This window comes from Pyrgilauda ruficollis, unplaced genomic scaffold, assembly GCF_017590135.1.
Source record: "Pyrgilauda ruficollis isolate IOZ18807 unplaced genomic scaffold, ASM1759013v1 scaffold7, whole genome shotgun sequence".
NCBI lineage: Eukaryota > Metazoa > Chordata > Aves > Passeriformes > Passeridae > Pyrgilauda > Pyrgilauda ruficollis.
In genome coordinates, this window is record NW_024528821.1 from 6400657 (window position 1) to 6471440 (window position 70784).

The window sequence follows — 70784 nt, forward strand, 5'->3', positions numbered from 1 at the left end:
ATATACCGTAAGTAGAGTCAGCCATCCCACTAAAACTGTGTTCTGGTGATTTATGGCACTGGCTGGGGGTGTGGTGTAATTAAGGTCAAAATTCTTGGACTTTGGAAGTGGCCATGTGCATCTGTTCTGTCCTGCCTCTCTGGCCTCTGGTGCCAGGTTAAAGGGGGAGAAATGGGTACTTTGACAATTACAGAATGGGAAACCTTCTCCTTGTGCTGGATGTATTTAAGAAAGGTTTGGGGTCCAGGCAAAGCAGATCTGTCACACTGAAGGTCCAGTGCAGGACAATCAGGACAAACCCAGTGCTTTCCCTCCAGTAAACACTCTTAAGCAGGTTTTCAAATAGTTTGTTTTGTCAAACACACCTAAAATTTTCAACAAGAGATGTAAACTTGAGCACATTTCCTTCTTCCTGCAACTCTTCTTGCTCTTTAAGATTAAAGTATTTGTTAGTATTTATACTTTGTTTTGCTTCTTCAATTACATGCTTTTTTTCTTTCCAAGGTTTTTTTAGCAGTGTCACCTTTGTTCGTATTGATGTTTTTTTAAACAGTTGGATTTGCTGCTGCCTGCCCTTGTGGGTGCATGTTGCCCTTATCCTTCATCTTAAGGTCCTCCTTCAAATGTCTTTGCCAGCCCAGACTGCCTCCTCAGGGTCTTTGTTTTCTGGCCTTCTTGTATTCCTTGCAAGTTTCGTTTTTTGTGGATTAGAAATGTGGCCACACGTTCTCCCTGAGCATACTGTGAATAAGTTGTTAAATATTTCTATGATTTTTTATTATAGTGCAAACGAAGCAATTTAGTTGTGTTCCTGTTACTGTTTAAATGAGGTGGTGGTGTAAAAGTGGAAGGAATATTTTCTCAAAGCGTTCAGAGAAGGCAAGGTTCTCATCCATATAAATTTTTCACCAATTTGTATTATTCAATGGAAAAAAATGGAATCTTTTAGGGACTTAAGAAATTGCTGAGGTGGACTTTGCTTGCTTTTTTGCTTCTGCCTTTTTCTATTGCATCTTGATAGAGAGTAATGCAAAAGCAAGAAACCAGATGGAGTATTTTTCCACCACTTCTCAAAGTATGTGAAGCTGAGGAAAGTGAAGATGATGAAACAGCACAAACAATGTAAGCAAAAATTTATTGTATTGACCTTTAAATGCTTTGCACAAACCTAATCACAAATATAAAGAGGATGCAGCATGTGAGGCCCCACTTCATCCCTTCCATGGTGTACCAGCAAAGGTTGGTCCTGCTCTGCACTCCATGGCAGGTTTCCCATGTCAGATTGTGCAGGTTTGTGTGTTTTCAGCCCTAAGCAAGGGTTTATTTCTCTCTTACCTCTTATCAGCTTGGGATAATTCCTCTAAGGACAGGGACAAATGTGGTGTGTCTGGCACACATTCCTTTGCTTCCTTCTGTGAGCACCCAGTAAACACTGGATAAGGGCTTTTAATATACCTGCACAACTGGAAAATTCCATTTGGGAGGACAGAGGAGGCTGATCTGTGTCTCCCAGCACCTGAGGCAGACTGGGAGGCAGACTGGGGATGTGGCACTGGAATTGTGCTGTGACAGAGCTCTTTGACTGCATGCAGGGAAATACAACTAGTACAGACCATCCCTGAGACAAGTGACATCCTTGCAGGGGTAAATGCCCGGCACATTAGCTGAGGTTCAGTGCTGTGAGGAGCAGCTGAGAGATAAAATGTTTTACATGGTGGTGTTTTTGCCCACACGTCCAACACTGTCTTACATTCCAAAGCAGAGATCCCCATGTGCCTGCTGAGGCAGGGTACCACGTGCTCACAGCAAGGCTGATGGACTGGGCCTTTTCTAAGGACTCCAGATGTCCTGGAGCACGTGCAGTTTATTCCTGTTTCAGCAGTACTCACAATTTGCCCAGTACTGGCTGGGCACAGGAAGGCAGCCCTTCCCAGGGAGGTCACACCTGGCTGTGGTCAGCTGGGAAGTGGGGAGGGCGGAGGGGAACGTGCTTCCCAGCCCCACAGCACCAGCACAAGCCCCAGCCCTGAACTTGCCAACGTGAGCATTTGCATTGAATGTTGATGTTGGCATTTCAGATTATTGCCCATAAATGAAATAATTTATTCCTATATCATAAAACCCCTTTATTTCCGTATAAAATCCATCTGTCATGAAAACCATTGTTCATAAACAAACCTCAAATAAGCAGCCTCCACTTTATAACTGAAACACCACGGTGCCCCATCCCCTGTCATTGCACCACGTGTGGCAGGCAAGTGCCAGCAGGATGAGCTGGCCGGGCAGGGCAGGGGGCCTGGGGGCCACGCTGGTGCCAGCCACCCTGCACTTGTCCTCGCTGGCCAGCTCCAGTGGCACGGGGCAGTCCCCCGGGGGGCCAGGACGGGGCTGCTGGGGTGCTGTTGCGTTGGCAGGGCCCGGGAAGGCGCAGTCCAGCCCCTCGATGACCGCCCGGCGCGCGGCTGTCCAGCGCCAGAGCCAGAGCAGGCTGCAGTCACAGCTCCAGGGGTTGTGGGACAGGAACACGTACCTCAGCCTGGCCACTTGGGAGAACAAGCGCACGGGCAGGGAGCTGAGGTTGTTTTTGCTCAGGTGGAGGAAGTGCAGCTTGTTCAGGTATAAAAAGGCAGAGTCTGAGATCGAGGAGATCTGGTTGTTGTTCAAGTACAAGTTTCTCAAGTTGAGCAGCTGTCTGAAGGTGCAGTCGACAGCAGTGATTTTGTTGGCTTCAAGGTGCATGGTCTTGAGCTGGATCAATCCTTCAAAAAGCTGATTAGGCAAATCAGTGATGAAGTTGTGGCCTAAATTTAACATGCCCAGCCTGAGAAGCTTTGCGAAAGCTCCGTTTTGGATGATCCATATCCGATTCTTCCTGAGATTCAGATCGTTCAGGGTTTCCAGGTCCTTCAGGGAATCTCTGCCGATGGCTTCTATGTGATTGCCCTCCAGGGACAGCCTTGTGAGGCTGGAGAGGTTCCTAAAGGCTTGTGGCACATACCTCATGTTATTGGAGGCTAAATCAAGCCTTTCTAAAGAAGGCAAGTGTGAAAATAGAAGTGGGTGGATTTCAAAGATATTGCAGTGGGACAAATCCAGGCTGATTAGGTTCAATAGTCCTCTGAAAGTGTTTGCATGCAGGTAGGTGAGGCGTGAGTTCCTGCTGAGGTGCAGCTCTTGCAGCCTGCTGAGAGCATGGAAAGTTCCTGGGGTCAGGAAAGTCAGATTGTTCCCATCTAGCCAGAGGCTGTGAAGGAAAGTCAGGTTTCTGAAGGTGTTGGTGTTGAGAATCCGCAAATAATTGTTGGAGAGGTTTAGAGAGATGGTGGATGGTGCAATTTCTCCAGGCAGGGTTTTCAGTCCAGCTCTGTTGCAGAGGATGGTCTCTTCAGGTGTACATTTGCACATGCTTGGGCATGAATTGGAGACATTCAGACTCAGCCCAGCCTTTGCTGCACAAGTAAATATAAATATAACGAGAAAGAACATGACCAGCCACACATCAGCCACAGCATCTAATACCTGATGGATGGTAGAGAAGGAGGCAAGAAGAAGAGCATGTACCTTTTGGGCAGGTGAACCACGGGCAGGGCAGGGTCGGTTGGACTGTGCACAGTGAAAATAAATCAGCTGGTTCTTCCTGCTGCAGCCCCGTGGGGATTAAGAGTTTAGGCACGTCAAAGCTGATTAAGTGCTGCCCTGAGAGGCAGGGAGACTTCTCAGCCCAGCATCATGCTCTGATAGTGGTTTTTCTCACCTCCTGCCCTCTGCAAACAGCAACAGGTAACAGACTTCCCTGGCAGCTGTCTGGGAGAGGCTCCTGCTCATGGGTTATCACCATTCTCAGTTTTTTTGGCAGTTGCCTCAAAAAAACTATTCTGGGAGGAATTTTTGTGATTTTCTCCAGCTAGAGCTTCAGCAAAGGCAGTGGATGGAGGCTCTGCCATCCAGGTGTGAGGGGAGGGCTCTCACCCTGACAGAGGCTGCACACACTGACAGATGCCTCAGGCTCAGGGATTTCCCTTGGTGATGGCTGTGACTCCCCTGCAGTAAAATGGGAGTCTGCCAGGAGCTGTGCAAGCCTCGTGTTCTCTGACATGAGAGACATTTCTCTGACATTTTTCTGTGGGAAAGCACAGGGGAGTGCTGTGTCCTGGCAGTACCTCTTCTTGGGATAAGGCCTGAGGGGTGAAAAATGGTCCCGGTGGTTGAAACATGGAGCCCAAGAGCACTCTGTCCTTGCCAGGGCACTGCTTGTCCCCAGCAGGTCTGAAGATGCCACTGAGCAACTGCAGCTGGACTTTGGTCCTTAAAATTCTGTGTCCTTGCCCCTGCCCTGTTTTTTATCCCATATCCACAATGCAAAGGGAAAGTGCATTTGGAGGCCTGATTGATGAACTCCGCAGCCAGGGATCAGCAATTTCCAGACTGATCATTCTGCAGGAGGACCAGACCCATGGCTTGCAGCTGATGGGTCATTAGTGACACAATTGCTGCTCTTGTTTTTGTCACTCTAAATTTTCCTTTTTCACTTCTCTCTGCTGAAGTCCTCATGTATTCTGATGTGCTTGAAGCACCTTTTGTCAGCCCTCTGCCTTCCAGTGCATTTCCTTGCTCTTAATTTCTTGGTCTGGCTCAGCTTTTTCCTTTTTTTCCATGTTTTACAGGTTGGGTTTTCTTTCTCTCCCCTGTTCTGCCAGCTCTGTCCAGACAGTGGCTAAACCCCCAAATATACAGTATGCCCAACAGTAAGTGTGACCTGGACAAGTTTGCAGCTCTGTTGTTTTCTCAGCAGAAGCAGATTATATCTCTTGTGCTGTTAAATCACTGTGTTGGCTTCAGCTAGTTCTGTTTTCTTCTTCATTTTTTCAAGCAACAATCCCCTGAAGAACAACTTCTCCCTGAAAGCTTGGCCAGGATGATCATGTTGTGTAATGGAGACCATCTTCCAGCTGTAAACAACATCATTTATTTAGTTGGACAGGCTTTGGTGCAGTGTTACTGGGGGCCACAATCTGGTTTCCACCACGAGCAGCAGTGCTGGCACCGTGCCCAGGGCTGGTCCTGGGAGCCCCAGAGGAAGGTGGAATTGTGCACTGCTCACTGATTGTGTCTGGGGTCAGGCCAAAGGTTTTGGTGGGTGAGTCTTTGTTTTCTGTATTCCTGGCTCAGCTGGGACTGCTCCTTCGAGGACATCACCTCGGACGGGTGTCCTGCTGCTGGGGTCTCCATGGCTTCTCTTGCCTCCTGATGCAGCACAGCTTGGAATATCCATCCCTCCATGACTTTGTCAGTGCAACCCTGTGAAGGAGACAGGTTTCTGCTGATCTCTGTGCAGGACAAGGGAGCTGCACTGTGTGCTTGGGAATACTTTTGCCTTTAGCTGAAGTTTGTAGCTCATGCTGAAAAAGATGGCTCTCTTGCTCTCATGTCCCTTTTATTCTACACAGGCTTTATTTCTGGTTGTAATTCTGGTTGTAATTCCAGCAGCGTTACCGTGTTGTAGCTCTTAGTAAAGCCCAGTGCTGTCTGTAACTCTTCTTGATTTCACACTGGAAATTTTCAGACCAAAAGCATGCAGCTCTTGGAGCTCTTTGCTGCCAGATGTTGCTTTACTGGACTCAAACACTGTGGTGGAACAGGACCATGCAGCTGCAGAATATTTCCTTGCTTCAGAGCCTATGGGGCCAAGGAAACCCATAAGTATCAAAGTGACCAGATTTTTACACTTTCTCACAGGTTTGGCAAATCCAGTTTCTCCCTGTAAGGATTCCACAAAGCATGGAGGTGGGGTGGCAGCTGCCTTGAGAGGATTTTGGCTGTGGCTGCCCAAACTTACTGATGGCAGCCCAGGTTGCAGCTGCCCTTGGGGTGGAAGCAGTGCAGTGGTGTGCCAACACTCAGCACTGTGGAGAGCTAAACCTTTGCTGGGGGCTGAGTGCTGGTCCAAGAGAGTGGCCACAGGAATGTCCTGTGTGTGCTGCAGTGCCCAGTGCTCCTGTGCTCAGCGCTGCTCCAGCTCCCTGAGCATCTCTACTGCAGTCATTGCCACGCCAGGTGCTGCAGAGGCAAGGTAAGGATGTGTTCCTTGAGAAGAACTGGCACATCAGTTTTTCCTCCACCTACCTTTTTAGCAAACTTTCCCTTTATGGGCTGTTCAAATATTAGTATCCTGCTCTTGGGTTCTCTTTTCCAGGCTCAGCTCTTTGTGCTCCACGTGCAGGGATTCTGATTGTCTCCCTCCATCTGCCTGGAGGGTTTCTGGAGTGCATCATGTGGTTTGGCTGAGGTGGCTCATCCACCCAGCTTTAATGGAAAAGCTGAACCACTGCAGGTCTTCTGTTAAAATGTATTCCACCCACCACATGACCGTGGTTGTGTTTTTGTCTTTTTTTCAGTCACTGATTTATCTGACATCTGGGATTTATAGCCCAGCACATCCCCTTCAGAAATTGTTTGTAGCTGATGTCAAGAGCCTTGCCTAATACTGTAGATTTTAAGGAGATGAATTATCTTTAGAAGATTGAGGCAGCAGTCAAAATATCTACTTTGGGATGGTCTTGCTGGTCTAATAAGTTAAAAGAGCAACGTTTGCATTCTTTAACCTTTTTGTTGGGGAAAGATGGAATTAGTAGAATCACTTAATAGCTTTGTTGGTTAAAAGATTGATTAAATAATGTGGAATGTGCAAATGTCAGGAATAATCTGACACCCCCAAAGCTTTATCTAGCTGGTGAACTCTCTTTCGTGTGTATCTCAGTATTCTTGGAACATAAGAGGAATTTCTAGTAAAAGCACTTAAAAAGTGGGAAAGCTGTTTGCAGTGGTTATAGTTCAGAATAGCAAAGGGAGGAAGATCTTTATTTTTAAAAGATCTCTGGAAAGAGACCCTTAGGGTGCTCTTTAACGCTATAAAAATTTCCACAGAGCCCTAACTCTCCCTAAATACCACCTTGAGACCCTAAAGAGAAATGTGAAGCATACTCCCACATCCTTTGAATGCCAGGCTATATACAACTATATTAGTTCAAATAAAGCAGAAGTTAGACAGGAGGGAACTCTCTCCCACAAGCTCTGGGCACCAGTGTCTTGACTTCTGCTGCTCATCACAGCAACTGCTTTGAGAGAAGTGAGGAGAAAATTACCTGTGATGATAAATTATCATCTGAAAGCTGACTGTGGGTTCCTGTGGTGGTCTCAGTTGCTGAAATGCTGCTCTGCCATGGCCATGAAGCCTCTGTGCCTGTTTTTGGCAGGCCCTGGAGTCTGGTGGTCTGTCTGTGCTGGGGACATGGCTGGGAGCTGTGCAGCCCTCAGGGATGGAGTTTTGACCAAGTCCTGCTGCCTTCAGCAAGAGCAGGCATGCCCCAAGAACAGGCAGTGGTGCCAGGGTGTGTGCATTTCCTGCCTTTAATAGCAACGGGTGCAGCTTGTTTTCAAAATCACTTATCTGCTTGTTTTCTTCACTACTTTTAGTAGCTTGCAAAATGCTTACAGCCAATAATTTGAACAAACAATGTCATGGAGGATAACCTCAATCTTGGCAGTGCTGTTGGCTGGACACAAACATCTCTCATAAAACAAATGCTTTGGATAAGTTTTCTGCATGCTGAAGGTGGGAAGGGCATCCCTCTTCCCTCCCAAATGCCTCTGTCACACTCACTGAGCTGCTCCAAAACTGACCTCTTCCAGCACAGAAGGTCTGTTCTCCCAGAGTATCTGATGGGCCCTGTCTGGGTGGCTCTTGTGGTCACTGCTGTGCTGCTGTGAAGTGAAAAAGCAACACTTTCCCCAGCCCTGCTTAGTTCTTCCACATGAAATCATGGCTCCAGCAGGGAGGGTGAAACACTGACCAAGGTCTTGCCTTTGAGAAAGCTGGCAGCTCTCAGCCAAAACACTGGGTTTGCAGACAGCCACTGCCAGAACTGGTCATGCTTCAGAGGTACCTGAGACAGTGCTAGGACCCAGAAGTGACCCAGCAAGAACCATGGGTGCTGGATGGGAATGGGACTCACTGCCCCAGCCTTCAAGGTCACTGCTCACAACTGCTCCCTTCCCTGAGTCCCCAGGAAGGATGCAAGCAACCAGCTTTCTCTGAAGGAGTGCTCTGGGACTGGGGAAGGGTGAGCTAGATTCCCCAATCTTGCAGGACTGAGCAATGAATCCCTAAAGAAACCCTTAAATAAACAAATGCAGGAAGGGGGAATGCTTAGAAAAGTTTATGGAATGCTGGAATGTTTGGCACAGCACTCACCAGAATCATAGAATATTCTGGGTTGGAAGGGGCCCACAAGGATCATTAAGTCCAGCTCTTCCAGCCCATGCAGGAATCAAACCTGCAATCATGGCATTATTAGCGCCATGCTTCATCCCAGCTAATCCCAGGGTCTGGCATGATGAAAATCATCATTGCCCTGGCATTTGGTGCTGGATCCCCAGCTCCTGCTGCCAGCCCTGGGACCAGGGAGTCAGGGGATCCTGCTGTAAATCAACCCCACACACAGCCACAGTGATCTGTGTTGGGTTATGCATCCTGGGGAGCACATTTATAAAAGATTTTTTCCCTCTTGCTTTCTCTAAAAGGAACAAATCAAGCCCATGAATACAGTTTGCATCTGGATCTCACATTACCCTGAGCCTTTGGCTGGCTGGCAAGGTTTAGCCTCAGGAGGTGGCTCTGACAGCCTGCTGGCACTGTCAGGCTGCTTGTTTGGAATATTCCATCCCTGACAGTGGCAGCACTTGCCTGCAAAATCCAAGACCTAGGGCTTGGAGTGCATGGATCCTTTTCATTTGTACAGTTGATCAGAAGGTGATATTTTAATTGTGTGTGGTGGTGGTTTGGGGTTTTTTAGGTTTGGGTTTTCTTTTAGACACTGCTGGTGACATTTTGACCTCTACAGGCTGATAGGCTTGAGGATAGAAAGGCAAACCTAAGGGCTGTATGTGGGCCTGCAGCTCATTTCTTGCTCCTCTTGAACTGTGGTTTTTTTTAGTTGGTGTAAAAGACGTACTCAAAATCCTTCCCCAAATTCAACCCCCAGATACCTCAAGCTTCTACTAATTTAAAATCAAACAGCTCTTGTGTTGAAAACTCTCAGCTTTTGTAACTTTGCAGCCAGATGAGCAGTGAAAAAGCTCTGCCCTGTGCTGAGCTGTGTGCTGGGCTCTGCTGCAGCAGATCCATGTGCTGGATTTACCAGCCTGGTGTGGAAAACACATCCCACAAGCTCAGGGGGCATTCACTCAGCTGCAGCTCTACATGGCACGAGGCTGTTTTGTGCATGGACAACTTGGACATCTGTTTCACAGCCATACAAGATGCTCAGAAATAATGAGAGGAAGAAAGAGGTGGTGGGGGAAATAGAAGAGAGGGATTTTTACATTAGTGAGAGAAAGCTTTGCAGTGAGGACTTGGGATCAGATAAGGAATCAGATGCACTGAGCATTGGCAGGGGAAAGAACAGAAGCAGGATTTGTCAAAGGGCAGCTTGAGCCATGACCCCCATTGCACTGCCTGCATAAGGGCCATTTCTTGTCTGCTAAAGTCTCAATTCTGTAGGCAAAACAGAATAAACACAGTCAGTATCTGTAAGAATCAAAAGTTGTGTGGCAAGGAAAACTTTATATAAGTCTAAATAATGAGTGTTTGTTATTTTAGAAAAATAAACATTCTTGTGCATTTTTCCTTCACTGGGTGTTTGCTGAAGAATGGAGCAAAACCTTTTGCCAATGGTTTGTGTGCAACTAGCAGCAAAGACTCCTGGTTGAGGGTGTTCTGGCACATCTTGTTACCAAAAAAGTTAATAAATATGGTTCAGAGTGAGTGCAGTCATCTCAGGTCACTCACCAGTGGGCCAGCAGACCCCAGGCAGGGTCTGTACAGGGGGAATTGGTGGCAGAAGGTGCATCTCTGCTCCTTTGCAGCAGGACTCATGACTTTCTTCTGTGTGCTTGCAGCCTGACAGTCCTGACCATGGACTGCTTTGTCATCATGGCCTTGAAGCAGTAAATCGTTGCACTGTGGTAAACAGAAATGCTGTGTGGGATTCCCTTTCTTTAAATAACTCAGTCTCCTTTTAGCACAGAAAATACGCTAAGAACTGGACTTTGAATTATGAGGCAGATAAAGACAAAATCTGCCAAGGACTCTTCTCTCTGCCTTGAATGTAGCACTCACCTCCAGGGGATGGGTGTATATGAGTTTGCTGATAAGCTTTTTCAACACTCTCTGAAGGTTTTACTGGTCAAAGACATGGCTGGGCTCTGGTGAAACTGGTGAGACTGTTCTCCACAGCCTGCTCAGCCCTTGGTTGCCCTGAAGATGCTGTTAAAAGGCTGTTCTCCACCTCTCCTCTGGGTCACTCTGGTATCAGCAGAGCTGGTCATGGCTCTGGTGTGCTGCACACTCCTGGAGCAAGGGCAGGCACTGGGATTCCCCCACAGGTGGATGCACATCACCCCAAGGCTGTGCTGGTGCTCAGAGGATGGGATCAGCTTGGGTCCAGTGCTGGCTAGTGATTGAGATCCAGGGGCAAAGGGATATGTCACTGCCAGGGGCTCCAGTGATTTCTTTCTGTCTGTGAGCCTTGCTGGGGAGCACAGCACACGTGCCCCCAGTAGATGGGCAGCTGCTGCAGAGATCACACCCAGGCATCAGGGCAAAATGGTTAAGGCTATGGGTGCTTCCTTTGCCCCTGTTCTCATCCTCCAGGAGCCCTCTTGGAGCTCCTTCCAGGGAGAGGAGGCTGGGGCCAGGCACAGCACGTGATGCAAGGAAGGAGCAGATGTAAAAACTCTGTGTTGTGTGAATGGGAGTTGGCATGAGCTCGGTTTGGTCATGTCCTACCCCAGTGCAGCCTCAGAACCAAGCCTGCTCTCAGCCACATCCTGCTGCCTGATTTGTCCTGATTTGTCCTGATTTGTCCTGGTTTGTCCTGCTGCTCTCCTCAGCCCCAGCAGTGTGCCTGTCTTTGCAAGGAATGGGGCAGTGGCTTTCCCATTCTGACTGGGAGATGGGATCAGCCCCCTTACCCAGGCAGTGCTGTTGTGAATGCAGTGATGTCCCTCCACTTTCTGTCTCTCTGTGTTCACATTATAGTCAATTCTGCCAAGACTAACAGCCTATTTCATTCTCAAATGTGTTAGCCAGTGCTAGGACTCCACGGACTGCCCGGGAATCCCGCTGCCCTCAGAGATGCATGGATCTTTTCATGGAGGCTCCCACATGTTGTGTGTGCACGTGGAGGGCAGAAAGGTGCTGCATGTGGGTGTATCCTCCTGGCCCAAGAGCTGCAGTAGAAAACCACAGGGATATTTGTGTGGATTTCCTTTTTCTTGCTTGCTTCATTTCCTTTTTTTTCCCCCCCCTTTTTTTCTGGCTGTCTTGTTGCTCTCTCCTGATTTACTGCATGTGCTCACGTGGCCTTGGAAAGGGGGGTTCTCAAACTGTTTTGTTTCCAAAAGGAAAAGAAGCTGGCAGGCATTCATATTTCAGTTCTGGAGTTATGTAGGTTAAAGTCTCCCAGTGGAAAAGGGAAGATATGAGAGAGCAGATTGCTGGTGGCCATACTCACCAGAAGGAAAACGGAAAAAAGGAGCACGGAATTCTGGAGCTGCATCCAGACAAATGTGAGGCTTGAGAGGTAGGTTTTCTATCTGCTGTTAGAACACAATTTCCATTGATTTGATTCCATTTGTGCTGGAATGTCTCGTGCCTGCAGTAAGAGGAGGAAGGAGCAGCTCAGAGCAGATCCTGAGCACCACTTGCTCAGGACCAGAGGGAGGGAGTGTGTTTGTCTATGAAACCTTGCTCCCTGTAGTGCAGTGCAAGTGATTATGCTGTGGTCCCTCTGCTAGGAGTCAGGGAGGTAGGTAATGCTTTGTGATTAATTCTGAGATTTCAGAGTCTGTGTGTTAAAGTGAAGGGCTCAGGACATAAGGGTGAAATGAGACTCCAGACCCTCTCTGGATATTTGTGTTCCCAAATGAAAAAGCTTTCATTGGGTTTAGGACCTGTTTGAATACAGAACATGGGCTTATGATCGACTATTTGTGACCTTAAATACCAGCACTCTGCAGAAATTCTCCTGCAGAATTTTCATTGTTGAGGCAACATATTTAAAATTAAATTTTTGTCAGTATATCCAAAGTAGTATCTTGCATATTTTGCATTAAGCAAATGATAAGCAACGGTACATTAAACTGTGGATACAGAAAAATATGTTTGAAATGATCAGTTGCCTTCTGTTAAATGAGAGGTCATTGCCCAAATCTGTTGTATTGGTGAAAATTTCTGTTATTTTTAGAGTTCCTTGAGAATTCTTAAATGCCTGACTGAGTCCACAAAAACTTAATTAAAAATGAATTGCCTCTTTCTAGTATGTAAAATAAAATACTTGGCCATGATATCTTCTTCATTGACTTACAAAGTCTTAAAGTTTGCAAAATGTCCTGCTCAGAGTGCAGACACGAGCTGTTGAAATGTAACAGAGACAGACCTGTCAACTCTCTTATTTTAGCTGTTTTATAGCTACATTTTCCCCTACTGAAAAGTCCTGATATCTCTAAATTAATGGCACATAGTACTGTTAAATCCAGTGCCTGCAAGGACTGAGTATATTGCTTGTGTCTACATTGAAATTATCTCTTTTACTGTTCTGATTAAAGCTGTCATGAGGGAAGGAGATGCAGATATGTGTCAGAAGGACACTGACAGTGAATGACATTTTGCAAAGACCCTTTAGTGTCTTTGTGTCCAGCCCTGTGAACTGGGGAAGAAAGAAAAAAAATATCACAGCTTGCTTTCCTAATAGTCCTTTTTAATGGCTGCTTTCACGCCTGCCCTTTTATATTATTTTAACTGCTCAGAGTGCTGGAAATATCATGAGAAAACTGAGAAAAGGATCATGAGGAGCTTCAGTGTGGCCTTTGGGTCACAGAAGCTCCCAAAGTGTCTCCAGCTCCTGAGTCCATAATCCTTCTGCTCTGCTGGCCACAGAAAGCACCATCTGTAATCACAGATAAACCCCAGCTGCTCTCTTCTCTGCCAGGCTAATTAAAAAGTGCCGTGACGTCCCTAGGGCTAATTGTGCTCCGTCAGTGGGATGGAGGTAAGGAGTTCAGCAGGGCTGCCCGGTATTTCAGCACTCAGCTTACTGATATAACTTCAAATGCTTTTTATTTTATCGTGTCTGTGTGATCTCAGAGCTAAGACAGCTGCAGAGTGCATGTCTAACACACGGTTTCTGATCTGCAGGTGAGCAATGTGATAGGAAAGTGCTGCCAGCCCATGAATTTCCTGAGGAAACTCCCTTTCCACCAGCACCAACATGCAGAGCAACTACTCCCTGGTTGTCACCACCAGGGAAAGTCTCCAAGTCCTGTCTACAGCACTGACAAACTCATCGGCTGTGTCGTACTCATCCCCTCCCTGCCCCCTTACGTCTTCAGATTATCAGTTTTCACTCATTCCAGCCCTCTTCTCTGCGGTTTTTGTTCTTGGCTTGGTTGGCAACAGCGTGGTGGTTGTGGTGCTCTGTCGTCACACTGGCCCCAAGACAGTTGCTAATATCTACATTTTCAACCTGGCCATGGCAGACCTGCTGTGCCTGGCCACCCTCCCCTTCTGGGCCACCTACTACGCTCAGGGATACAACTGGCTCTTCGGGTCTCTCATGTGCAAGGTCTCCAGTTCTGTCCTGTGTCTGAATATGTTCGCAAGCATTTTCTTCATCACGTGCATGAGCGTGGACCGGTACCACGCCATTGTCCACCCTATTCACTCCCAGAGGAGAACTCCACAACAAGCTTATTTTGTAGCATTGGTTGTGTGGGGCCTCGCCTGTTTGTCCTCCCTCCCAACTTTTTATTTCCGAGACACTCACTACGTTGAAAGCTTGGAGGTCAATGCTTGCATTATGGCCTTTCCTTATGAGAACTACGCACAATGGTCTGTGGCAACGGCCTTCCTGAAAAACACCCTCGGCTTCTTCATCCCCTTGGCAGTGATCACCACCTGCTACGTCTGGATCAGGAGGCACTTGCTTAAAGCACAGCAGTTTGGGAAAAGCAGGCAGAAGAGGGACAAAGTCCTGAAGCTGGTGGCTGCTGTCGTCGTGGCCTTCCTGATTTCCTGGCTGCCATTCCACGTTTTGACGTTTTTGAATGCTCTGGCTCACATGGGCATCATTGACAGCTGTGAGGTGCTGGGGCTCATCGACACGGCGCTGCCCTTCGGCATCTGCATGGCCTTCGCCAACAGCTGCATCAACCCCCTGCTGTACTGCTTCATTGGCAACCAGTTCCAGGAGAAGCTGCACCGCCTGTTCAAGAGGAGAGTTCACCAGTTCAGCAGCCACCGGGAGAGCTCCTCTGCCAGGAGGGGCAGCTGCTTCAGAGAGGCCGAAACCCCCATGGGCAAAGAGGGGGAACCTGAGTCCTTCCTGTAGCCTCTGGGGCACGGTGTGGGGTGATGTCAGTGCAGCTGGATGTCCCTGCAGTGGTGACATTACTTTCTCCTCTTCCCTTTGTTTTGTGCCCATTTATTCGCCAGCTGTTTGAAGGAGAATCTGTTTTTGTCATACACGGGGATTTATTCCTCCTTCCTTTTCACGAGAACTCAAGTTTCACACAGATGGAAGGTTCTGACAAATAGCTATATTGATGGCATTTTAAATATCAGCTTTTTGTATGGCTGAGATCAGGCAAGGGTTATATGTAACACAAGAAGTCTAAATATGCTGAAGGACCATTACACCATAGCTACAATTGCATAGGTGCTGAGTATTGTACCCTAAACTGATTTTCTAAAAGAGATTCTCTCTAGAGAATGTGTAAATAAAGCAGTGCAGATACTTCTGTACCTACCTGTAAGAAAATATTTTGACATTTATTTTGTATATTTTAATTTTTTAAAAATAAATGGCTAGAGATGTATGTAAAATGCATCAAATATGCTTCCAGCTTGCTTCAGCCTGGGATCCTGAGAATCTGTGGAGACGTGGTTCTGCAGACTGCTGAAGGCGGGAGGGTATCCTTGTGGGAAAGTAAAACCCACAAAGTGCACATTTTTTTTGCCTTTCTCACAGCAGGTAACAAGTCCATAGGCCAGAGGGTCCTTTCTTGGATTCAGTGTGGTCACTTGTGACAAAAATGCTGCAGGAAGTGAACATGCAGGGTCCCACTGCTACGTGGGCATGCTGAGCCCCACACACTGTGTAGCAGCCTTCGTGACAAGGGCTTGCTGATTGTGTGGACCTTTTGCATTTTAAATGTCAATTACTAATGTAATTTGGAGTACTGCATACAGAAATCCTGAGTGACTCTGTCTTGTCACCCAGAAGCAAAACCATGGTGTGAGTTTACTCATTTTAACTACAAGAATGAATGAGAAAAAAAAGTATTTGGGAAATACTGACTCTATTTTGAGGTTGCTTTTGATATTTATTTGAGATTTTATTTTGCTGGAGATGTACTGGTCCTCTTGGACCCTTTGATAGGCTCAGTCTAAAAGAGGGGCCTGTTAGCACCTTTTACCATTGCCTGCAGGTTTCCCCAGGGTGAGTGACCAAAGATCATTAGTTTCAGGGAATTGTCTCTGATATCAGAGTTACTCTTGAAGCTTGAATCCACAGTTTTGATCCGGGGGTCAAGCCAGCCTCCCTGGAAGTCCCAACTGGCTGGAAACCATGGGAACCTGTGCAGGTTCACTTCTCTGGTAGGTAGGGGTAAGTTTCTTCACTGGATTTTACAAGAAATGCGTGAGTCTCAGAGTGATGTGAGGTGAAAAGTTTGTGCAGAACTTGCCAGAACAGGGCCTGACCATAAGTAATCCCCTCTCCCTGTCCTACTCTGGTGTTCTCTAGTGGGGCATGTGGCTGGCGAGATGCTCATCCCTGAAAGTGGCGGAGCTACTCATGCAGCTCCCCTGGAATGTTTTTGTTGAAAATGTTCCGAGGAGCTAATAGTGTCTGGGGCGTTGGGTATTTCTGGAAGGACAAACTGTTAATTGCTTAGCAATGAGGACAGCAACACAGTTGTGCTGCAGCAAAACAAACCAGCACACTTAGAAAATCACCAGGTGCTCAAGGCAGCAAGCTCAGAGGGATAATAAGAGGTTGTGGAAGCTTTTTACCTTTGCTACAATACAGGTCAGTAAAGAACACAAGTGGGACATTAATTGGTGTCTTTGGAGTCTCCAATCAAAAGCTGACCTGCACCATCTGAGCTCTGTGCTACAGCTGTGCCTGTCCTGAGAGGAGGACAGGCTGCATGTTCTCTGCATGTCAGGTTGGACCTGCTCAAAACCAGCAGTGTTTAACAAGGATCATGCCTTTTCCCTGGGGTGCAGACTTATGCTGATAGGGAAATACTAAAGGAATCTGAAATCCAGTTGCATTTACAGCTGTGGGAGGCTAGAGAAAATGAGAATAAAGCTTTCCTGAGGAGAGAACAGCAATTCAGCATCTCCCACTGCTGTGGGACAAACTCATGGTTGGCTGTGGAGGGCAGGGATTGATAACCACTTGCAGAGGCTGAGACTGCTGCACCCAGTGTCACTATCCTATAAACAGGGGAACAAAAAAAGAGTATTAAATGTGAGGTGAAGTGAGAGGGGAGGAAAATTCTTTCCTTCAAAATGCAGTTTCAAAAGAAGTCTACCCTGAAGGTCATATTCTGCAAGAGTGACAAACTTAGTGACCCCAGTGTGACATTTTTGTTTGCTAGATCTGCCTTGTACCTCTAATAGGTCATGAATTTGAGCAGTGCGGTTAAAGAAACATCCCAAAAATTCTGTCTCAAGAGGGGGGAAACAGGGGAGGTTCTGTATCAAGGGTTTTGCTTTATTTTTAGAGTAAACTGATTAATGTTGAGCTCTAAGAATTTCTTCTGTCATATTCAAGTTCTTATGAGATTTTTGAGGGACTTTTAAAATAAAATGTGTGTGTGGGAGGGGTTTCAGAGTTTCCACATATTGTGTTTATTTTTTCGTGATTTTCAGCAAAAGAATGAGGATGGAAATTTAAGCAGTTTTTTCCTTGCAATTTAGAAGCTTCTTTTTTCCTTTCAAGAGAAAATTTTGCTGCTATTTGAAAATTTTTCTGATAGTTGTGCAGGGCTGTAGCCTCTGTCAGTCAGACCCCAATATTCGCAAGCTCCTTTGCAAGCCCTGTGTTTAGGAGCCTTAGGGTCTCCTAAAAAATGCAAACCCCTCTCCAAGGCAGGAGTCCTGCAGCCTGGGGCCTGCTCAGGTCAGCCTGGCTATCCCACAGCACCCACCTGGACTTTGGGAGCCACTCACACTTTTGGCAGGGACTTTGGGAGAGTGTGTGGTCACTATGGGCTGTGCACTCTGCAAGTGCAGAAAGATGAATTTATGAGCAACCACTGGGTTTTGGCTCTGCTGCGGTGCAGCAGCAGTGGAGAGGAGAGCCTGCTGTGGAAGGGGTGTTTTGTGATGGACCACATGGAAATTCTGATGGGTTTAGAGGGGAAAATGTCCTGGGACACTTTTGGACCTGTTAGGTGGTCTTTCCCCAAGGAGAGTTGGAAAGGATGGTTTCCTACATGGGTCAGTCTGTCTCTGATGTATCTGCTCAGCAAAGCCTCTTTGTGCCTTCCTTTTTTAGCTCTAGTTGATTGCTCAGACAACTTTGAGCATCCTGTGTATGTCCCTGAGCTGACTTGACTACACAACTTCAATGTACTCAGCAAAGAAAGCCACTGGCTTTTTTATTGGGAGCTAGTGCTGGGTGGTGAGCTAAATGTTTTGTTTATGTAAGATATACAATAAGAAATGTTTGGTACAGCATGTTCTCCCTGAGGAGTCAATGTGGCCTGAGTCTTGTGCTGGCACCCACTCAGCACAAGAGTTCTGGCAGTTCCTGCCCGATTCTGAGCAGGAATATCATCTTGCCATTCTGTAGCTCACTGCCACAACTTGGCTTCCCTTCACACCTCCCCTTGTCCTGGCTGAAGCGTGAGGAGGTGCCAGGGAGCAATGAACTGCTCATGTTTCCCTAGGAAAATGAGGCTTTTTGGATATTCTGAGTGGTCCTGGCAGGAATGCAGGAAACCTGAGGCGTGGGGATTGAGGTGGTCTGGAAGTCTTTGCTCCAAGCTGGCAGCCTTGCTGATCTCATCTGAAATCTCCTTCCCATGGAGGAAAATGACTGCTGTTGTTGGGAAGGGCTGCTCCATTCCACAAGGTCCTGGGATGTGCTTTGCTCACATCTGCCTGCTGCAGGACCCAGCTGGGTGCACCAGAGAGGGGTTTGTTCCTGTGGCCCATGGCTCTGCCAGGAAGGGTTTGAGTCTCCCATGGCTCTGTCTTACCAGATACCTGTCTACAGAAGGAGCCCAGGCTGCTGTCTTCAGCATCCCATTTCCTCTGGTTTGGGTGCAGTGGTCATCCCATTGCTGTGGTTGTGGCAGAGCATCCAGTGAGGCACCTGTCTGAGAGAGGATGCTCCCTCCTGTTTGCCAGCTTTCATTATCACCAAAATGGGAAAGAAAATTTTAAAAATGGGTAAAAATTGAGATTTGTTTATTGAAATCAGTGGGGTCCTGGAGTAGAGTGTCCCAGGATAGGGAGCAAGCCAACCTCTCCCATTGCCTCTTTCAAATGTTTACTTTCCACTTCCTCTTCAGCTGAGGCAGAGCCTGGATTTGACACTGTAAGCTCCGGATAGAACTCACTTAATCCTCAAAGCACTTCACAGGGGTAAAGCAGAGGGATCTGGAAGTGGATCATTGTCATGACATTAATTTCCTTGCCATGAGGGACATCTGAACTTGCCCCCTATCCCCTTCTGACAACCAGTAGCTCTTCGGAGCAAGCAAACATAAAATCACAAAGCTCTGCTTCATCTCTGTGAGACAAGCAGTTATGGGAAGCCAGGATCCAGTGTGATTTTTGGCTTCTAGTATTGTAAATTTAAATAAGAAAATCAGCAACTGCAACAGTGCACATGTGCCTTATCTGACACAGCTGTCAATTCTACATGACAGACAGCTAAAATGGAACAGAGACAAGGCTGTCTCTAGAAATGACACTTTCCTTGAAACAACTGTAAGAAGCATTTATAACAGGAAAGGATATGGTAAAATCATTACATGCATTTAGACAGAGATGTAATGGGTATATGAGATACAATTGCTCTTGAACAATGTGTGGGAGAGCTTGTGTTCAATGGAATAAAAAGATGTCACGTTCATGTAATATATCCACGAGGAGACAGAACCAGCATTTAATTATTACTGTTTAAACTTGGGTTTTACTGTGTGTTCTGCATTCCCTGGTGATGCCTCTGAGGCTGTGCTCTGAATCTCTCTGCCCACACATATTGCAGCTCATTCATGGTGGAGGAAGCACATGCATGTAGAGATGTTTGCTGAGCTGGAGGTACAGGACTGAACTCTGAAGTAACTTGTGTGTGCCTCAAACTTGTCCCTTTGTGCCCTCAGCCATGCCAGCCCCAGGCACTCTGGGATGCCCCACTAGCCAGGGTGCAGTGCCATACCCAAAGCACAGCCTCCTTCAACAAGCACAGCAAAAAAAAAAACATCTGCAGGAGCAGTCAGGACAGCATCCAAACATGAGCTCTTTCGCAATGGCAGGAAAGTGAACATGATGAACACAGCTTGTGCTAGGCATGCAGATGTGTCACGGCAGGGTGGAACATATGTGGCAAGCACCCAGTCTCTGGAGAAAATGGAGCACCCCAAGAGGTGATGTTTATGTGACATACAACTATTCAGGGCCTTCACTTGCAGGGCAGCATGGTCAGTTTTCTCAGTAGATGCTGAGCAGCATTACTTTGTGTTTTTTGACTTGCTCTGGTGAGTGCTTTGAGGAGTTTTACACATAGTGAAATAGATCTTATGGTACTCATGTGCTCCATCTCACCCTGCAAACACCTCCACTAACCACAGCCAGGTTTCTTCCAAGGGTAGGACTCTGCAATTTGTCTCTCTATAAATATCTCTACTATTGTGATTATGAATCCCTTTTTATCATAAAGTGCTGAGTGTCCATGTTTACTGTATTAGCTGTCTGATGTTAGTAATGCTGCTCAGCATTTGGGTGCTTGGGAAATTCTGAAAGGCTGTTAGATAAGTACAGTGTGCAGAATTTGTTCTTCAAAGTGGTTGTGCTTCTTTGCAAGAGGATTCCTCCATGTGCATTCAGTGTGCAGTAAAATTGTTTGACAAAGGTCTGCTTAAGAATGTACTTCTAGACCAAGACAGACTTCATAATGTAATCAGCATGTTTAATAGTGAAAAGATTAATTTTTCTTTTAAATCTGTGCAAATAGACTGCTGTAGCTCAGTATATATGGGCTTTTACTATGGAAATTATACAACCCAAGGGAGTTGTTTTCAAGGACAAGTCTAAGTAAAAAAGACTTTCTAGTATGACACTAAATATGCTGTATTAACTGGGTAAAGCCCTGTGGACTTCACTGGCACTCAGCCTGGGATCTGACAGTCTTTCATCTGATTTTATGTTGATCTTCCTCCCCTGCAGGAATGCAAAGAGACTTTTCTTTCACCAACTGGAACACCCGAAAAAGAAATTACCAATAGGAGTTAGGAATGTTTACTCCTTCAGCTCTGAGTCACACATGAACCTGAACTATGACACAGCAAGCTGCTTTTCTAGCTATTTTTATTCTGATGTTTGATACTTTGCAGGTAACTTTAGGATGAATGAGGAACACAAACAGGTAACGAAAACAAAAAATTGTTAATGTTGGGCTACCCCGTAGCTAATTCAGCTGCAGTAGTACCCAGAGCAGTCTTCATGCTGAAGGCAGGAGCAGATTTTATCCATACCCAAGCTGGGTGGGAAATGATGTACTTGTTGATTGCAAAGACAGCACTTGGGTTAAGCAAGACTCTTGTAAGGCATGCCATAAAAAAAAAAAAAAAAAAATCCACCTTTTAAAAAATGTCAGAGATTCAGGTGGAATGAACAGGGTGGGTTCAGCGTGAGGGTCTGTTGAAAGCCTCTGAATAATTACTGAGGAATGTTCACAGGTTTTCCTTGGGTGGCAGTGCTGAGGACTTGTTGTGACACTGGTAATGAGGCTGGGTGAGCCAAGTTAGACACGGCTGGAGACACAAGAAGAATCGAGAGGTTGATCCCAGAGCTCCCTCCTACTGTGGATCCCGTCATAAGTCTTTGATATGTTCATGATGCCGCCTGTGCCTGTCCTATAATCTTTGTTGTGTTGTGTTTAGACCAGCTGAACTCATAATAAAGTAGGGCAATGCTGGCAGCTGACACCTAAAGCTGTCACACAGAGCGTTTCCTTTGGCCTTGCTTTCTTTCTGTCTCAGACCAAATATTTAATGACAATACGTAGAGGAAATCTCTTCAACTTCACTGGGGTCTTAAACCCTTCCTGTTACTTGTTTGAGAAGAAAAATACTCCAAAGGAGCAGAGGAGTTAAGTCAGAGGCAGAGCAGCACAGCAGGGACACACAGCCTCTGTTCCCTTCATGTGGTGACCAAAAGAAGTCACTACTTTCCTTTTCATGGGGATGCCCACAGAACTCCCCAGAGAAGCAGCCTGTCATAAATCACCCTTTTTTTGGCCCACATTTAGTAGCTCTACAGGCTCCAGTCTTCATTCTTTGCCTAGCAAGAAGCGTTTACCTGCTCTGTAAACAAATTATCCCATTTCAACTGATGGAGGAAGTCACTGCTCAGCCACACCATGGCAAAACATATTTTATTTCCTCATATGATCTCACCTAATCGCCCATACTGCTACAAGCATTTGTTCAGCACAAAGCTTATCCTGCAGAAGCACAGTGATTTTGCAATGAAGTGATTGTGCTTTTGGTGGTTGAGAAATTCTGAAAGGCAAATTAAGAACCCCTTTCCTGAGGCCATTTTGCCAGAGTGCTTTCTTGCTGTAGGCAATGCTCATTTCCTTGTTAGCCTCTTCAAGAAAGCTAAATGCTCCAATTAAACAATTATGCTGGTCTCTGCATTAGAAACCTCAATCCCATCCATGAGTCTCTTAAATGCTCCGTGATTCATCAGTTTTCTGCTCTTGCAGACCACTTGGCAGAAAGAGCACACGCTGCTGGAGTGCAAGAGCTTTGTTCAGAGCAGGGGAGGTGAAGCTGTGACTGCTATTTTGGATCTCACCTGGCAAAACCTAAGCTGAGTGGAAAAGCGCAGTTATTTCATCTTCACACCCTCTTTCCCTCTGTATGCTCTTGCATCTATGAGTTGGATGAAGGCACATTTTGGTTTTGGGCTTTTTTTTTCAGGAATAAAATACTGTGTGTACCTCCTAGGAAGCTGTGTGGATAAAACATTGCTCAAGGCTTAGGCTGCAAGCCAAGTTACAGAGAATCAGTTCTGTATTCTGAGCTATATTGAATGCATTCCAGTTAGGAAGCAATGATCAGTTTTGCAGTATTTGTCTTAAAATCCTTCTGAACAAAGTTCTTTAGATTTGCCTAACGCTTTTTACTTTTGGTTAAGTCGTTAGGTGAGATAATGATGTATCAGACATTCTCTGAAAGAAGAAAGAGGCCACCTAGTGCTGAATAACAGACTACTGTAGAGGACTATCTGCTTGGAAGGTATGAAAACAACTTCGATGCAATAATAAGCTTTTTTGTAGAAAGATTTTTTTTTTTAAAAAAAAAACCAAGATTGTTAGATATTAAGAATCAGATCTCAATTAGCCTTACTTTAAAAATTCATTGTTTCTGTTTTACAGGTGGATCCACTTCTTGTCATAAAACCCGAGTCTTTCAGCTCCTGGAAGTTCATGTGGCCCTCAGAAAAGAGTCCCAATGGTAATTAACCTGACCCATTTGTGAACACCCCACTGCCCCACAGGACTCTGTCCCAGCTGAGCAAGGGCTGCAGGGCAGTGAAACATGAGCAGTAACTGCTGGTGCCAGACCAGCTGCTGGGGCACCACAGAAAACCCCTGGGGGCTGCAGGTACCACTGGCACTGCAGGACCTCTGCTTGCTTTATATCCAGTGTTGAAAAAGGTGCCCCTGCAGTTTGTTATAAATCTGAATTACTTGCTGGCATTGCTCCTCTTTCTGCATTGGCTTTTTTGAGAGCATGGGCATATGTTTGGAGGAGGGTCTAAATTGATGGAAGTTTTGACCTAAGGTCTCTTTTTTGTCTTCTGGAGATACCTGGCTTTTCATGCATTGTCTGCAGAAGGAAATGTTCTCCTAGGAGACTGTGCTTATCATTCTTGAATAACTAAGGTAGATGGCATGAATAATCCCTCAAGGCATGTATCAGGCATCTCTGTTAAATACTGGTATTGCATGTTCTAGTGTTCAGAGTTCCAGTGACACTCTTTGCTTTCAAAGGTGAATCTACTGTACAGAGTTCAGGGTAAGAAATAAATCCCCTGTTTTTATCTGACATGAGTCACTACAACATGAAACAATTTCCTTGAGAGGAGAAAAATCACTTTTCCATTTCCTCTTCTGAGCCACAGTGTTGTCCAAAAAGATGGCTGAAACAAAGTTCTTAAATTTTAGATTTGTCATATTTTGGTGCTTAATTTCACTCATCAGTCACTGAGGGCTGGAGCCTTCTGTAAGTTTAGTACTTTCCAGATTAGGTCTTAAGTATTTTCTTTGAAACATCCAGAAAATGGAGGTGCCCAAAATCATTGTTTCTGTGCACTTTCTCTGTATCAGTTTATGCAAACACTATAATGAAAACACCTCTTCCCTACAAATGTTCAGTATGCACATCAGTGCTTTAGTAATTTCTGCAAGCACAGGGGACAGTCCCATGATGGGACCGCACATGGCATCAGTGCATGCCTGGTAACATGGAATTCCAGCAGGTCAGTTTAATTTGTTGTGTAGCTATAACAAGAATGGGGTTCTGTAGTACACTGTAGTACACAGGCTTCTCACAAAAAAAAAATTTACATAGAAGTAAAGGGTAAGTCAGAAGATAAGGTAAGATTACATGTAAGATTACATATTGATGAAATCAACTTTGTTCTGTGTTTGAGGCATTTTGCTGCAGGCATAAATTGTTGTGTACCAGATTAGGTGGGGATAGCAACATAATAGCAAAAATAGTAATATTTTTTTTAAAGTTGCATAACTTCAGAGAAAAAGCTATATTTAGAGAACTCATTGTGACAAAATCTACAAACATGGATATGATTTTATTCCTAAGTGAATTATTTATTATGTTTGGAAAGTGTGGTAGTTTCATGTGGCAATTCCAGCTCTTTTACATATTTCAGTAGAAGCTCTAACTCAGTCTGGCATCTATGTGGGTAATAAATTCCAGAGCAAAACAGTTAGATTACAACAAATAAAAAATAAAGTTAGTCAAAAATTAATAGGGACAGAAGCCCTTGGAGCTGGGTTTTAATGCCTCCCAGTTATCTGACCCATAATATCAAGCCTATCCCTGGTTTGCTCTTGGAAACCTGTTCTGTTCTTGAAGAGGACAGTTCACAAAGGCTAGTGGGAGCTTAAGGGTTTCACTATGTCTGTCTAATATCTGAAATTCCAAGATTTTAAGATAAGGGGGATATTTATAATGTTTATAATTGACTACTCTTATCTCCTGCACAGTCCTACTTCAGCCAGCTTGTGTTTTTTCTAACAACTTGGATATAGGAATCCTATTAAAAAAAAAAAAAAAATCCTATGGAAGTGCAAGACCGAGAGCATACTATAAGGCAGGTTTTTTATAATTATTCTTTGTAGTGCACTGGTCTGCGGGGATCATGGGCAAGAGATGCCAAACCACAGAGCTGTGTTTTCCATCAGCCTGGAAAACCATGACGTACGTGGTGGAACGTGATTTGGGCATGCTGCAAACAGAAGGGCATGTGACAAGACCTGCACACGCAAACCCACACGCTCTTAGGTCAGAAGGTGTCATAGGCACTGCTGCTGATCCTTCCATGTCCACACAGCACTGCCTCCACCCATGGGCACTGATACCAGTATCATTTACAAACCACTGGGGTTGATCATGGAGAAGAAAAATGTTCGCTACATGGAGGTCAATATACTTCAGGTAAACAAACTGTTTGCTGCTGCTGATGTTTATCTGTTAGGAGATCTTGTTGGAGGTTTGTCAGCTTTGAAGGGAGCAGCAGACTTTATCTTCGTGTCCCCTTCCAAAACACAGTCCAGGAATAATGCACTACAATCAGAGTCTACAAATGTGTGTTTGACACTGCAATGAGCAGTGCCTCCTCTGGGGACCCTCTGGCTGCAACTGAGCAGTGGTGTTCTCTTTCCTGTATGCATGGTCACAAGAAGCAAATTTGCCATGTCTCTCTCTGGTACCTTTACAAGTGCTGTTCTCTTTCCTATCTGAAGCAAAGCAATTACTTGAGTAAATAAATTCCATGTGGTAGATTTATCAGCAGCTCTAATTTCTGCCTGCAGAATCCTCCAGTGTTTTCTGTCTTGTGCAATTGAGGGAACGTTCATAAACCCCTAAGATACAAGAACTGAAGGAATGCTCTAGAGCTTTTCTGATAAGCTTCAAAATTCCCTGGTACTAATGTCTTAACTTTCCAAAACTGAAGAAATAATACAGATAAAAATTGCACGTAGAAGGAACACACACAGACAAAAATGGCATGTTTTCAGCCAAGAGGGAACATTCTTCTCTAAGATTCTGTTTAACACCATACTATCAGATTTTTTTTTGCTATTTGCAACACAATGTAAAGCTAATATTGAGAACTCTGATGCCGCCCGTTAGCATCATACACTGCAATAACTCCTGAGGGAAGACAGAAGTAGCCAAATCTTCTTTACATTCCCTTTTCTTCCTTTTGCTTTTGTGCGGCCTACCAAAGCTGTCAGGTCAGCATTTCAGATCTGAACCTCTTCGTCCTTGTTGGTTCTACTCCTCTTTTTTTAAGCTTACCTTTTCTATTTGGCAAATCTCTGGCCATCTCTACTCATGCATCTTCCTACTTGGTCCACAGCAATTACAGAGCTTTAGTACTGCATTCCTCAGACCTGAAGTTAGATTTTCTGCCTGATTTTACTTGTCTTTTGTCTCCTGTGGCATGGTTACTTTCTTTTTCCTGGCTTTTCTTGGTTTCTGTAGAACTTTTACTTTTGTTTTCCTTCTGATAAAAAACACATTTCACTGAGTGATTTTAACTTTCAATGCCACAAGTTGCATATGGTCAGACCTGAGAGTTGGTTGTTTACAGCGAGTTTCTTCCAAATTTGTTGACCTTGTCCTCTTCCTTCCCTCAAACCCCACCACACAGATGATGAGAGCAGCACTGAGATGGCACATGTACCTGTTACAGAGTATAATACAGGAGCCCTGCCTTGCACTCCTTTAAATAAACAACCACATCACCTCCTGCAGTTGCTGGACTTTGCCACTTGATTTACAAAGTTGGAAGTTATGGTTTCTTCCTTTCCTTCAGCTTCTTCATTTCCTTCACCTTCTTCATTTCCTTCAGCTTCTTCTTCCATTTCAGTTTCAGAAAATTAAGTTTCTTGCAGCTGGAATGCTTGGTAATACCAGTAAAACCCGTAAATCTTCTTTGAGAAGAAAGGGTGTGGTGGGCTGCCAAGGCACCTCTGGCCTCCAGCTTGAAACCCTCTTTCTCCAACTTTCAACATGTAGAGAAAGGCCTTATAAAACAAAATATTTGCAGTTAGATTTTTCTTACTTTTTAGCAAATACATTTCTTTACTGCAGTGAGAAAAATCCAAGGAAAACAAAAAATCAACCATCCAGTGGTTACGCCTGTTCCTAAATTTGTCCCAGGCTCTGTACTGGAGAAGAAAACACCTCCCCAGAGGATCTTTCTTTAGTTCATCCTAGTTGTCCTTCTGTGTTTTGGTTTTATTCTTGATCACTGCCTGATGTAGGAAACATAGTGGTGTTTGTCCAAGTTTTTTGGTCTAATAGCTTTCTATGGGTCAGCTCTATTTTTTCTTTTTTTTTTTTTTTTTTTTTTTTTTTTTTTTTTTAATAGCCTTCTAAACTTCTGTGAGTCATAAAGAGCAACTATTTGAGTAGGTGTAACTGTGAATGAATGTTCCTCTGGGTCTCTGCACAGACTGCACAGAAAACTACCCTCAAAAATTGTGACATGAATAATCTGGGTAGTACTTCCTAAAGAACTGGTCAGGTATTATTTCAATGTAATCCTCTAAACTTTTTGCTGCGGGTCTTAATCCTCCAAACAGATATTTCTCTAATTCTCAGTTATGTGCCTTGGGACACCATCAACAAAGTCAGTGACATTGCTTCCTCTTCTTTCTGCCACTAGGCAGCATGTCAGAGGTTTTACTGTTGTGTTTTGGATGGACAGGAACTTGCTGGGAGCACATGAGGGGTGGGAGGTGGGGGGAAAGGCTGATGTTGTATTCACCTTTGAGTGGAGGGAGGGAGAGGGGCTGCTCAGTATTTGTTTTTAATCTGGCAACCAAAACATTCCTGGTTTCCTTCCGATTTCTTGGAAGCTTTATCTTGTAAAGCTCACAAAACTCTCCCTATTGAGCAACAGTTTTGTTCCTCCTCTGGAGCAGGACTACCTTGGGAAGGTCCAGCTGGAGCACAGAGTAACCACAAGGCAAGGAATTACAGACCAAACATCTGCCAGGGGCTGTTCCTGCTGGAGAGGGTGACCCTCTGCAGCCAGGCTGTGGCACCGTGCTGAGCTGGCAGCACCACTGAGAGCTGGTGTTGGGAAATCGGGCACCATTCTGGTCAGATTCCAGACCAGCCCCGCAGGAGTGGGAACATTTCTTCCTAACTGCATCCATGTACGAGTCAAAGAAGCTCCCGGGGGTGTTAATCAGTTGGTCAGTTAGAGGGGAGAAGCCTTTGAGGGAAGGATTTTCCTACACAGGAGGAAAGTTGTCTGTGCTCTGGTCACTGCAGTGGGGAGGTGCCTCTGCCTTGGCCCTCTGGGAATTCACTGTGCCAAAGTGCACCGCAGGCACAAGACTTCAAACGCAGCCTGTGTGGGTGAGCCCCAGTCTGCTGGAGGCAGGCTGTGAGGTTTTAACTTCCCTGAAGTGCAGGGCCATGGGGGAATCCTAACAGGGGTGAATATGGTGGGATAGGGGCCTGGAAGAAGGAGCAAGTCTCAGTCTTGCCCTTACTTTCTATCACTGCAGGAACACCTCTATCTTTTGGTGAAGTCCTCCTCTCTTTTCTCCACCCTTTCAGTGAGGTCAGCGGAGCTGAGGAATGTGCACATGAATTTTGGGAGGGAGAAAATCACCCCTCTCCCACACACAAGTATAGCCCTTAGAGCCTACACTGTCCTAAGACTTAATTGCACCCTGTGGCATGATAATTTAACAAAAGATTAAGTAGTGTCTTGTGTTATTGGTACTCCTCCCCTGTCTGTGTCTGCTATCAGCTTCTGAGAGGCTGCCTGAAGCTCAGCTTTGTTGTCTTCCAGGGCTGTGGAGTCCACAGTTGTTTCCCAAGAATGTGCTCTTGGTGTTTTTAGCACTGGTGTGCTCCTCCAGCAGCCATCAGGGAGCAAGCTGGCAGCTGGTCAGGCTTTGCTTTCAGACCATGTTCTGCAAACACAGGCCAGCACCCCACAGGTATCTGCACCCAAATTCCAGGGCAGGCTGGCTGAGGGGAGAAGGAAGGGTGAGGGGCTGTAGATTTTGGTCATATGATGAACATCTGCTTCTTCCTTCATTGCACTCATCTCCTGGAGGGGATGTGGCAGCCAGGGCTCTGGGCTCTGCCTATGTGGAGGCACATCAGCTGTAAGGGCTGAGGAACACACCTCTACACACAGCTTTTTTGAATAATCACTCATAATCTTTAATCCTCCACTACTCCTTTTGATAAATCAAACAGGTGCAAGGTCTTGAGTTGCTCTGCGCTACAAAATGCTGTGCAAGGATAACCTTAGGTTAGATTTGTAGCTTAGTAGTTCTCCCAGTTGCCATATAGGAGGAAAAAGAAAGATGAAATTGCCCTCCTGAGCCACGTGTCTGCATTCCAGGCATTTCCCAGCCTCCCACAGGCTCCCTGAGAGCTGTGGGCGAGCAAGAAGAGGGGAGTTGAGCAGCAGTGAGTCTGTGTCAGACTCAGGATGGATGTTTGCAGTTTCCAGTTCCCTCTTGTGTCTGGCAAGCTACATGGTCTCAGATTTAAAATTTGTACAAATATGTTATGAGCCATGAGAAAGTGAAATGATGCCAGTAATTCCATTAATCTCACCTGCTTTTACAGTATAATAAAAAAATGAACATTTTTCTGACTAGAAGTTCTAAGAATTCTTTTCTTGGGAATCGTTATGAAAAGCTGACCTTTTTTTATTTACTACAATTAAATTTTTCTGATACATTTTACTTCTAAATGATCAAGATAAAGGTAATTCATTTTACTAGATCAAGGCATTTTATGACTTCTTCAGCAGTGTTAAACCCAAAATTGTTAATTCTATTGGACTAAAAGAAAGATTAACATTGAATCCTTTGAAGTCAAAATATTTCTGTAGAGAACAGATACAAACTTAATGTTGCCAAAAACCCTTACACAACACTACCAAGTTACTGCTCTTTTGGAGAATTGCTCTGTGGGTGAATTTCCAGCTAGATCTAACAGCAATTGAAAGAATGAGACTGGTGGGCTTTTTACATCATTCCTAAGGCTCTGTGGCAAATAATTTTTATAGGAACTTAGAATTAGAGGCATCTAGTGAGAAGTGCCACAACTTTTCATAGCAATATGGTAGAAACAAACATAAAGTTATGAAACAAATAGAACATTCTGAGTATTTAGTTTGGCAACTGCCAATTATTTTCCGAGTAGTTTCTGACTTCATCCTTGAAAACTGCTGTGGGCATGGCATTACTGAGGGCTGTCTGTGCCCCTTACTGGAAGGGCAGATGATTGGTTTCTCCTCTGCAATCGCCTTGGATCCAGTCCTGTGCCTGTAGGGCAAGGGAGATTGTTTTGGTATTCCCCGTGGGAAATGCTCAGACTGTCTTTTCCTAGAGGTGATGAAATCCTGATCCTGCAGTGTCAGTTCTGTTTGCAGCTTTCTGATGTGTGCTTTTGTTTGCCTTTCCCTGGCCTTGAAACAATTTCCACTGAATCAGGTCAGGTTATTACTACAGTGGGGAAATACAATTCTCAAGAGTTCTGACCTGGCAGTTATTTCTAGTCTTTTCTTTCTTCCTTTCCCAGAATCCCTCCCCTTGCTCACTCCCCAAACTTCACAATCTCTCTGTGATAGTCTGCGATAACCTTTGGAAGTATTTCCTTGCCAAAAGCTAAACCAAATTCTCCCTACCAGTTAATATCAATGCAGCACTGTAAATATTCACTAGCGACCTTCAGTTTTGTTTAAGCTGCTTTCTGCTTAAAACTGTGTACATGGCTTCATACAAAATTCTTCATCAAATATGATTCCCTACCAGATTTCTAATCTAATTGATCAGTTCTGAGGAAGGACATGGCATTTTACCTAAGGCAGATTGAAATTCAGTCATTAGACCTGGGTTGCAGTTCAGAGCTCTGGTCTGAATTTGTCTGGTGCCTCCACTTCTGAGCTTGACCTTGTTTCCTCGTTGTTGCTCAGGTAAACCAGCCTTTCCATAACATTTCATCTCTTTAGAGAATGAGGAAGCTTATAATGTTTCCTCTGTGTGGAGTCCCAAGAAGAGTTTTGAAGTCCTGAGAGCCATCCTAATGAATCTAGGTATTTGCTGGAGTACTCTCAAGTTGAAAAGGAAACATTGTGCATAAGCAATCATAAATTCTGTTCTCGGTAAACTTTGGAACATTGATGGATTTATTTTTTGCACACTATTTAATTCTGAAAACTCTACAGATGGTCTTTCAGATGATGTTCAAAGCACAGAAATACTGCTGTATTAATAATTAGTACAAAATGTCTTCACAACATACAAATCATGGCACCATCTTTACGTGAAGAGCAAGTACTCAGTGGCAAAGTACACTTCAGTCTGAGAGCTGAAGTGTGGGCAGAGGCCACTGTAATCAGCAACTAAAAGATCTCTGTGCATGTAAGTCCTAGGCAGAAGTGTGGATATTGCACCACTGGATGAAGGGGTTTTCATTAGTGTTTTGCAATATGCAAGAATTTTCACAAATTCTAAATCCTTGCTTGAACAAATTGTTCATTGTCTAGTGTCAATGTCCACTCCCATTTCCTGCTTTAGATTCCTGTGACTTCAGCCAAAGTGAAATATCGTTCTGAAGTTTTACTAAATCTTTAAAATTTTCACCTGTCTTATATTTAACAAATTTTATAAATAATATGAAGCAGTAACTTTGTATTAGGAAAAATATTAAAATTGAAGTTACTAGGAGTAGATGGAGCCTTTACCCATTATAGTTGGTCACAATGCACAAGGAGTTTTCCCTGGCTAACTGGGCTGACCTCCCTGTACTTTTTGTTATAGGCAGCCACTTCTGTCTCAGAGGTTTCTATATTGTGGTGTTGGCCTCAAAGATTGTCTCAGTCAGAATGCCTAGATCTTAAGAATCATATGGAATAAAATTTGGGAGGGTTATAATTAACAATGAAGGTAATGACTAACTAAGATTGACAGCAATGAAAGCTTCCTGATTAAGAGTGCTGTAGCAGCTTATACAAGACATTTATTTTTGTTTACACATTCTCTCAACAGAGTGTTTGTGTGGTCTCATAAGGTTTTCACAGTGCTTCAAACAAACTATCTTTGTATTGCCATTTGAGTCCATGTTATGTTATCTCTCTTTTAGGCATGTACAGCACCAAAAAAATCAATACCAGAAGCAGAAACGGAACTTTAAAAACCCAGGCACACTCCTGCACTGATACTGCTACATTTAGTAAGAGACGACTGAGGTGCATGCTAACCTTGACCTGAATGCCAAGGTAATGGTGATGAAAAATGGTACAAGAATGGGTGCCCCTCCCAGAGGAGCTGACAACTCTGCCAAGCAGCCGTACAGCCCCTGTGCTCCTGTGGTCAATCAATTCCTCCTGCAGATTCCTGCAGCCCCTGTGCTCCTGTGGTCAATCTGCTCCTGCAGATTCCTGCAGCCCCTGTGCTCCTGTGGTCAGTCTGCTCCTGCTGCCCACACTTCTCCAGCAGTACCAGCCCACAGGTGTTATGGTGGGCAGGAGTAGCACGTGAAGAGCAGGATGGGGCAGCCACAGGGAGGGAGCTGCTGTAGGAGAGGGTCCTGTGTGTGCTTTTCACCAGGAATTACATGCTAGTTGCTTGTGAAAGAATAATAAGTGAATTTTGTGTTGCTCTGCAAGGGAAGTGCAGCTTCTCTGTCTCAGTGTGTGCGTATCTGTCACCTAATGTTGTTTTGGTTTTGATACTTTGGAAGATGATGATTCACATTCAATTCCTGCTTCTCTGTTAGTCATGGCCTGGTGGCTGCTTTCCTTCCGGGGATCCCTGCCATGGCCACGGGCTCTGCCTGGTGTGAGCAGCATTTGTTACAGGCTCACATGCTCTTTTTGCTCACATGTTCTGTTTGCCACTGTGGTATGGTTCAGGTTTACAGGGCAGTGTTTATGACAATGCAGAAACACATGCATAGAAAGTTTTTATCTATGCAAATAAAGGGAGAGGGGTGACTGCTTCATGGGCAAGATAACAGAGTGTTTAACGCTGAATTTCCTCTAACAGGTGCCAACTCCTTAGCACCCACAGGCAGCAGCTGCTGGGCACTCACTGCCAAAGCAGCCAAATCCAGGCACCTGTAAGTGAAAAAGCACTGTGGTGTGTTTATTCCAAACCATGTGACTTCCAAGATCCTTTGTGCTCAGTATGATTGTAGGCATGTTATTTTTAATACAGAGCCTCTTTGTAGCATCAGTAGTTAAGTTAATGTTGTTACTTATAAAAACAAATATGTTTTCATTGTGGTAAATCCTAGGGACAGATCAGGTCATGGCAAGGGCAGTAAATGAAGGAGAGACCAAAACAAAGTGAAAAATTGTTGAACCTGCTGCTAGCACTTATGGAAGAACATTACATGTCTTTAAGGCTGTGCTCAGTGGAAGAGGAGGCTGCTGGAGGGAGTGCAAGCTATAGGACATTAATCCTTGTATTAAGCAATACAGGAGCTTCCTCCTATCTGAAGAGAATGAAATTGCAAGAAAGATATACCCAAGCAACAGGTGAAGTCCCACACTGCCTAAGTCAACAGAATCCTACCTTGTATGTGTGTGGTTTCCATAAATGCACAGGATTTTCTAGGCTGATGGAAAGTTAGGGAATTCAATATTTCCTTATCTTCAATCTTCAGAAAATACCAAATAGATGCTGTTTGAAAAAACAAAGTTGCTGTTTCTTGCAGCTCTTTCAGCATGTTCCTCGTGACTCTGGACATTTAACTTCAGGCAGCTGGCAGAGAGACAGCTGTAGAAAAATAATCAAGTTGTTAATTATGCTCATAATGTTGTCAAAATTTTATTTATTTGTGAGATTTTCTGTCTGGATTTTTCTGAGCAGAATCCAAAATTAAAATTTTGAGTCTTGCTTTCAGACTTGGAATGCTGATATGAGCTTCCAGTTACATAAAGCTGAATCTAAATCTCACCACTGTAATCTCTTTTGACACAAATTTAGCCATGAGCTTTTTGCCCATTTTTGAAGAAAAGTTCAGCAAGCAGTGAATACAACAGAGCTACAGAGAGCTTGCAGCAAGTTTGTACTGGAGTGCTAAATACACACAAAACGAGCTGTGAGGGACGTATACACTTCCACATTTATTTCTATCTTATCCTTGCCCTGGTGAGGTTATGTCTCTGAACAGATGAAATATTGACCTTCTCCAGTTGTAGCTGTTGTTACGACACTGTTCTTTATTGCAGAAAGATGCCCCATGACATCATGCTCAGTATATAAAGTGGGGAAAAGAAAGAAAGAGGAAGGGGAGGATGTTTGGAGTGGTGGCATTTGTCTTCCCAGGCCATGGCTCTGTGTGGTGGGGCCCTGCTCTCATGGATGTGGTTGAACTCCTGCCTGCCCGTGGGAAAAAGTGAATTAATTCCTTGTTTTGCTTTGCTTGTGTGCATGGCTTTTGCTTTCCCTATTAAACTGTCTTTTTTTGAACCCCTGATTTTCCTGCCTTTTACCCTTCCAGTTCTCCCCCGATCCTGCTGGTGAGGGAGTGACTTGAGCGGCCTGTGGTGCTCGGCTGCTGGCTGGGGTTAAACCACAACACACCCAGAGCTACAGGAGAGGCTTAAGCAGACAAAACTGAAGAGCCAAGAGCTGCCTCCTGTGCCAAGGACGGGGAGAGAGCCAGCCCCCCGATCCCCACTTGTGATTTTACTGGAAGCGGGAATTGCAATAAATCCCTGCAGTTTGCAGCACAACACATTCCTCCTGACTGAGCTCCAGTGCTTCCTCTCCTTGTGGTGTCAGACTAAATCTTGTTTTCAGCTTTTTGTTTCAAAGGCTGGGCCAGCCCCATGCTGTTAGTGTGTTTCACAACTGACCTGGTCCCCAGACCTTCGTGAGGTGACAATGTTACCTGCTTTCTTGAACTTTTCACAGTTTGGCCTGTACTCGGTGACTGCTGCAGGTGGAACAGGCACTAATCCATTTATGCCTCTTCCTGCTCCCAAGTCTGAGGGAGGAGAGGGCTTGACAAAGACTTCCAGTAAATTCCTTTTGGGTAAAACAGAGAAGGGAAGGTTATCTTGAGTCATCTTTGTGTTTAAACTCCAGCCCCTTCTATGTAAATAAATTACCTTCCTCAATGCCAGACCAAGGAACTTTAAGGAAAGTTTGAAAAAATAAACCTCACAGCTTTGAAACAAACCAGCCAGAAAACAGAAGCAGAGCCAGTTGACAGTATCTGGGAGTTGCCTCTTTGCACAGCTCCATGACAGCTTTTGAAGCCTCCTACATTTACACCTAGCAGGGCTTCACCTCATGGGTGTGTTTCTGGGACTCTGGGCAAAGAGGGGCTGCTGCATTTAGGACCACACCTGCCTGTTGGTGGTCCCTCTTGTTACAAGGAATGGTGAGCACAACAAAATAGACCCTGTGGCATCTTGAAATGGACAGTTCTCACCAGGCATCCCTGCTCCTCAGGCCTTTCTGAGTATTTTACCTCGTGAGGACTGTGCTGAGGGCTTGGGTTGCTTGCAAGCTGAATATGTCAACCCTGTCCTGTGGTGCATCAACCCAAGCATCAGCAGCCATTTGAGGGAGGGGATTGTCCTGCTCTGCTCTGTGCTCGTGCAGCCCCATCCTGAGTCCCATGTGCAGGTTTGATGCTTTTTGTAAGAAGAACATCAAATCATAGAGCATGTTCAAAGGAGGGCAACCAAAGTGGTGAAAAGTCTAAGGGCAAGACTTGGAGGAGTGTCTGAGGTCACCTGGTTTGTTCAGCTTGGGGAAGAGAAGGCTGAGGGACCTCACCACAGTCTGCAGGTTGTTCAGGGAGGGCAGTGGAGGGGGCTGCTGATCTCTCTCTGGTGACCAGAAAAATATGAGGAAATGGCATGCAGCTGCGTCAGGGGAAGTTCTGATTAGGCATTAGGAGAAGGCTCTTCACTGGAAGAGTGGTTGGTCACTGTAACAGGCTCCACAGTGGGATGTGGTCATGGCACCAAGCCTGTCAGAGTTCAAGGAGTGTCTGGAGAACATTCTTGATCATTTGGGATAGCTTTAGATACAGAGCAGGTAGCTGGACTCCATCTTTATGGGTCCCTTCCAACTTGAGATATTCTATAATTCTATGATTCCTTTAGCTCAACATGGACTTCCTACAGGAGGCTTTTAGGTTTTCCTCTGTTCAGGACTTGTTGACGGAGTCAGAGTTTGGAAGAACAAGACATTGCAACCTACAAGATTTGGCATAGCTTGGTAGGATGTTACTGCAATATTTAAATCAATTAACATCTCTTCATAGGGTTCATTTAGCAGGCTTTGTGAAAATAGATATAATTATCCTAAGCTAGTCTGGCAACTTCCATGGGAATCTACTATGTCCCATTTGGGAAATAAAAGGAATTTTATGTAGCCTTTTGGAATCCAGTTTTCTACCTGGTCTACGATTACTCTCTTTGCTCATACAGAAGTTCTCTGATCTGAATATACTGCAAATAAAAAAGAAAATGGCTGTCACATGATGTTAGGCATCCACCTGACAGACAATGGTGTACTTTAACAAAAAAATTAGAACAAGCCTGACGTTTCTTTCATGGTCTAAATAGTCTAATCCAGAGAAAATATAGTAGGCACAGAAACACTAAATTATTTGAGTTTTTCAAAACAGAATCTAAGGAATAGAATTCAGCAGAAGAAAATAAAATATTAATAGATTGAAATTGATGATAATTTCTCATTTTGAATAAATACAATTATAAAATAATCACATTCTTTTACAAAAGCTGTAGACACCCTTTGACTACTACCTTAAGCAAACTATGAGTCCATTGCTATCCAACTTCTATCTTACCTTTATAAACAAGAGGGAAAAGTTAATCTAAAAAGGAAGTTTTCTTCACTGAGTGAAACTCTACCTCTGATGGTTTCCAAGTGTTTTGTCATAAAAAGAGCTTAAGGGGGACAGGAAGAATAAAATCTATTGAAAGGTGTTTTGCTGTGGATTGCTCCACATAATTTTTAGGCTGTACTGGCATTTTATCTAGATGCTGACTTTGTCCAATAGACACAACTAAACTGGTGTACATGGGAGTTTGTTCCAGTACTCAAATGTTGCTATTGAACAGACAGCTTTATTCTCAACAAATTGTCACTTCTTGGCTCCGAATTTGCCCCTCAGCAGAGCCAAGAGCCATCATTCCCAGCGCTGAGGTGCTGCCCGTGTGCAGGTGCTGCCGTGGCAGAGAGCACATTCATCAGGCTCCATTGCAAGGTGTTTCAAACTGCCTGTCCAAGGAGGTCCCAGATCACTGCTGGGGTTTGAAAACTTGGCCAAGGAGAAGGAGGAAGAGACTGGTCCTGTCATCAGCAAAACCAGCCCTGTGGGTTTCAGTCCTCTTAACACATCTTGGTTTCTTCAGCAACTGTAAACACGAGTGAGCCTCCTAAAGAAAACAATTGTCATGGAGCTTCTCAAAGAGGAAGAAGTAGATATTTTTAGAAAGAGCTTGGAGGTCATCTGAGTGTCTTTGACCAACGTGGCCAACACAGGCTCCAAGGCTCATCTCAGCTTGGCTTGTACACAGGCTAAGCTCGGCATCTCAGCAGAGGGGTGAGGAATGGAGATAGTGATAGTAAACAAACAAGTTGTGCTTGCTATCCTTCTTCCACAATCAAGCTTGAACTTTGTCTCTTTCTCACCATCCTGCTGTGAAATTGGAATTGCTGTTGTGATTGCATGTGGCTTAGATTTTGTGTGTGTTGGTTAAATTGTGTCTGGGTTATATATCAGTTGGTCCAAACTGGAAAAAACAAGAATAGTGCAAAGGCAGTTCTCAAAGAGAAAAGAAATAGTCAACACACACCTCCCCCACACTTTTTCTACTTCATTTGCAAATTCTTCTTCATTCACGACACAAAATAAGTGTGGCCAAAAATTTAGAGCCTAGCAGGTTTCAGTAACAGTGAGAAATCAGGTATTGTGATCAGATAAAGAGACTTAGAAGTACATTTCAATCCAATGAGGTAGATACAGCCAATTGGCTCAGAGAGAGAGAGTTGCAGAAAGACAACTGAAGGGTTTGGATGACATCACAGTGTCATTATTTCATTATTGTAAGGTTTCATAGCGTCATCACAACATTTGAGTATGTGATGAATCTACCATATTGTTTAAGCATGGGATACACAACACTGACTCTGGAGCAATAGCAGCTGTGATTCCTTGTTCTAATGCCTGCTCTCAAATCTTTGGATGCCCACGTCATCTCAAATGTCATCTCAGCAGAAGAGCTGAGGGGGGGAAACGCTACAGGTCTTTACTGGGCTTGGGGTTTTTTTCCTCAGAAGGCATTAGTCTTCTTTTCTTCTAATCTTTTCCTGGCATTAGTCAGGCAAGAATTTCTGTTTCATGGGCCATGAGGAAATGACCTATGGACTGCTTTCTGCCTGCTGAGCCTGTGAAGTGCCATAATATATCCAAACTGCATCTCTGGGCTCCAGACACATTAATGGCTTTTTTCTGGCTTTTCCTGCTGAATTGCTTCTCTGTGACTGTCAAAGCCCTGTTTTAATTTTTTTTTAACATTAAATGATTTTTGGGAGTTAGAAGCTTTTAGTTATTCTATTTCACTATTTTTTTCTTTCCCTCATCTCCAGCAGGCTTTTGCTTTGGTATTGATTTTTTTTTTTTTTTGGAAGTTTTTCTCAATTTCTCTCTTTCAGGAATCTCATTTCCACTACTACAGGTTCAGTAAAAGAGATCTCAGGACTTTTAGCAGAAAGCTTTGCTGTGACAGTATTAAAACAGGCCACCTCTGATTGCCTCTGCTCACTCTGAGATGAGGATAAGCTATTTCTCCTGTCTTCTGAAGGTAAAAATATTTTCAGTGTAAAGCAAAACCTGACTGCTTGCTTCAGCCTAGATTTCCATCCTCTTTACTTAATTTCATATAAAAAGGCAAAAACCTGTTCACCTGATAAGCAGGAGTCTGGACTAGAGGTACATTCCTGCCTGAGTTGTTCTGTTTCTGAGCCTGTTGCCATATAAATGCTCAGGTTAAGTTGAAAGAAAAAAAGATAAAGGCAGTTACAACAAAATTTAAAAGACATTTTGCAAATAAAAGTTAAAAAACTATGTTACAGTATTTTTCCCTTTAAAATTTTTTTAAATGCCTGAGCATTTTTGTTGAATTTGATATGAGTAGTTTTTTGGAAAGTCAGCTCTATTGAGTTTGCCATTTAAAAAAGACATCTCACCTCCAGTGACTTCCTCCTAAATACTTTTCTCTTTATAAAACAGACTAATATGATCTAATCCTCTGCAAATATAGTTGTTTGTTTTGTTTCCAGCGGGGAACTACCTTCAAACAGTAACCAAAGAAACACCTTAATAAATAAATGTATTAAGCTGATAAAGACTTTAGACTTGCTGGTTCTACTTTATCACCTTGCTGGGATCAACAGCTTTTCAAATGTCTGGAGAATGTGCCTCTTCTGTTTGGGTTCTCATGTAAACAGGATGCTTAGGTTGTCTTCAAAGTTTGCATCCTTGGCCTCCCTGCTCTTTGTCCCTGCCTGTGGTTACCCATGTTCAAAGGAGCTTAATCCAGACTGAAGACTTAATCCAGACTGTGCAGAAAAGGGATGTCAGAATAACCAGAGGAACTGAGATGTGACTAGAGGAATTTGGTTTATTTACCTTAGAAATACCAGAGTGAGAAGAGATATGACAGGTCTCAGTAGAAAAGGGCAAGAGGAAAGACAGAAGGAAAGGGGAGAAGTGGGGAAAAGCAAAGGAGGAAAACAAAGTGAATTAAGTACAAGTACAGCTGTTAAAGGTGCATTTGGTTTTCAGAGGTGTCAGATTGTGGAAACGTTCTATCAGGAGTAGTGGGTGGAAAATCTTAAGATTAAATTGAGGCTTGATCACTTTGAGAGGAATGGAATAAGGCTACTGTCCACAGAATATTGGATTGTACAATCTAGATCTGCCTGTCTCCCAAATCCTGCTTTGTGCCTTCTGTCACCACAGTGACCCTTCCTACTGAAGAAGACAGCTAGGATGAACCCTTGCATATCATCCATTCTAAGAATTTTTTGAAGAAATACTTACTTTCTTTTTCCTGACCCTGTAATAGGAATGCTTGATATCTTCTTTTGGCAAAGAAGATCCAGGTGCCAAGTTGGCAAATATCCTTTCTATTTTGGAGCAAAGCTAGCAAGTTAGCCATTTGCAGTCTGTTTTATCATTTGTGACCTTAGTGTGCCTGTGAATCTCCTGACCTTGCTCAGAGTGCCATGTGGTGATTGTGTTCTTGTGTTTGCAATCATTATCTTCCCAAATGAAAGGCCTAAAACAAGTGTCTGTGTCATTAAATATTGTGCTTGAAATATTCAAACTAGTAGAGATGTTATCTGGCCTTGATTTAGGCAAATAGGAAGGACCTGACCTCAATCTTTATATAAACAGCCAGCAGCATAGCAGTAAATCTGTTTGCTAGCGTGGCAGATGGAGCTTTTCTCTAGGTTTCAGTTTCCTCTCCACCATCCACATCCACTTCATCAGCCAATGCATGCCCTTGGAGAAGGAGCATTCACTGTCAAGTGAACCATGGAAATCCTTAGGAAACAGTTGAGATAAATGTACCAGGATTTCTGATTGAACTCCTATCACCAGTAGTCTTTTAGTCTTTGATGGGAAAATGTTTCTTTTACAGCACTATCAGCCTCCTTGTAATCTTGTTGAGGTTAAAAAAAAATAATTAAAAAAATTTATTTATTTAGTGTTTCAGGTATATACACCCAGGGTAAGTCCCAAGTGCATGAAATTTGAATACAAAGGAAAAAATGTGATTATCTTCTTAGTTAAGCAGGGGAGTAAACACAGCTCTCTTGTCTGGCTTTACTTTCTACCACCATGTTTCCTCCCCTGCTTCAACATTCACTTAGGTAGGAAGGGCACTAAAAGGAAGGACACAAAGCTGTGTAATTTAGCCTGTAAAGCCACACTGTATATGGGCAAAAGCCAAGACATGGGAAGCATTGAAACAAGAAAGCAGCCAATATTAAGCCCTTGCTGGAAGGACTTGTGCCTGAGTGTTGTTCCTTTTCCTACCAGTGCCTAGTTTAGTATCAGTTTCATGTTAATGCTGCAGACAGACCTGGCACCATCCCTCAGTGTCCCAGTAAAGAAGGCAACCATGATTTATATCCTAGGAAGATTCAGATTCAGACAAATTTTGTTCTGTATCCATGCACATGTATCAGAATAGAGGTGACCAAGCTACGTCCTGAACAATTCTAAGTGGAACTATATTCCAGTATCAACATTCACTTTCCAGGGAGCAAATAAAAAAAATAACAACAGCAAAGGAACCCCTCATTTCAAAGTGAAAGCAAATTTTCATGTAACTAACAAAGCCCTGCCTCACAGGATTGTTTCATAACCCCAGAAACTTGTATAAGCATGGTTGGCATTTCTTCCACAAACTGGACAATTGCTGGCACTACAAGCACCACTGGAAACAAGGCCATAAATTTACCTTTTGGTTAATATCACCAGAATGTCCTAAATGAAATACTACCTTGAAACATCTATAGAAGGAAGTGATATGTGCTTAGTTGATGAAATTCTGCAAAGTGATGATCAATAAACATAGAATCTTGTGGTTTGAACATAAACCATCAATTTTAAAATGAAAATTAACCCTTAAAAATGACTTTTTCAAATTTTCTCCATACTGCAACAGCTCTGGAGTGATTGTACTAAGCCTTGAATTATCAGCTCAGAAGTGGATGGGATTGGGTGGAATAACGGAGAGAAGTTTTCTGGGACTTTTTCCAGGTGCTGCACTGTGCAACTGGGAAAATTATCATGTTGCATGATGTCAGTAGGACAGGATCTGCTTTGACTACATCATCTAATCACATTACTTGATTAAATTCTTTAATCAAGGCGGGTCCTTTCTACTCAGAAGGCTGAAAATATGATGTGTTTTAACTGCATGCCTCAGGGTGCTAAAACAGGGCAAATACTCTTACGTGTGCTGGTGTGGGAGGTATGGCTGCAAAGCATGTATCTGGGTATGCAAACAAAGACAATCTCTGTGCACATTTCTTGGGTTTGATGTAGCCGTTCTGAGTAAACTCTGGGGCTTCCCACTGTTTTTAACTTCTTACTGGGTACCACAACTCAGCAATAAATCTGCAGGGCACTTTTTACATGGTCCTAAAAGCAGCTGCATGTGCTCTGTGGAACAGTCCTGGAGACTTCCCATAATGTACAGAAAATCTGGTTCTCCTTCAGCTTTTGCTCTTCATAAAGAAACAAGCCAGGTTTTGCTCTTCATAAAAAACTAAAGCCAAAGCAACAGAGAGAAGGTGAGCCTTTGGGGATAAGAAACAGAACATTGTAGAGCCCTCACACCCAGACTGTCACTATAAAGCACAGCATTTCTCACAGCTAGTCCCCGAGGGATCAGTATTTGCTGTCCATCACAGTTTATTGGTACCTTTCCAGGGACTGCCCAATCCACTGTTTTTAGCAGTGTCTCTGCCTTGTCCTGGTGTTCCTGCCAAGTGCATAAACACAGCTTCTTGTGTCTTGCTTCATCTCATGGGAAGGACGTCAGTGCACTTCCTTACTTTGCCTTCCTGCACTCCTGTTCAAACTTTACTCCCTTGTTTGCCAGTCAAGGAGAAGTTTGTAATGCGGAGTGTAGGAGATTACAGGATTGCCAGACCAAGATTATGCAAAGAAACTCATGACTGTATAAAAGTTTGCAAAGCTTCACAATCCAGAGGTGTCCAGATGAGTGCCAAATGTTGATATACCAGACATCAGCCTTTATATAATTGCCCCAGCTTTAAGGAAAAAAAAAAGAACCCACGTCTTCATAATACTTTTTTTCACTTGAACATTAAAACCAGCCACAGAAATTGTGGGTCCTTTGAGAACAAAAAAAATAACAGTGTAAAACTTCATACATTAGTCTTCAACTTTCAGGAAAGTGGAGTGTACTTATTTTTGTCCTCTGGAGTAAAACATTTGTAGGAGTGGGCACCCTTTGCACTACAGAGCAGATGTAACCTAGTGGAAGCAGGTTGCTGCCATTGGGTATACTAATTTTAGTAATTCACCTTTCAGAGGTACAGCTGCACTGAGACCTCACATCAGCACAGTACTCAGTCCCTTACCTTTCTATACTGAGACCCCTTGAAGTCTGATAGAGACTTCAGCCCTTCCCCCAAATCAATTAAAGTGGCAATTCTGTGGAACACGAATCCAAAACTATAATCCTAGAAGCTTCATGCTGAGATGCTGCCTAACACGTTTAAAATCTGTGGACCCCGAGTTTAAGCACAAGAAGTCAGGCAAAATCCAGAAAATCCTCAGTGCTGGGAGTTCTGAGAGGCTTGTTTAAAATCGGTGTTTCCTTAGAGAATGGCTTCTCTCTGGCTGTTGGGTCAGGTGAGTGTGCTGAGAGGATCCACCCCGGAGCAGGTGTTGCCTCTGCTGCCCTGCTAATGGCAGGGCCATGGGAAGCAGGGAGTTGCCTTCTCATCCCTTCCACCCAGCCATTCTCTGGGCTTTTGAGGTCAGATATGGCTGTTCCTGATCCTGCAGGAGAAAAGGATGGTCTGGGCTCTGAGGATGCCTGTTCAGGAGAGCCTGAGCCAGAGGGAGAGAGCCTGAGGGCCTGGAAAGGAATGTCAGGGGAGTGACCAGGTTTGTGGCAACCAGGGTGAGTGTTGTGGGTGGCAAAATAACTTATGGTGTTTCTTGTTGAAGCTTTTCTTCCCAGTCAGTTGTGGATTATTTTGGGGTGGTCAGCTTTCTCCCTTGCTTAAGGGGAATACAAATGCACCCCCTGATTTTAGAGGGGAGGAGGTCCTGTGGTGAAGCTAAAGAAATTATGGGGTCTAGTGCTTGTGACCACTGCAGTTCACATGCTCTCTGCAAAACTTGTGCTATATTAAACACTTGAGCCCTACCTCTGCTACCATCCTAGAAACAAGGTAAAAAGACCAGTTTTTTTAGAATGAATTTCTAAGTCTAATGATGAAAAGAGTTGCAGGATATGCAGATAGCAGAATGAATGATATTAATACCTCTAGTATTTAACTTCTTTTAAATACCTTTTTTTTTTTTTTTTTTTTCCAAATTGTGAAAATGCTCAGCTAAGTAATTGTTCTACTGTGCCTGCAAATCTTGCTTTTTCGTTTTGGAATCAGAATCATGTTATTGCAGCAGGTGACTTTATGGCATTACTACTCGATTTGAGGTTGTTTTTTCTCACGTGAGAAGCCGCAGTGTCTTGGATGAGGCTCTTTCTGAGAGTAATTGCTAACCTGCAGGAACACGTATCACGCGGAGGAAAGTGTTGATGGGGGTATTTCCATTCCAAAGATATCAGGCAGGACTAACAGCCCGGCTTTTGTCCTTTTGTGAAGGAGGACAATCACAAAGATAATTCTCTTGGCTATCACACAGCAAGACTGCATGTCAATATGTAAAATTACCTCAAGGAAAGGACTGAGCTGAAAGGTCTTCTTTTTGCTGTGTGATAGCCAATACCTGTATTTCAAAGCCTTTCTGTTAGTCAAAAGTTTCTCAAGAATATGCATTTATGTTATCTTTTGTGAAAATTTTTAGCAATTAGCAAGAAAGTATAGAACTGGGGGGCTGGGGAAGAGAAACTACCTACCAGCATCTCTTGGCTGCGCTGAACTCCAGAAATATTGACACTTGGTGCTGGGGAAGAATTTAAAAATGAAACTATTAATGATTGATGAACTCAGTACAGCATATTTGAAAATTACTACTGTACTCACTCCTAGGCTTTATTTTACTCAATTAAAAATGACTCCTTAGTTTCTACTGGCCCCACCTCTGAAATATTTCCTAATAGAAAAGTCATTATATTCTGACACCTATGTGCTCCCTGATCATTAAGTTTTGATAATTGCATGCTTCCAGTTTTTCATTTTCCCATATTTTATCTCTTCCCTTTTCTTCGTTGTTAGGTCCTCCCTCATGCGATACCCGAGGTTTTGTCTTTACAGAGCCTTTCAGTTGCTCAAAGACGAGTTGGACGTGTTTGGAACCTGCCCCCAGGATGGTCAGGGAGGGGGCAGGTAGAGTGACACCTGCCTGATGCATCTTGGAAAAACTTGGATGTTTGTTTGGCACAAGGCTGCAATGATTCATGGAAAACTCAGATGCTCTGTGCCAAAAGCAGAAGCAGAATTGGGGGAATTAGGAGCCCTGGGCCACAAATGTTGTTCATTGTGCTTTGGTAACTCTAATGCAAGTCTGGATTTCAGCAGAGGTTTTCAGATGGTTGTGTGATTTGAGCATCTTCGACCTTTATCAACATTTAGTCCTTTCTTGGTTTCTTTTCTCCTTATTCTATATGGAGCTCTGTGTTTGAGAACAACCTTTTTTTTTTCCTCTATGGCAAATTCAGTAATCTCTGATAGATTGATGAGCTTTCAGGGACTGGAGAGAGGCAGTGCTACAAGAAAGACCATCCTGGAGTTTTGGTCAGAGGGTGAAGTGATTGAGGAGCACATTCCAACTCTTGAATAAAATTAACTAAAGTGGAGATTAATGTTCCATAGATACAGCACTGTCAATCTTGCCAAGAGTCATGAAAACACCTTGATTAATTTTGTGGATGGAGACCTGTGGCTTCCTCTTGAAAGGCTAGGACAACAAAATCTTCTAGGCTCAGTGTAGTAAAAAAGTTGTTCTGCAGAACCTTTCAGTTTTATTGGTATATTTTAATTTATTTCTGCCTTATAAGTTTTTTCTACATGCGTATGTAAAACTTCTCCATCACTAACTTGATTACTGCATGTAATATGAACGATTTGCAAGTTGCAACCTGCTGAAAAGGCCTGAGGGCAAATTTGCTTTCCATACAGTTTCAAGTCTCCACCCATCCTATGAGCATGACTTCGAAGGCTTAAGCATTTTGCATTTATAGCACTTTTGCAACTGTTCCATTGTAAGGAGATAAACGAGCAAGGCTTCAGCTGCTTCTTTTGGGTTATGATAGCAGACTTTCCATAGAGGCAAGTAGGAGTGACCTTGCTGCATTTCTCACCTCTGAGATGGCTTTAGAGATTAATCCAAAAGTCCTGAAGTTGGAGGAAAATTGGATTAAGCAGCTCATTGTGATTTTGCCAATACAGGTCTTTAATATGATTACATAATTCATAATAGAATGAACTACTATTATGTTAGTGAACCAAACGTCACACAGTACTGAAAACTTTTGATGTTGTTCTGAATGAAATTTTTTCAGGATTTCCATTTAATGAAAACAAATTCATGGGTTGAGATCCATATTGAGTAGATGTGTGTCCTGGTGGCCTATTGAGCAGCAGCAATGAACATCCCACTTATGGAGAAAAGCAAAAACTGATAAAGAAAAAAATAAATCCAGGAAGGATATATAATACGTCAACTCCTTTTCCCATGAGCGAAACCTCATCACCCTGAAGGGATTGGCAGCGTTGGAAGGAAAATTTGCTTCCTACCTTTGTTGCACAAACGGTGGGATGAACCATTAGAGCCAGGCAAGCCAGTATTGGCACGAGGCCTCTTCAGCAAGTAATTCCCACACTGTGTTTTGCTACAAACCCTGACTGCTTCCACAGGTACCTCTCTGAAGTCACAGATGGCCATTTCAGAAACCATTGCCTTTGTAATTTGTCCTTGACAATGCCATCTTCACCCCTCCATTCTGTCTTCTAAGCAGCAGGACCACTTCTTGACATGTCCTCCTTGTAGATACACTTCCACCTTGCTTACAGCAGGCTCACAGTGAAATAAGACATTTCTCACCAGATGGAGAATGCTGCCTTGCTTTCATGGGCTACTAGACCAATAATTGATTTTTTTTTTTTTTTTAAGTTAGTGGTAAAGGCTTGGTCTAAGTTGCCTGTAGATCAGTTCAACACCAAGGAAATTGCCTCACTTTTAATCACTTTGTCTTTAAATCAAGGTTAAGGCTTTCTTAGGCAGAAAACCTTAATTTAAACATGAACTTTAGGGCTTGGTTCTGTTCAGCTGCAGAGGAGAGGATAATTCCTGCAGATGCAGGAGCCAACATTCTAAGTTTTCTGCCTTGCTTCACCTGTCAGTTTACAGCAGTCCTGTCTGTCTGATCCTCTCCTCTAAAGAGTGTAACATTGCCAGTTGAGTTCTGGATGAGAGTAATTATATGCTGTTGATAGACAGTTAAATGATTTAGGTCCTCTTCCTCAGATCCTGAAGGCCAACATGAGGTTTTTTTTGTTATGGTTTGTTGGTTGGTCTGCATGTGTTGGCCTGCCAGGATTTAGTGCATTCTAAAGTGATTTGCAAAGTGGGTTTTCTGGTCTTTAGCTCATGCCATTTGGGAAGGGGAGAGGTAAACGAGCCCCAGCTTTGTTTGCTGAATCAGTTTTGGATGTGTGTGTCAGGTGCCAATATTAGTAAGCACTGCTATCGCAGAAGGTATAGGTTAAGAACAGAATTTACTCATCGTATTCTTAAATAAGCACATCAAACACAATCTGCTGTATCACCAGAGCTGTTTGTGTTAGCTAAGGGCAATACCCAACATCTGATAATAGCACTGGTGCAACCAAATGGAAAACATGGGTATCTCTCTGCTCCTAGGAAATGTCAGAACTGTTTGCTGTATTCTCAGCATGTTAAGATTATAATTAATTTATTTTTAAATTATTTTTTCTCCCCATTGTATTAACAGAAGATTCAGTAAATGGCATTGATAGTAATCCAGGAGTGCTTTCCAAACTAGAAAGGTGACGTCAGTTAGGCTGCTGGTCAGGAGATGGGATATCTCATCTATGGTAGAGCCAAACTGGCTCTGGTTTGCTGGCTGATAATTCTGTATTCATAGCTGAGACATTCCAGGGGTGACTGGCTGGCATGGTGCTTGGTTGGTGCGTGGCTGTTCCAGCTGTGAGGAACCAGCCTTCAGGGATCCCGATGGACTCAGCCCCTGGTGAATGCAAGTGCAGCTGCTGTGCTGTTCAGCTGCAGAGCTAACAGGAGAAATGCAGCCCTGCTTCAGGCTCCTCTCAGAGGATATCTCCAGTATCCTCTCTGGAGATACTAACTTCTCCACTGCTTGCTGCAGAGAGCCTGTAAAGGAGTGTTTTCTTTAATTTTTATTTTATTATTTTCTCCCAAAACCTGTGTCCTATCAGGACACTGCAGCTGTACTTGCTTTTTGTTCCAAAGAGAAGAGTATTCTGGCATCTTTCCATATCTAAAATATAACTCTCCTTGAGAGTCTGCTGCACAGGGTGATAAAATACAATCTTATTTTACTTTCCCACCTTTCAGATGCTGTCCCACACAGTCCTCAGTCCTGGTGTACCTCTTAGTTGTGTTTAGATTGAGACACGCTGGGTAGCACTTTGCTAAACAAAAAGTCCCACTAATTTGGACAGAAAAGGTATTTGTCAAGGTGTGGATCTGAAAGACCCGTGGAAAAGACCATTTATAAATAGGGGAGAGCAATTAAGCAACCAGACAATCTGCGTGTCCTTATGTCTGTACACGGAGTGTGCTTTGAGCAGCGTCCTCGTGTTATGGAATGCCTGGGGGAGGTCACTGTGACATCCCTTCCCATAAAGGGTGAAATGTCACAGCCACCTTGGTGGTTGAACTGGGGGAGTGCTTTAGAAAAATCCTTAAGTCTTTCTGCTCAAATTCCTCCTCTGGAGATGATTTAACTTTTATGACCTGCCCTTTCTGTGCCTGTACCTGAAAGGTGTGCTCAGAAGCTGAAATTTCCATGGTGTTTGACTCCCTTGTGGCACAGGCAGGGGTGGAGCAGGGTCTCCGGGGCAGGGAGCAGAGGTCAGGCAGTGCCTCCGAGGGGAGGCACAGCGAGCAGCGGGGTTGAGCTGCTCAGGTGAGGGTCAGTGTTGGATGGGGAACTGGCGGCTCGGAGCTAGAAGACAAAGAGAAGAGTTTGTGGGTAGGTACTGGACGAGGAGGGAGAGGGGAAGGAGTGGGGGGGACATGCTAGAAGTGAAGGTGGGTGACAGAGAGGCGGCCAGGCAGGGGTGCAACGAGAGCTGAAGAGCCCTGACTGGGGGAGCGAGCCCAGGCAGGTTCGTGGCAGGGGAAGTGGGTCGGGGCAAGGCGAGGAGCGAGGGCGTGTGGAGGGCAGGCAGCATTTAGGAGGGGAAGTGGGCAGGTGACCGTGCAAGGTGTCAGGCAGGTGGGTGTTCCCGAGGAAGTGGGCGCGGGGCCGGAGGAGGGCCAGCGGGCGGGGTGCGGCGGGGAAGCGGGCACGGGCTGCGAGGGGCTGCCCCGGGGGCGGGAGGCGGCCCCGCCCGGGCCGTGGGGCAGCCCAGGAAAGCGGCGGGCGGCGGGCGGCGCGGGCAGAGCGCAGCGGCTGCGGCGGCAGGGATGGGGATGCTCAGCCTGCCCGGCTTTCTGTCCTGCGGGAAGAAGAAGGTGAGGCGGCGGGGGGAGGCTGGCCGGAGGCTCCCGGGCAGGTGGGGTGCGCGAGGATGTAGGCAAGTGTGGGTGCAGCTGAGCAGGTGGGTTGTGGAGGGGCCCAGGTGGGCGTAGCGGCACTCGGGCGAGCAGGCTGCAGGTACGTCGGCAGCTGTGGGCAGGTATGAAGTTGTCTGGGCGGGTGAGATCCAAACAGGTAGTGGAAGGTAAAGTAGGATGAGCGCCTCGGCATATGCGTAAGGCACTAGGACAGGTGTTTTTTTAAAGTGGGCATACAGGTATGTGAATATCTGAACAAGTATGGGGGCATCTGGGCATGTGCAGGGCCAGAATAGGGGAGTCTCCTGGAGCTGATAGCACAGGGTAAGGCAGGAGTAAGGCGGGAGTAAGGCAAAGCTGTGGAGGTGTTTGGGTTCTCTGGTGGGACCCTCTCTCACAGGTCTGTGCTGTCCTGCCAGGGATCAGCTGGACTGGCAGCGCAACTAGCTGTGCCCATCCTGTCTGGGTGATCAGCCACACCAAGGTGCGTCTCTGGACAGAGAAATGATGATATGATTGCCCTTCTTGCCTGGTGGGTATCACAAGCCTTCCCTCTTCTCTTCAAAGGACTTCAGTTTTGGAAATGAAAAAGATGCCCACGAGAGCGATGAGAACTTGGAGCGTGGCAACTGGTCAAACAAGGGCGACTACCTGCTGTCCTTGGTGGGCTATGCCGTGGGCCTGGGCAACGTCTGGCGCTTTCCCTACCTCACCTACCAGAATGGAGGAGGTACCTGTGCTGAATGGCAGGGTCGGGTGGGCACACCTTGCTCTCCCCAGGAGAGAGGAGAGCAAGCTCCAAGGGCTGGTCTGAGGTTGGGCACGTTCTGTCAAAGCTGGATGTGAGCGTCACCCTGGGAACTGGGATAGAGCCTGCTCATGGGAAAGGGCAGTAAGAGGCACCTGCTTTTTGGGTACCAGCTGAGAAGGGAAATAGTATTTAGTTTGAGTTGCAAATTTCTACCTGAGAATTCCATCTTCTGAGTTACTCATAACCAACATGTACCTTTTTGTCCGTGTGCCAATATCCTTTACTTGTCTAAATAGCTGCTCTCCCTCCCCAGTGCTTACCTCCTGGTAAGTTTATGTTATATACCATACCTGATATGTTTATAGAGAACAATTGAATCCCCTCTGCACCTTTGTTTTTCCATGCAAACAATGTAAGCTGGAATAATTAGCTCAATAATTACCCAGATCAAACACTTGGGAAGTGTGAGACAGAAAGAGCCTCTACCTGCTTACACAATGAACTAGTGACAAAGCCAAGCAGAGGCACTGGTTTCCTTGGCTTGTATTCCAGAGCTTTATCTACTTGCCAGGCTACCACTGGTAATTAGAGTCCGTAAATAGTAACTGCAGAGAACTTACTTATAGGTACCTATTTGCTCTGCCTAAGTTGTTGAAGTAAAATTCTGGGCTGTAAATGCAGTACAGCCCACACAGATGCACATGGAACATAAGGAGGCATTCCCAGTACAGAATTTTTATTGGAGTGAGCTGGGCTGGTTTGCATTACCTGGAGTTTTGTTGAAGAAAATTGTGAAAACAAAATAAGTTGTGACATCAGCCCTTGAACTAGATCTTTTATCTGCTGCAGCAAAGACTTTGCATTTAAGGCATATTTGTGCTGTTGTTTGCATCCTTTTCTGCGGCCCTTGCCGTGATTGATAAAGACAACTGTTACATCCTTGTTTTGAAACACAGGAGTAATCCAATTAATTCTCTGGGATAATTTACTTCCTGAAATTACATCAGGTATTTGCAGTTCCTTGCAGAACTGGGTCCTTGATTGCTTTAAATTCACTGAGAGTGATGAGGACAGATTCCTGCAGGGATATCGTGTTGTGTTTATGAAACTTGTGCTCTCGCTTTCCCTGTCTTCTGTGCACACACAAAGAAGTGCCAGTCCCTTTCGCAGAACAAGGTGCTCACTGATATCAGGTTAACATGCACTTTTAAATGGACTTGAACGAGAGCCATCCTGAGACGTTGTTTGACACAGGACTCAGCCAACCATAGAAAATAATCTTCATGCTTTGATGTCCAGTAGCTGCTTAACAGGGCAGTTGCAAAACACAGCTGAGCACACACAGGAATGGTTCTGTTCCTCTTTAAATTAAAAGTTGGAAGATTAAATAGAAAGTGGACAAGACTGGTGGTGCCTACAGCTAAGCAGTGTTCCTACTTGTATTAGAGCACATCTTCAATAGTTTTTTATAGAATTAATTTACTTTCTATAAGAGAAGCCATTCTTTTTAAATCAGCAGTTCTGACATTCATTGCAGGTACTATTTAGTCTTATAGAAAACAGGACTTAGAAACAAATCTCTCTATTTAAAAAAAAAAACAAACCCTACAGTGGGGAGCAGGGGAGAAAGGAGGAGTATAAAATATGATAAAACTGTGGTGAATGCTAAAAGATGCATTGTTTTCTTTGTGTGTGTGATTGTGCTTTTCACCCCATTTTTTATCTCCTTCTCTCAGGTGCTTTTCTAATCCCCTACACCCTCATGTTGGCGTTAGCTGGCTTGCCCTTATTTTTCATGGAATGTTCCCTTGGGCAGTTTGCCAGTCTAGGGCCAGTTTCCGTCTGGAGAATGCTACCATTGTTTCAAGGTTGGTTTTCTTATCTTTGCTTTTATTCCAGTAATAAACTGTTGTGAATTAATCATTTCTTCATGAAGTTACTAATTCTGGGCCACTGATATCCGTGTTGAAACTATTCCCAATGTTACAGGGTCAGTGTTATGTACCCAGGTATATACTTCCTCATTATTCAGCTAATAAACAGATGTTGAGTAAAGATTTCCCCAAAAAGGTTCTTGGTTATGAAAGGTTTTATCAGTGATTCTTTCAGTGCTCAGCAGCACATCACCCTCACTCCAGCTGTCCAGGCAGAAGCAAATATCCCTTGATATGAAAATTTGATTTGATTGAAAATAAATTTCAGAAGTTGACTTTATCACCATTTCTTTATGCTTCACGTCCAGTGTAGCTTGCAAGGCAATTGTGTGTTGAATGGGTTAATTCTGTATTTGGCTGCTAGTGTGGGCACAGGCACACAGGTCTGGGTGTTCTGTGCAGTACAATCACCCAGCACCTGCCTTGGGAGTCATCTGCAGGGGTGATAAAACAGCCTAGACTCTGGCTTTGTAAAGTGCGGTGCCTCTTGAGATCAGAGAAATCGTTGCATGCTGTAGTGGTAGTTTGTCTCGGTGAGGGCTTGTATTTCAAACTCTCTCACAGGGAGATTTGTTTGGAAACAATTAACCATGTGCTTTACCCACGCCTGTCCATCCTGGTCCTGTACCATGGGTGTAAGGGACTATGCAATGGTTTTGTTTGTCTTAATCTACCAGAGGAGTTAACATAGGAACGAGGAAGTTTCCTTCTGATGCAACAAGAATTTGCTTGTCACCTACAGAAACTGGTTGCCCCAACATTTACTCTTTTTGCCAGTCTCTGTTCTGCAGCACAAGAAACTTTCATGAAAGCAGTGTGTCTGTCCTAAAGCAAAAGGTTTTAAACACAGCACATCTTTAATGTGTCTGCGAAGACAAACTTATATATAGTTTAAGATGATTGGTGCAGTTTGTCCGGCTTTCCCAAACTCACAGAACAAACTCATTTTAACAAGGGGGAGAACAGTAATACTGACAATATTTACTGTTGTTTAAAGCATTCATTACAGTGGAATCTTTAAAATGGCTTGGGCAGTCTTAGTACAGTTTATTTTATTAAGTTTCCCTCTGACTGGGGAGAGAACAAAATACTGAATTTCTCCTTTAGACTTTGTAAATAGTCCAATTTTTCTGTGGGCCTGATTCAAACTCTGTTTCAAAACAATGTTTGAGATGGTCAGTTTGGATCATATCCATCATTTAATGGGTTTAAAATTTCACTGTTTGTCCGCTGTTAAAAAATATTTTAAAACCAAACAAAAACCAACTTCAACTTCTTCCCAAGTAGCCTTTTAAAAGTCATGTGAAGGCTGTTTGTTTTTGGGGGGGGGTGGTGTGGTGTTTGTAACCCGAGTTTGGGGTGGTTAAGATATTGTGTGTTTCTCTTTCCTAGGAGTGGGCATCACAATGGTCGTCATCTCAACATTTGTGACTATTTACTACAACGTTATCATTGCTTATGCACTCTACTACTTATTTGCCTCATTTCAAAAAGTGCTGCCATGGTCAGACTGCTTCTCCTGGGCAGATGAATTATGCAGCAAGACACAAATAGGTACCATACTTACCAGACAGAGTTTAATATTATTGGTTTTGGTAATTGGACTGTTTTCTGGGTGAAAGTATGGGAACAAGACAGCTAGCCGTGGCTTCAAAAGTCCTTCCTGGAATTTTGCATCTGAACACAGAGGAGTGATGCTTATCCACTTTGCCACCAGTTCTGGATGCTTGGGAAATCTACAGAGAACTGGGCAGAAATCACCTTGTTGGATCCTTTTTTTTCCCCTTTTAAACCTCAGCTTTTTTCTAGTGTATACATTTCCAATCCCTGGAAATACTGCATTCCCATTTCATCAGGCTTTGTGGCAAAAAAAAGTACCTTCCTTCCATGAGACAAACTGCTGCAGTAGTTTTTATCGAGGTCTTTTCATTACCCCTTGCCTCCCCTGTGGCTATGGTAATCCTGATCACCACTGAGGCGCTGGTTTCGCAGTTCATTAACTCTTTAGAACATATCTGCACACCATTGTTCTTGTGTTTCACAAGCAGATGTCAGGCCCAAACACAGCCAGTTTCTGTATCAGACCAATTTAAGGCAAAAGGTGAAGTTGGTAAGGTAATTACCAGTTAGCACCTGGAAATGTCTTGCCCGGTAACCAGTGATTATTAAAATAACAAGGACAAGATGAGGATGCATTGCATTGTTTACAGCATTAATGTAAATATATCTCAACCATATATCTGAAAATATCTTCTAAGAGGTCTTATGTAACAAAAAGTTGATGATTATTTATTGGCAAAACAAAAGATTTCAGCACCTAATTTGTAAGTTTTGGGTGAACACAAAACTGAATGGAAGAAGCTGTCCTGAAATAGGCTTCAACAAGAATTTCCAGTAAATGCTGATATATATGCTGATAAAGTGCTTTTTATTGTATGTTCTGGCAAAAAATTCCCAACCCCAGTTTCCATTTGTCCAACTCTGCTCCAAGGAAAATATTTAAAGTGCTCTAATAAGCCCTCTGCCACACTAAGACGAATATCAGATACCAGAAGATCCATTTGTCACCTTGGTTTGGGACACAAAGGTTTTCATAGAGTAACCAAGGCTACAATTTTAACTATGCTCAGTTTTGATTTTTATAAGTATTCTTGAGGATAAGTAAAATGTGGTGAGCACACCAGATTCTTGCTGTTTTGATTTACAGTCAAGTAGCAAAGTCACAGCTGCAAGTGACATTTCAGGTTTGTTTCCAAACACTGTTAGCAGGCAAACTGAAGCTGTAATTGCTTAGGAAACAAATTTGCTGTATCAGTCTGATTTTTTTTTTATAGTAGTCATTCCAGTGTTAATGATTCCTTTTTCTTGATTTCAGTAAATGACTGCAACACAACCTTGAATGGGGAAATAATTCGTGCAAACTACTCATTCATCGCGGGCAACAATCTCACGTGTATAAATGGCACCATAAACTACAAACCAGTGCAATTTCCCAGTGAGCAATACTGGAAGTAAGTAAATACTTTAAAGAAATTACTAAAAATAACTTTTTATGCATTGTGGTTTTGGATGTACCTTTTATTTTTGTATTATCTTGCAGTCCAGAAAAAATCTAGTCAAGGTATGCAAGTCACTAGAGAGAGGACTTAAAATTTAATTGATAAGTTTGGCCTTTTTAAGAAAAATTATGTATAGAAAGAAAAGCAAGTGAGTCAACCTTTAACCAATTGAAAAATGCTCCAATTTAAAGAAGTCCTCTTCTCTGATAGGCACTATTTGGCATCTTTACATGCAGCATATACTTTTATTTTTCTCAGGAGCTGCTGTGTAAAATATATTCACCTTATTCTGAATCTGGCCTGTTGCAAAATTGCCATTTCTTTATTGCCCCACATTCTCAATTTGCCTCGTGTTCCCTGGGTTCCTGGAAACTGATTCTTTTGGGCTCTTCTCTTCCTGTCAGAATTTCATGATTAACACAGAACATCTTAGGTGGGCCTTACAGGAGATGTGTGGAGAGATGAGAGCTGGTAGGCTTCAAAAAGAAGGGAAAAATGCAGCTAAATATAGCTTCACACAGCAGCTCACTTTTTCCTGGGGGCACAGGGGATCTATAGGGTGGGATCTATAGGGCAGAAGGAATCTATGAGGCAGGATTTCAGGATCTATGGGGGGCACAAGGGATCTATAGGGCAGCATCTGTGGGGCAGAAGGAATCTATGAGGCAGGATTTCAGGATCTATGGGGCAGACAGGAGAAGCAGCTGAAGAGGAGGTGTGTGTGTTGCTGCCATCCTCTCCTCACATGAGCATCATGTGCTTTCAGCAAAGTGACTCTGCAGCGCTCGAGTGGGCTGGACGAGACCGGCAAGATCGTCTGGTACCTGGCTCTCTGCCTCCTCCTGTCCTGGATGATTGTTGGAGCTGCCCTGTTTAAAGGAATCAAATCTTCTGGAAAGGTATGTCAGGAAGAGCAAGGAGATGACTTTTGGCCTGATTCTGCCCTCCCAATGTCAGTTGGACCCAGGGAAGTTTAGCACAAGGCAGGATGCAGTCCTAACACACCCCCCTCTGCCGGGCTCAGCATTTGGCTTCCCTCCTGCTACTCTGCTTCATAACTGTTACATAAAATATGAGCAAGGTGCTGATGACACAGCCATTACTAAACACCTGGGCCTCAACTCCACTAGGCTGCCCTGTATTTTGGGATCTTGCTGTCATGCCAGTGATTCCAGCAGAGTTTTAGCCATTGCCTGGGCTGTGTGATGGAAGCGTGCATGTGATGGCACACATGGGCACACGCCCTGGGAACACCCGGTGATTATTTTGTACTTCCAGTCTGGTTGAGATGGTTGGACCATACAGGTCAGGTGCTGTGAACAGGTGTGTGTGTGTGCAGGCTCCTTCCAGATTGTGAAATGTTGTTTGTTCCCAAGAGTTGAAGTTATTTGTAGGGACAAGGTACTTAGATGCTTGTTTTCAGAATCTGTCTCTGCTGAGCTCCCATTTCCACAACCTTCAGCATGGTTTTCTGGAGTTTTTCTTGGGCTAGGCTGAATTTCATTCTTCCTCACCTGAGACTCTTTGTGGTTTTGTTGCTTCCTCCTCATATTGTTTTCTCACCTTCATGTTGCGTCTCCATCATTTACATCTTCAGCCTCAGTTGCCTTTGCTCTTTTGTTCACCTTCTCTGCACAGATTTTTTCCCCCCCTTTTCCTTCTGTCATTGTGCCTTTCTTTGGCTCCTTGCTGCCTCCTTTCCTCTGCTCAGTGTGATGTCTCCTCCTGTTTTGCTTTCTATTTGGAGCTTTCTGCCCTTGTTTCAGTGCTTTGGTGTGGAGTGTCTGTGCTTTCCCAGCCTCAGTTATTTGGCTGCATGGCTCCTCTGAATCTCATGTTCTTTGGGTTCCTGGCAGTTGACTCTTTCCATTGTCAGTTTTTTTCTGGCACAAAGGCAATTGTCTTTGGAGAGCAAGGTGAGACTTGGAAGAATCTAGCTGGGCAGGAACAAGACAGATGAAAGGCAGAGAGAATTGTCCATTCTAGGCAAGCATGAAGGAGGTCTTCGGAAATGTCAGACTCACCACACAATGGTGCAATGCTCTGGCTTGGTGGAGCCAGCAGTTCTGGGTCAATTACCTGTCTGAATAACACTGAAACTAAGACTCAAGAAACCAGAGTATTGTTTAACATAGCCTGTATAACAATAATTGTACTGCTGGCCTTGGTCCCTTTGTGCTAGTACAACAGAGTAGAACTGTGTCTGAGAGAACCTAAAAGTCCTTGCTCCTGTAAAGAAAACTTCCAGAACAGTGACTTTTTTTTTAAAAAAAAAATTGTTTTGGCTTTTTTTTTTTTTGAGGGGTGGTAGGGGAGAGTAGCAGGGAGCTCATCAGGAGATAATTCCCCCCTGGTCACCTAGTTTTTCCTGGCTTTCAGTTTGCACTTGCTAGAAGCACTACCTAGCAAGAGACATCTGGGGTAGTTGAGTTCAGACCTTGCTACAGCAGTAAATCATGCCAGAAAACCCCATTTCTGAAACTGATCAAGTGCTATCTGAAATGTGGATATGTGGCTTGGGCCTTCTGCTTCTGTTGGAATGCAGCTCCAGAACCGGCTAAGCCAGATGGTTTGGTGGTTGTCATGTGTTCAGTTCTCTGGTCGCCTGTTTTTCTTTTGTACCAGCAGACCTTAGCTAAAGCCTGTCCAGTCTTCCTGCATCGAGGTCTGTGGATCCCCTCACATCTAACGTGTGTTCCTGCCCATCTTTCTGCAGGTTGTCTACTTTACTGCGCTCTTCCCATATGTCATCCTGCTCATCCTGTTGGTGCGAGGGGCCACCCTGGAAGGTGCTTTGGATGGCATTGAGTACTACATTGGGAGACAGTCCAACATCACCAAGCTGATGGAGGCAGAGGTGAGAGGAAATTCAGCCCCAGAAATGTGACATACATTCCTGGTTATGTGGCTTTCTTCTTTTACCCAGTCAGGTGTTTCAGGTCCTGCCCTGTATTTTGTACCAGCAGCTGGTTGTGTAAAAAGTCCAAGCCCCTATTCCAGCTACTCTCAAATTGAAAGACAGTCACCTCCTCCCCCCTCCCTGCCACACCAGTGATGGAACTGTGCTATTGCTTCTAAACAGTTCTTGGGGATCATGCTGGAGTTTAATCTTAGCAAGTTCGGCTGAGAAAGTTCCTGCTGATAATTTAAGGGACTTTATAATAAGGCTGAAGGGATCCCTGAGTTTGAAATTCAGGCCCTGCCTTGCCTGGGAAGTTACCTTGGGTAATTAGGTGGACCAGGAAGGGCACCTCATGCAAAGAAAGCCAGAACTTTCTTTGTTCTGGCTTATGCCAATATTATTGCAGTTTTATCAAAGGCAATCATTAAGTGTGATATTTATTTGTGGTACTTATATGAGTGCTTGGCACTAGCTGAGGGGCTACATCAGAGGCAGGAGTGGTTTGTTTGGGTCACACAAGTGGGAGGGTACATGGAATTCTCACTCCTGCAGCCAGTCCTGGTTGTCCTTATTTGTTGTATCTGTGCCAAGATTCATACCTCAGCAATTCACCTATGTGAACAAATCTAATCTTTTCTTCAGGGTTAGCCCAATAAGATTTAAGTATTTGGCAACATGCTTGGGGTGTGACCTTTAGACATCATAGAGATGCTGTTTGTGATTGAGACTGCAAGGTCACCAGCATGCTATCTATATTCTATCCTCCCTAAAATTCATATGAAATAGAATTATATATACAGGCTGAATGAAAAAAAAATACCCTTGAGCTTCAATGGAGGACAGACTTAAATGTTTATGATAAATACTATAAGTAATACAGTACTTTTCATGTCCTTTTTTTGTTTTGGTAGGTTTGGAAAGATGCAGCCACTCAGATATTTTACTCCCTGTCCGTGGCGTGGGGCGGGCTTGTTGCTTTGTCTTCATACAACAAGTTCCACAACAACTGCTACTCAGATGCCATTCTAGTTTGTGTGACCAACTGTGCCACCAGTGTATTTGCTGGGTTTGCAATATTCTCCATCCTGGGACATATGGCATTTGTGTCTCAGAGGCCTGTCTCAGAGGTGGTGGACTCAGGTAGGCTGATGGTCACACTGTTGGTACTGGGACTTGCATTGTCAAGGCATGACAATAACATCCTTCTCTCCACTACCTTCCAGGGTTTGAACTGGCCTTTGTAGCTTACCCAGAGGCTCTCTCCCAGCTACCAGCTTCTCCTCTGTGGTCCTTCTTGTTTTTCTTCATGCTTGTGCTTTTGGGCCTTGACTCCCAGTTTGCCACCATAGGTAAGTGGGGTTTTAAGCAACAGGGTTTTTATGGCTTTTCAAATGACCATTGCCTTTCTTAATTTTGCTGCTCAAACTCCCTACTTCTTCCTTTGCAGAAACACTTACAACCACCATTCAAGATATAAATCCCAGAGTGATGAAAAAATTAAGAGTACCTGTAACCCTGGGTCTGTGTGCAGCATTCTTTTTTCTTGGGCTTATCTGTGTTACTCAGGTAAGAAATTGAGGTTCTTGGCAGTGAGTTTAGTTATGTTGCAGGTGATGAACTCAAATCAAAATACCCTTTCCAACTGTTCCTGTCTTTGTGGATAAATCTTAGAGACCCTTGAATTTTGACAGTGTGCCTGAACACACAAACAAGCAATTCCCAGGGAAAGCTTGAAGAACCTAAGGTTTTCTGTGATTATTGAACTGAGACATGCTTTTAAATAGAAAGCCTTTATACAGCCTGTGAATGATCAGCCTGATTTATCGTTCCTCAGTTCAGGAATTTATTTGTGTAATCACAAGTACACGCATACAACATATCCACAGCACAATGGTGCTGCTAATAAATGCTGATGGGATCTTCTTGTTCAGAACTCACTACCAAACAGGACAGGAATTGAGGAATGGCCTATCCATGTAATAAAAACCCATTAGCTCATGAGCATTTGTAGATTGCATGGTTACTTCTCCTGCATGTGTATATTTATATAAATAGATATACAGAAAAGGAATTTTAAGTATACTGCATAAAATTTCTTGAGGCAATTGCTTTTAAGGGTATAAAGGTTCACTGCAATTACTCCATCTAGAAATGCAGATTTATGTGTGTAATTAGACTGAGAATGTGAAGGAAGTAATTGTGGTGAGTAGACATTTGTATGGTCAAGCAAAGTACGTAAGTCATGAAACAGGGTGGTGGGGAAGCTTGCAAAGGACTTAGTACACAAGAGTGGGGAATGGCTCAAAGATTGTTTCCTGCTCTGGGATCCTGCTGTTGCATACTGGTGTCTAAAGCTGTGGTTAACCCCATGGAGAAGTCATGCATGTAGGAGGATAGAAGCCTCCCAGAACTGATAACTGGTATAGATGTTGCTGTAGTTCAGTATAAAAACTTCAGTCCCAGCTTTATTCCTGTAAGCTCCACATTTAAATCTTGCTCTCAGCTGTTTATATATGCTCTGCATATACATAGATCTTTGTTTTAGCATCTATAGCATTTTGTTAGATGTGCTTTTCAACTTTACATTGAGGATTTAAAGAAAATAATATTCACAAATCTGTACTTGACCTGGAGAGCTGTGAACTTAAAAACTCAGAGTCATGATTAGTTAAATTGTCTTGAACAAATGCATCTTATTTGTATGTTACTACTCAAATTTTAACCTCTAATGTTTATTCTGCAGGCAGGAATTTACTGGGTTAACCTAATAGATCACTTCTGTGCTGGATGGGGAATCCTTATTTCAGCTGTCCTGGAGATAGTAGGCATTGTCTACATTTACGGTAAATTATTTGCATTGAAAATACATAATTAAACTAAGCATTCCCAGGAACAGTGTATATCACAGAGTCACAGTATGGTTTTGGGGTGGAAGGGACTTGAAAGATCATCCTGTTCCAACTCCCTGTTGTGGGCAGGGACACCTTCCAATAGACCGGGTTTCTCAAAGCCCCATCCAGCCTGGCCTTGAGCAGTGCCAAGGATATACAATACTAATTATTGCAATAAAGAATTTATAAGTTAACCGTCTGAATAGTAATATAATTTAAAAAAAACTTTAATGCAGAACTGGAGAAACTGTCCTTGATAACTGCTTTTCTTTGATCACTTCTGAGTAACCCCACCTGCAAGGGAGGTACCTGCTTTACAATGAGTTCCATGATTTTCTTCCAACAGGAGGAAAAAGATTCATTGAAGACATTGAAATGATGATTGGAAAGAAGAGCAGTTTATTCTGGCTGTGGTGGAAAATGTGCTGGTTTTTCATCACTCCTGTGCTGTTAATGGTGCGTGCACATGACTGGATTGTGTCAGTGTGACAGAGCTTAGTAACTTAATATTGAAGAGGTTTCTTTGTGAAGAGTCAGGGCTGACTGCCCAGGCTCTGTGTATAAAGATGGGGCATAGCTGTGCCAGTGAAGTGAACTGTGGGCTGTCTCTGCTTTCTGATACACTCCCTCCTCCTTTGATCCTCGCCAGAAGAGGCTGGAGCTTGAGATCAGTTACTAAGAGCTGGGTCTACACTCCCAAGGACTAACACAGGGCAACTAGATCCTCTGCCTTGGCAGCTGGTTTATCTTAATTTTAGACTGAGATTGGTTTGAAAATCTTTTGAGGGAAATCTCATTTTTGGGTCAGATGTTCTGCTGCTCTCCTGTCTAACTGAGATCTTTTAATGTCCTGTTGCATGTCTGGTTTTTGTTACTCCTGTACTTCCAATTGTGAGTGTAGACGGTTGGATTATGTTACTATGACAGAATTTATTAACATCCCCAATCCAGGAGCAGTGGCCAGTCACTCTGGCCAGCACATTACCTGTAATCTGTCCAGACTATAGTTTAGAAAATGCTGCTTAAAACTATCCAATTTCTGAAGTAATATTTTCCAATTTCTAATCTTAGATTCTTTCCTGTATTCCTGTAAATAATGGAACACAGGAACACATAAAACATGTAGAGAAGGGTACTGGGCTCAGCCAGCAACATATATATTATCCAACATAAGATTTAAAGAGAACGCAGAGATCAAGTTATGTGTAAACACAAATGTAGTTAGTGCATCTGGTGTCATTATTCAGTCCTGGCCTTCAGTCTTGCTGCTTGGTGATGACTGAAAACCAAATCCTGCACAACTGTTTTCACACTCAGACAACAAAATGGAACCATGCAGAACATGTAGACAGCCCTTCTTTTTATTGAACCAACTTGGAAGCAGTGCAAATTCAATGTTGCTGGAAACCTGCTTTTCTCTTATTGTTTTTGCCATTTTTTCTAGGCTATTTTGATCTGGTCTTTGATCACATTTTCAAACCCCACTTATGGCTCAGTGTTATACCCAACCTGGGGAAGTGCTGTTGGCTGGTGCATGATCATCTTCTGTGTCATCTGGATTCCCATTGTTGCTATTGTAAAAATACTTAAAGCTGAAGGAAACCTTGTTCAGGTAAGGGCAAAAAAACCCCACTGTCATAGCCTCAAATCTGAATTTATTTGTTATTATCAGGACCACTTGTGCTTTCTTCTCCAATCCATCTACTACTTTGACATGGTTTTCAAACGGATTTTTAGACCAAAGCATTATCTCTGGTAGTCCATCAAAGGTGCATCTACTCTACCATGTTCTGATAAGAAGACAAAGTCTAACTCTCTGGGAATCCATACACACCATTCAAGAGAGATTTTTTCATCAGTTCTGCTGCTATTCCAGCTCCTTTAAATTCTCTGAAGAATTTCTATTGCTTTCTATCCCCATATAATTTTCTGGAGTTTTCCCTCCCATTCCTCACAGAAACAAGTGACAGATCTGAGATATTCTGCTCTTGGTGAGTTTCCCCAAACGGTTGTGTTGGTCACAGCTTTCCCTGTTCTTTGACTTCAGCATCCAGAACCCACCGACCCCAAAGATACTTGGAACGATTCTAAACAACTTTGGTGATTTGCCATTTGTTGAGTTGCAGTGCATGTCTACAGCTATAATTTTACTGAATTTTCAAAGTAGCCTGGACTAAAGTAAGACATTCAATGCCTCTTGGTTTTGCTTTGCAGCGCATTGTCAGCTGCTGCCAGCCTGCAGCAAACTGGGGCCCCTACCTGGAGCGTCACCGGGGAGAGCGATACAGCCACATCGTGGATCCCAAGACGACAAAGGAGCACGAGATTCCCACTGTGTCTGCCATCATATACAAGCGATATTGAGACGGCTGTTTGGATGACTGTTTTTTAGTATATATCAGTGGGTTTTGTTTTTTAATATTGGAAAGGTACTAGGAAAAAAAAAAAAAAAAAAAAAGGCAAATCAACAGCCCTGCCCCTTTAAAATCCAGCCCCCAAATGAAAGCGAGTCATATTATTTATTTTTAGTGCTTTAGTCTTTGGGGAGGAACACATCAATAAGGCACTGAGATCTCCCCAGATATGTGGGTTGAAAGGGCAGGATAATACATTGCAGGCTCCCCAGGCTGCTGGGCTGGGCATGCTTCCCCCCCATCCAGCTGGTATCCAGCTGGACTGCAGATATGGGTGTGGGGGACAGTAAAGACATTCTGGTGCTCCCAGCTGGAGCCCAAACGTGCTCTGTGTGTGTGTGTGTGTGTGTGCTCTGAGGTGCAGTTGCTGCCTTCTGCTGTGCTCTGCCACCCCAGGGGTGTGCAGTCAGCAGAGGGGAATGGGTGTGCTGCTGCCTGGCACTGGAGCTCAGGGAACATGAGTAATTCTTCTCTGTCTAAGCCTTGCTCAGTGTGCTGGGAGGCTGCTCAGGATTTGATGTTGAGTATGCTCTGTGTGTGTGTGTTGTCTAAACAAATACAAATATTGAGTGGCAAAAAATTGCCATCACAGGAAATAAGATTTAAACATGGTGAAAAGCAGGCTGCTTTCTATTTCTCATTATTCCCCTTGGGATCCCTAAAGAGCTATCTTCTCTGTCATGCCCCATGCTCAGCCCGCATCTGTCTTTAATTCAAAAACCTCATGTTTCCATATTCTGTCATTAGGTTCTGCAGAATGAAAGTGTAACCATTGAATTTGCGTTTGTCTGCTCTCCTATTTTCATCAATGCTTTACCTATCACATTGTTTCCTGCTTCTTTCACTCAGATTTGGGTTTTCTCTTCCAAAGGAGACCCAAAGTGCTTTTTTAAAAGATTCAAACAGTGTTATGGTAGGACCAAAAGAAGCAGAACTTTACTTAAAGTGAAGTTTGCAACTACCTTGTAGTGCTGTTATTCCAAAATTTGCTGAAATCATGAGATTAATGAAAAGTTATGAAGTTTGTAATGCAGTTGGGAACACAGACTTGAGCATCTACATAGACAGGAAGGGTTTGGGTGAAGAGAAACTGACTTCACTTGTAATACAAGTGAATCCAGGTGAAGGGGTGGGGGGAAAGACTGAGGAAAGAATGAATACATTTGGTGTGCTGAGGAACATCTCTCTCACTGTGATAATGGTTCCTTGGGAACAAAGCAGCAGGGTGTTCAGCTGTCACTTCCTCTCAGGGCTTTGTCACTTTTTATGGACATGAAGGAGTGTGGATAGTGGCTTTCTTGCCCAAGCTGCATGCCTTGGTGTATGTTTTTTTGGTGTTTTTTTTTTTTTTTTTTTGGTGACAAATCAACACTTTATGGATAACAAAATGTGATTTTCCCCCCCCTGTTTTTAATGATTTTGGAACTGGCAAATAAAATGTGATTTTCTGTTTTTAATGGGTTTGGACCACAAAAGCTTCTATGATCCTAAGCCTTTGAGAGCTTGAACTGGAAAGATTCAACCTCCAGGAGGTCTTAGAAAGTGCAATAGTCTTGTTTTGGAGTGGGCTCAGAAAGTACAGAAAGTAATTAAATGGGAATTTATAAAAAGGACTGTGGGACTGGAGCCTGTGCTAGAAGCTGGTGAAGAGGACCCTATTCCTGCACTCCAGCTGCTCTAGGATCACGGTTCAGCCAGAAAAGAGGGCTGTCAGTAGCCTGGAGAGGCTGGGAGCAGGATGGTGCTCCATCTGCTGGAGCTGACAGCAGTTCTCACCTGGGAAGGGACAGACTCGGGGAAGGAGAGGGAAGTTACTGAAGTAATGAGTGAGAGCAATGAGATGGTGGGGAAGGACATTGGACAAAGCAGCTTCAGAAAGAATTCAGGATATTTTTTGCAAAGGAGATGCTGAAGGCTCATACCAGCCGTCTACAGCCCTGCAAGAAGCTCTTGCTGCTGCACACAGGGTTCACTTGAGTAGACTTCAAGCTACAAGATTCTTATTTGCAAACTTCAACTCATTTACAAGAAAAAGAACATTGTTGACAAGAGAAATGCATTGAATTTTCTCTCTTGTGTGTCCTCTGCCAGACACAAACAGATTCATATTCAACAGTTTGGATACAGTTTCATCAGGACATCTCCCTGTATTGCACAATCTCCTGAGTTCCCGACTTTCATTATTTTCCCTCAAGCACTCAGGAAAGTAGAACTTCTTGTCAGAGTTTCTTACTATAATTTTAAAAAGTATGGACACTATGACTGGCTTGGTTGTGTGCAGCCTGAGTTCCACAGGGTGAAACCAGCAGCAAGCACCAGTGATGGCAGATCCCTCTCCACCAGTGTTAATAAAAGTAAGGCAAAGTAATTCCCTTTAACAGATGATATGTGGCATTTTCAAGAAAGCAGAGGGCTCATGTTCACCTCTACCACCTAAACTGGATGCCTGCAAGGCAGCTTGTAGCTACACAAACATGTTAGTAAAATATGAGCAGCATGAAGACAGACAGAATTTCCCCAGGTGTTCTGTGGCCAGAATGATTAAACCCAAGCACATGACCACCAGGAATTTTGGTCCTTAGTTTTACTTTGCTGAGTGTATTTGAAATACTTCTAAAGCAGAAGAGGAAACTCCAGGTAAGACCCCAAAGAAGCAAACCCACGTTGTACATCCAGGACAGGCTGGGAATGGCAATGTAGGAAGGAATAACAGTGGTTAAAATGCAGCTGTTGATGAGAGAAAGGAGAATGCTTATGGGAAAATCCAGAAATGTGTAGATTACTGTGAATTAATAACAGTGTTTGACAAAGACTAAAATAATGAGAGGAATCTGCCATATTCCACCTGTTCAGATAGAGCTACAGGGCTGTGAAATGACAGATCAAATTAAGGTGTCAGGCAAAAAGGCTGTAGTGAGAGACTGATTGCTGAGACATTAACCAGGCTCTGGAGATGGTGACCTGGGAAAAACTACTGTGAGGGTGAGTCACTGGAGGGAGTCCTGGTTCAGCAGGAGGGTCTGAGGCTGGGCAGCCCTGAGTGCACTGCTTCTTCTGTGATCTTGGAAAAATCAGTTTGGAAGGACTGTTTAAAAAATTTTCATCCAGGAAACTAGGTAGCAATTAGAAACAAAATTAATTTCAGGGTTGTTTTTAAAAAAAAAAAAAAACCAAAAAAAAAAAAAAAACCAAAAAAACCAAAACAAAACAAAAAACACCACCAAAAAACCCAAACCCTTAAAAATGTTCCCATGAGCATTTCTGTATAGATCAAAATGTTTCTGGTAAGCTTTAGCCAGTCTGTCTTCCTCAGGTGGGGACACAAGAGCCTGGATGTTAGTGTGGAGCTATGGGGCAGGAAGCATCCAGCCTTGTTTCCATCAGCTGCTTTCCAGGCCTGACAAAGCTTGTGGCTATGCCATGCCTGTGGCCAGCTCCAGGCTTTGTCTAGATGAAGCTGATCATGCTGCTGAGGGAATCCTGAAATCCAGACTCTGTGGTTGACAGTAGAACCCTACCCTGAGCTGCCAGAGAGTCAATTTGCTGTCACCAAATGAGACCTGTCTGCTTGTGCTGTGGTGATCTGGGATGATGCTCCTGCCATCAAGATGCTGTGAAACTGTACACTCAGCTTTGGAGATGCAGACTTTGATTAAATCTGGGATTTACAAAACAAAATCAGGAGGACTGGCAGTTAAGGGGGATAAGGCACAAGCAAGGAGAAATGTCAGAAAAGAACTAAAAGGCACAGGCATTGGTGGAGAAGCACCTCCATGTGCTTTAAAAGCCATGCTCCTCTGGAGCTCTAAAATGCAACCAGATACGTGCTAGGATCTGCACTTTCACCAGCCACAGCACTTTCTGAGAGGATGTGGCTGGCCAGTGGCATTGTCTCACTGAGGGACGTTTAATAGCGGCTCCTTCTGCACCCCAAACCCTTACAGAACTGGCTAGTGCTACACTTTGTCTACTAGATGTATTTTTCCAACTTCAAAGTTTATACTTTTATGAAATATGAATGAATGTGTGTTCATTTGCTCCTTCGTTTCACCTTCCTGAGGGTTGCTGATGGTGCTTAAAACGTGCCTCCTGTGTGTCTGTGCATGCGTGTGTGTGTGTGATGGATTTTTGCCAGTGTGGAAGAAAGAGGCAAACCAACCTCATTTTCTGAGCCTTCTATAACAGGACTGCAGACATCCAGAGCCCAAATCCCTGCCTGGTGCATGAGTGTGCACCAGGTTTCAATGGTTTCAGGAGCAGGGGTTGCTCTGCTCTTGCTGAATCCCACTGCTGCATCTCAGTATTTTTGTTCTCCTGGCATTAGGAATATTTTTTTCGTTGTTTGGTTTTAGTTTTATAAAGAATATACAAACTATTTTCTTCTTTTGAGCCTAGACACTGTCTTCAGTGTAGAGAATCAAGAAATTTCTACATTTAAACTCTGCTGCAGCAACATGGTCATATTGATTTCAGTTACCCACAGCAGCATTGCTTAATAGCTTGAGTCTGAGCACGGACTTTGGAGCTGGTTGCAACAACAGAGTCACCTTTTCATCCTGGAAGTGATGAATGGCTTAGGCATACTAGGCAGGAAAATAAAACCTGTCACTGGAAGACAGATGAGGGCAGTATTTCCCTTTAATGTCAGGACATATGTGTTCCTCTCTGAATAGGTTTTCATCTTATGTGGGCTGTTAAGTGTCTAAGCTCTTTCCAGAGGAGCGTTGCCAAATATTCTGCTTCTTCATACAAAACTGGGGATCCACATTGCTGGTGACACATGCAGAAAGTATAGGAAAAGCAGAGATTTTCTTCACAGCTCTGAGAACTTATGTTAAGGAGGTTTGCTCTCCTTACCTGATATTTTCCTGAGCATTGTTTTCTGTTTGTTTGTGTTTTGGGATTTTTTTGGGGGGATTGGGGTGGGTTTTTTTAATAATTGTCTAAAGTGACTGGTGTAGTTCCTGTTTCCCTGCTTTTTAGAAGGAGTTATAGCTACAGCAGGCAACAGGGAACTGTGTTAAAGAAATGGCAGTGCCACAGAAGTGGACAATGCTCCTGCTTTTTGTGTGTTGATGCTGTTGCCTTTGTCTTTGTAATTATCTTGTATCATGATAGGCTGATGATGACATTTAACAGTTGAGATGGGGAAGGAGCTGTCAGGACTGATACTATTGGTCCTGAAAGGCTTTTCCCAAAGATCTGGCTCTGGTTTTTGTGCATATCACCAGTGTACACAGCATCCCCTCTTGTTCTTAGGATGTTTAGAGTTTGTTCCTCTGAGCCAGATAGTAGCCACAGCATTCCCACAGCCAAGGTGACTCTGTAAGACCAAGCCAGGCATGGTTAAATCCTCTCCCTCCTCTCAATGCAGTGCTGCAATGGATGAGTTCTTATTTTACCTCTTGGGCTTTCAGCTGACAGTTGGATCTCCTGGTCCTGTTCTGCATGTGGCAGCACTGAGCCAGCAGCTCCAACTGCTCGTCCAAGTGCGAAGATTCATTAGCCCGCATTTATCAGCTCTTGCCAGGGAAATGGTGAATAATGAAGCCTGGTTCAGGTAATGAAATGATCTCCTTCTCACATCTGATTACATTGCTGCTTATTATTTCCTCGGTGTGTAATTCTGCTTCTCTGGAAACTTGTTTTGTAAACACTAATGACTGTGCAGCTGTGGCCCGAAGTTAAACCAGCCTGGAGAGCTTCATGGCCTGGCTGTTGGCTGTACTGCCTGTGCTTCATCAGCTACTGGGAGGGTGGGGACAGCCCCTGCCCCAGTGCTGGAAGATACAAGGAGCCCCATCAGAAAAGGTGCAGCCCTTGGTGTTCACCAGGAGCAGCTTATTCCCTTTGTTCAGGTATCAGTGTTGGGATTCAGCCTGACTGCCCTCCTTCTCTGGCACTGAGTTTTTCAGAGAGACATCTACCATGATCCTCTCCATTTTAATCAGTTAGCCAAGAAAAAGACATATTCCTCTCATTTCTTCCTTTATTCCTTTTCTTCTTGAGTAACTCTCTTAAACAAGCACGGTACTGCATGCTATTCCAGACGTTTTATATGTGAATACTAAAACTGTTTGCTCTCTACTGGAATGACTTTTCTTGTACATCTTAGAATTGCATCTGCTTTTTCCATGGCAGCATTGATTTGGCAGCTTGGTGTCATCCCGAGTTCAGCAAATGCAGTCAGAAATCCTCATCCTTAAACCCAAAGGATTTACTTTGGACCATGTGGTCTTTGTCCCACTGATACAACATCAGGAGGTCTTCTAGTCTTCCTAGGCCCCCACTTTAGCTATTTCCTTCTCCAAATTGTCTCTGTTTCTGGAAACCCCAGTTCTCCAAGAATAATATTTGCACCTGTGAGAGACTTTTTTTTGAAGGTTAAGCAAATGAGAGTTGCCCTTCTAATGTGGGGTAGCATACTGGAAGCATCTCATATATCCATAATAAACTCTATTTTTTGGTAAATCCATCCTTCAGTAAGACAGTTTTTTGCCATGTGTTGTGTATGTGTTTCTATGTTGTGCATAGTCCAAAAAATGCAGGACAGTTTTGAGTTACTGTTGAAGAAGTGAAGTCCTGTTTATGTAGGATGTAATTTATTTTTAAGCAGCTCCTTGCCCCTCTGCAGTCATTATTCATCTTCTCAAGATGAGTGTCTCATTTCCCTCCTCATTATTGCTTTGCCAGAGTATGGGAGCAGCAGGAGCTGCCTGGGACTCCCTTGTGCTAGGCACTGCACAAGCAAGGAGCAGAGGAGTCACCAGCATGAGTGAAGCCACCCCTGAGCGTGCAGGCAGACACAGTCAGTGTTTTAACAAGACAACACTCCTTCACCAAAGCCCCCAGGCCACTTCACCAGGCCCCCAAGCACAGAGTCTCACTCTCCTGCCCTCCCCATGCTCACTTGGGTGGCCATGCATCTCTTAGGAGATGTGTTTCCTTGTGGTCCCTTTGGACACATAAAAGTTGCTGGAAGCAAATCTCATCCTATGTGTAGGTTGTGTTTTCACCCAGGAGCATTTTATGGTCTCCTTAGCAGGATTGTCAAGAAACAATTCATATATTTGAGGAGGCACTTGGCTCTGTTATGGTTGCTGTGGTGTTCATTACTGGTGCAAATTATGCCCAGGGCAGTGCCTCCCACTGTGTTACCTGAGATGCATGCTCCTGCATTTATTACATACATTTTCAACCAGTCATTGAGAGAGAAATTTAACCCCACAATGGAGGGGGTCCTAGTGAAATCTGCCAGTTTATTGGCCTGTCTGATGGTATATGACTTTTCTGCAGGAGCTGAAAAAAAAATTGAGTAATTCTTGTATTAAAACAAGTGCGGAGAAAAGAAATTTCCACACAGAATAGTTCAATCATTTTAAATTAGAGGGTTTTTTTTTCCCCTAAACTATTGGCTAATGGACTGAAATTTTTGTAAATGCATCTTTTTTTGAAGACAATGCCATTTTTCTTAGGAAAGAAAATCATTAAGTGACAAAGGAACAGCAAGTCTGTCCTTGTCAATGTGTTCCTCTGGCTCAGCTGGGGAAACAGGTGTGGAAAACATTTAAATTAAATGGTTCTCCAAACTCTGAGTTAAAATATAAACTGTTAAGATTCTGATGGTTTTGTTTTCTCCGGGGTTTCACACATTTTTGCTCTACAGTCCAATTGTGCACCGTTCCAGAAATCAGTGACT

At 43.8% G+C, this 70784-nt stretch overlaps 3 protein-coding genes across 3 annotated transcripts; 2 read left to right on the plus strand and 1 right to left on the minus strand.

Moving 5' to 3' along the window:
- Nucleotides 1-2199: 2199 nt before the first annotated feature.
- On the minus strand, nucleotides 2200-3486 carry LOC121363198 (nyctalopin-like). The gene has a single exon (XM_041485334.1). The coding sequence runs from the start codon at nucleotides 3484-3486 to the stop codon at nucleotides 2200-2202; it is 1287 nt and encodes a 428-aa protein (XP_041341268.1).
- Nucleotides 3487-11510: 8024 nt separating this feature from the next.
- On the plus strand, nucleotides 11511-14876 carry AGTR2 (angiotensin II receptor type 2). Its single transcript, XM_041485175.1, has 2 exons — nucleotides 11511-11642; nucleotides 13256-14876. Exon 2 carries the CDS (start codon nucleotides 13329-13331, stop codon nucleotides 14445-14447), a length of 1119 nt encoding a protein of 372 aa, XP_041341109.1. The 5' UTR covers nucleotides 11511-11642; nucleotides 13256-13328; the 3' UTR covers nucleotides 14448-14876.
- Nucleotides 14877-48651: 33775 nt separating this feature from the next.
- SLC6A14 (solute carrier family 6 member 14) lies at nucleotides 48652-63035 on the plus strand. The gene is made up of 16 exons (XM_041485335.1): nucleotides 48652-48666; nucleotides 48873-49092; nucleotides 49554-49618; nucleotides 49702-49864; nucleotides 51622-51753; nucleotides 53212-53373; nucleotides 54695-54830; nucleotides 55645-55777; nucleotides 57595-57735; nucleotides 58692-58920; nucleotides 59004-59129; nucleotides 59228-59346; nucleotides 60524-60623; nucleotides 61018-61127; nucleotides 62116-62283; nucleotides 62886-63035. Exons 1-16 carry the CDS (start codon nucleotides 48652-48654, stop codon nucleotides 63033-63035), a joined length of 2169 nt encoding a protein of 722 aa, XP_041341269.1.
- The last annotated feature ends 7749 nt before the right edge of the window (nucleotides 63036-70784 follow it).

Bases quoted from the DNA above. Each gene is read 5' to 3' on its own strand.
- AGTR2 (XM_041485175.1), top strand. From the start codon at position 13,329: ATGCAGAGCAACTACTCCCTGGTTGTCACCACCAGGGAAAGTCTCCAA.
- LOC121363198 (XM_041485334.1), bottom strand. From the start codon at position 3,486: ATGTTCTTTCTCGTTATATTTATATTTACTTGTGCAGCAAAGGCTGGG.
- SLC6A14 (XM_041485335.1), top strand. The intron at 60,624-61,017 runs GTAAATTATTTG...TTCTTCCAACAG, and splicing joins AGGCATTGTCTACATTTACG to GAGGAAAAAGATTCATTGAA. The intron at 62,284-62,885 runs GTAAGGGCAAAA...TTTGCTTTGCAG, and splicing joins CTGAAGGAAACCTTGTTCAG to CGCATTGTCAGCTGCTGCCA.